The sequence below is a fragment of the Trichosurus vulpecula genome, chromosome 8, assembly GCF_011100635.1.
Source record: "Trichosurus vulpecula isolate mTriVul1 chromosome 8, mTriVul1.pri, whole genome shotgun sequence".
NCBI classification, from domain to species: Eukaryota; Metazoa; Chordata; class Mammalia; order Diprotodontia; family Phalangeridae; genus Trichosurus; species Trichosurus vulpecula.
The window spans coordinates 217,515-273,708 of NC_050580.1; the positions used below are offsets into that span (position 1 = coordinate 217,515).

The 56,194-nt window shown below is 51.5% G+C and overlaps 2 protein-coding genes across 7 annotated transcripts; one reads left to right on the forward strand and one right to left on the reverse strand.

The window, feature by feature from the left end:
• Positions 1 to 7,577: 7,577 nt before the first annotated feature.
• On the reverse strand, positions 7,578 to 11,813 carry ZNF511 (zinc finger protein 511). The gene is made up of 4 exons (XM_036735617.1): positions 11,693 to 11,813; positions 11,143 to 11,496; positions 9,990 to 10,364; positions 7,578 to 8,130 (listed from the first exon to the last, which is right to left on the reverse strand). The coding sequence occupies exons 1-4, from the start codon at positions 11,725 to 11,727 to the stop codon at positions 8,019 to 8,021; spliced, it is 876 nt and encodes a 291-aa protein (XP_036591512.1). The 5' UTR covers positions 11,728 to 11,813; the 3' UTR covers positions 7,578 to 8,018.
• A 361-nt stretch (positions 11,814 to 12,174) lies between these two features.
• TUBGCP2 (tubulin gamma complex associated protein 2) lies at positions 12,175 to 36,465 on the forward strand. Of its 6 annotated transcripts, none has more exons than XM_036735612.1 (19): positions 12,333 to 12,487; positions 14,063 to 14,111; positions 14,355 to 14,543; positions 15,530 to 15,658; positions 16,310 to 16,486; positions 18,120 to 18,279; positions 19,503 to 19,710; positions 24,330 to 24,529; positions 25,770 to 25,959; positions 27,529 to 27,674; positions 29,255 to 29,435; positions 29,737 to 29,917; positions 30,666 to 30,838; positions 31,483 to 31,611; positions 33,119 to 33,239; positions 33,659 to 33,802; positions 33,890 to 34,018; positions 34,762 to 34,925; positions 35,895 to 36,238. In XM_036735612.1, the coding sequence occupies exons 3-19, from the start codon at positions 14,394 to 14,396 to the stop codon at positions 36,202 to 36,204; spliced, it is 2,892 nt and encodes a 963-aa protein (XP_036591507.1). In that variant the 5' UTR covers positions 12,333 to 12,487; positions 14,063 to 14,111; positions 14,355 to 14,393; the 3' UTR covers positions 36,205 to 36,238. The 6 variants fall into 6 exon arrangements, with proteins under 6 accessions (XP_036591509.1, XP_036591507.1, XP_036591506.1 ...); XM_036735615.1 differs by lacking the exon at positions 35,895 to 36,238 and adding an exon at positions 36,247 to 36,465 and having other exon boundaries at positions 12,338 to 12,487; XM_036735614.1 differs by lacking the exons at positions 14,063 to 14,111; positions 35,895 to 36,238 and adding an exon at positions 36,247 to 36,465 and having other exon boundaries at positions 12,175 to 12,487.
• Positions 36,466 to 56,194: the final 19,729 nt, after the last annotated feature.

The following is a 56,194-nucleotide window of genomic DNA, read 5'->3' on the forward strand; positions in this document are numbered from 1 at the left end:
ACTGTGCACCACCATGGCTGTGGGTAAGAGCTCCAAAAAAGAGAAAGCCAACCCCTGGTTTTATATCTTTTTTAGGGTCAAGGGTGAGTCACATATGTGACTCACCCACGTGACCTAAAATCGTCACAAAGAGGCGACTTAAACCCACATGGTCTAAAAGCCTCTGATGTCCCAAACATGTCACTCAAACTCATGTGTAAACTAGGCCCTCCCCAAGGCAAGGAGGTCACCAAGGAGTCCTAATCTAATCAAGGAAACAAAGGCCAAACTCTTCAAGGGCACTTGGTTGAATTGAGTGCTAAGAGCCCATTTTGTTTGCCAACACAGGGCAGGTGAGGGGGAATAAGTGAATCTTGCTCTCAAAAGATTTAACCTGAGGAGGGAATAACATACACACTCAGTTGGGTATCTTACCCCACAGGAAAGAAGGAGGAAGGAGATAAAAAAGGGGGGACAATAGAAGGGAGGGCAGATAGGGGGAGGAGCTAATCAAAAGCAAACACTTTTGAAAAGGGACAGGGTCAAGGGAGAAAATTGAATAAAGGGGGATAGAATAGGAAGGAGCAAAATATAGTTAGTCCTTCACAACATGAGTATTGTGGAAGGGTTTTACATAATGATACACATGTGGCCTATGTTGAATTGCTTGCCTTCTTAGGGAGGGTGGGTGGGGAGAGAAGAGGGGAGAGAATCTGGAACTCAAAGTTTTAAAAGCAGATGTTAAAAAAAAAGTTTTTGCGTGCAACTAGGAAATAAGATACACAGGCAATGGGGCATAGAAATCCATCTTGCCCTACAAGAAAGAAAGGGAAAAGGGGATGGGGGGGGGAGTGGGGTGACAGAAGGGAGGGCTGACTGGGGAACATGGCAATCAGAATATATGCCATCTTGGAGTGGAAGGGAGGGTAGAAATAGAGAGAAAATTTGTAATTCAGACTCTTGTGAGAATCAATGTTGCAAACAAAACATATTAAAAAATTTTTAAAAAGTCAAAAACAATTTGAACATTCTTTGGCATTGCCCTTCTTTAGGATTGGAACATAAACTGATCTTTTCCAGTCTAGTGGCCACTGTTCAGTTTTCCAAATTTACCAGCTTATTGAATACAGCTCTTTAAGAGCATCATCTTTTAGGGTTTTAAATAGCTCAGCTGGAATTCCATCACTTCCACCAACCTTATTGTTAGCAATGCTTCCTAAGGCCCGCTTGCCTTCATTCTCTGGGATGTCTGGCTCTAGATCAGTAACCACACCATGATTATCAGTGATGTTAAGTTCTTTCTTGTATAGTTCTTCTGTGTATTCTTTCCTCCTCTTCTAAATCTCTTCTCCTTCTGCTAAGTCCTACCATTTTTGTCTTTTAGCATGCTCATTTTTGTGCAAAATGTTCCCTTGATATCTCTAATTTTCTTGAGGAGATCTTGTCCTTCCTATTCTACTGTTTTCTTCTATTTCTTTGCATTGCTCATTTAAGAAAACCTCATCTCTGTGTGCTATTCTCTGGAATCCTGAATTCAATCAGGCATATATTTCCCTTACTCCTTTCCCTTTCCATTTCTTTCTTTCCTCAGCTATTTGTAGAGCCCCATCAGAAGCCATTTTGGTTTCTTGCTCTTCTTTTTCTTTGTGATGTTTTTTTGTTGCTGCCTCCTTGTGAATCTCTGTTCAGACCACCTGTGTTGGAATGAGGTTAGGAGAATATTCACTTTCAGACTGACTCAGCCTTACTTCTTCTGGTCAGTCCTGTGGAGAAACAGTTCATCCCAGGGTTCACAAAATCAAAAAACACAAATGACCAGGGTCCGTATTGGATAAGAACTGCTGGGAGAACTTGAGTTTGACAGAAACTAGGGCTAGGCCAGGATTTGATGTCACACACCCTGTAGAGTTCAAATAGATATGGGACCTCTTTATAAATGAGATGATAAAGAATTAGAATAGTGGCAGGAGACAAATTTCAGAGCTATGGCCAGGGAGATGATTCCTAACCGAGAAAGATAAGCAGGAGATCATAAATGAGATACAATTTCTAACTGCAGTAAAACATTATAAAAACTTTTGCTTAATCAAAATAGATGCTGCTTGGACAGTAAGGGAAAGTGTCAATTGCAAGAAAATGTTTGCAACAAATGGTTCAGCTAAGAGCCCAGATCTCTAGGGAATGCTCACTCACATCTGAGACCAAGAGCAGCCATCTCCCAAGAGATTAACTCTCAAAGAAGAGACAATTTTTGAAAAACTTAAAATCTACAAATAGCCTTGTGACCTGCAGACAGCCTCAAACCACTGATCTCAACCAAAAGGTCTATAGAACAATGCCAAGGTTTAAGGTTAACAGAGGTGACAATGATGGAGAGTGTCCATATTGGAGGGGCTGCTGAAGGCTGGGAACACCAGTACACTGTTGAGGGAGATCGGAAACTGTTCCCTCACTCCAGAAGACAACTTAGAATCATTCAGGAAAAGACAGTAAGGACCCAGAGATCTCACTGCTAAGCCTTCAAGGCCCCAAGGAGGTCAGAGACAAAAGTGTAAATAAGGTGAGTGCCCACAGCTGGAAAATGACTACACCTGAATATTGCTTTGTCAGAGGAGACAACAAGTATGAAGAATTTGGAGGAGAAATTATATTTGTGAAGCTCTTAGCACAGTGTTTGGCACATAGTCGGTGCTTAATAAATGCTTCTTCCCTTCCCTAGCTAAATAGGTGATAAGGTGAGTGTAAAAGACAAATTGGACAATCTAGCTCATCTTTTTTGGACTATTTATCTTTAGATGTGGAGCTCCTTGAGGCCAGAGACTCTGTTTTTTTTTTCTTTCCTTTGTGTTCGTGCTTGACACACAGTAGGTGCTTAATAAGTACTGGTTGACTATTTCAATTACATAAAATTTAAAAACCAAGCCAATGTAGTTAGCATAGGAGAAACTGCATCAGAACAGTGAAAGTTCCCCTGGAGCCTTAAGGTTTGAAGTGATGACCAGAGAATTTCAAGACCCAAGGGCAGCCAAGAGTGGCCCACCAGGGAGCATACATGATGCCTACTACAGCCTCAGTGAAAAGAGGCCAGTAAGGTTCACCCTTCTCCTTTCTGAGAGGGGCAGAATGTGTAGAATGTTTTCAGATCCGGTTCTAGCAACAATTAGTTTTGTTAAAACCATTCTTTACTTCACTTTGTTCCAAGGAAGGGTTAAGGGCTCAGTTATGGGCAGTGTAGATTCTCAAATGGCCAGGATATAATGATGATGATGGCACATCTGTACTTAAAGGTTTGAAATAAGAGACATTAATAAAGACATTAATAAATCATTTTTAAGACTCAATAAGAGGCACGACTTCAAATTAATCTGAAACCCCTGGAGATGGTGAGCCTGGCACTGGGGCAGAGACACACTCAGCCTTCAAAGAGTGCATTTCACAAGGAAGCCAGTTGGGAAAGGGCACAATGTGCGATGTGTTCACAGTTGAGCAACAAAAGGACATAGACACAGCAGTGACCTGGGGGCATTAACATGTGGTGGGAGGAGACCCTAGGGATCAGGGTAGTCACCTTGTAGGAAGTAGCACGGAGCTCAGTTGTGGTTTTTAAGAGAGGAGGAGAAGTAGAAGAACATTCCAGGCATGAGAGAGAGCTTATACAAAGTCATGGAGGTGGGAAATCAGCACATAGGGTAAGGGGAATGGTGAGCAAGCCAATTTGGCTAGAACATAAGCATGTGAAGGAAAGTATGTGCAATAAACCTAGAAAGGAAGCCAGAGTCAGGTTGCGGGGGGGGGGGGGGGGTTGGGGGGGCAGCAGCTAGGTGGTGCAGTGAGTAGAGCACCAGCCCTGGAGTCGGGAGGACCTGAGTTCAAATCCAGACACTCGACACATATACTAGCTGTGTGACCTTGGGCAAGTCATTTAACCCCAATTGCCCTGCCAGTCAGGTTGGGAAGACCCTTCAAACAGTAACAACAATAATAAGCATTTCTAGAGGGTCTTTAGGTTTGCCAAAGCACCTCAGAAACATTGCCTTCTTTGAACCTCAAAATAACCTGGGGAGGCAGATGCTATTATCATTCTCTAAGGCAGACAGAGAGCAAATGACTTGCCCAGGGTCACCGAGCTAGTACAAGTCAGGGCTTCCAGTCTCCTGTCGCAGGGCTCCATCCCCTGTCCTAACAGGAGGTGACATGGTTGGACGGGAGCTTTAGGAACATCCTGGTGCAGCTATGTGGATGAGAGCTTGGAGAAGAGGAAGACAAAGTGGACAGGACAGAGTTGGCTATGGAAGTAGTCAAGGCAAGAGAAAATGAGGAGGGAAAGATGCAGGAGATACTTTGGGGGTGGATAGGCAAAGAATTGGCAAAGAATTAGATGTTCAGGGTGAGGGAAGAAGAGGGAAGAACATGCATTTATTAGGCACTCATGAAGTTCCAGGCACTGTGCCCATCCTGGCTCACAATCACATGAGGAGAGATGGGGTGCAAACAGCTATGCACAAACAAGATGGCAGGAAACACTGGCGGTAAAGAGCAGAGGGGAGGCCTGGGAAAAGCTTTTATGCAGAAAGTGGGGTGTTAACCCAGCAACAGGCTGGGTGCCTGGCAAGGGGCCAGCAAAGCTGTCAAGATGACCCCCAGGGTATGAACTTGGAGGGCCTGGGAGGATGCCTTGTAGGAGCAGACAATGTGGGAGGGGAAGAGGGTTTGATGGAAAAGAACATGAGCTCAGCTTAGAACAGTGTGAGGCATGGATAAGACATCGAGTATGAGATGTGGAGACTGGGGGTCAGAGCTGAATGAGCAGATCTGAGCATCCTCAGCACAGAGATGGTCATTCAATCTGGGAGAGTTCATGAGATCTTCAGGAAGGCCTAGGACAGGGCCCTGCGGCGGATCCACCGGAATCGGCCATGACCCAGATAAAGATCCAGCAAAGCGGGGAGGGGGAGAGTATGACTAGGGGGAGTTGTCCTTGTTGGTGTTGAGTCATATCTGATGTGTCTGACTCTCTGTGACCCCATGGGGGTTTTCTTGGCAAAGATATTGGAGGGATTTGTCACTTCCTTCTCCAAGCCATTCTATAAATGAGGTAACTCCTTTGTAGAATTGAGGCCTACCTGAGCTCAAATTCCCCAATGATTAACAAACCCTAAGCCCCTCCCCCTCCAGCAGCTAGAGGGCTCATCTTCCCAAATCCATGCTCAGACACTTACTAGCTGGGTGACCTTGGGCAGGTCACTTCACCCTGTTTGTCTTAGTTTTCTCATCTGTAAAATGAGCTGGAGAAGGAAGCCAAGAAAACCCCACATGGGATCAGGAAGAGTCAGATACAACTGAACAACAGATTTTTTCTAATCTCAGAAGGCTTTCTGGGCCAGTCCTCTCTAGAAGGTGGGTTAGGTCAAGAACAAAAGGATTAAGGGTAGGAACCAAACTTGGAACAAAGATCATCCATCCCTCTGGGGAAGGGCCTGGCCTCTTTCCATGCAGTGGGAGATGCCCCATCCTTTTTTTTTTCCCCATTCAGAAAGATCTGATACGTTTGGAGTCCTTGAAGGGAGGAGTCAGTAAGCATGTATTAAGCACCTACAACATAACCAGCCAGCATGCTGAAGCTACAAACTGGCCTTGTCTTCCAGGAGCTTACAGTCTAACAAACAAACCGGGATAAATGGCTGGTTGGTTAGTAGTTGTCCTTGGTGCTTGAAGAGGACCAAAATGACATCACTATGTTGGGGTCAAAGTGCAGTGTGTCAGACCAATACAAGCTGGAAGGCCCTGCCACAGGTCAGGCACAAAAGTCCACGTGAACGTTTGGAGTGGAGATGGCTCAGTTCTTTTGAGTTACACAGAGCATAGCACCTTTTTTGACAGATAAATAGGAAAGAATGAACACAGGAAGGCACTAGAATTAAGCAGGGTTGGGAAAGGCTGGGATTTCAGCTGGGACTTAATGAGGCAGAGATGAGAAGACCAGGAAGATGGAGTGCCTTGGGAGAAGCCTGGAAAGGTGGGAAGGGCTAGGATTTTGTATTTGGTCCTGGCAGTGACAGGGAACCACTGGAGTTTACTGAGTGGGGGGAGGTGATCACTTTAGTGGCTGAATGGGGGATGGGATGGAGCAGTGAGAGACCAGAGGCAGATAGATCCCCTATCCTCCACACCAGCCCCCTCCTCCGAGCAAGAGCCACAGTCCAAGTGTGAGGTGATGAGGGTCAGGTGAGGTGAAATTAACCAGAGATCTTACATAGTAAAGGGGAAAGATAATGGGTTTGGTGTGGACTTGAGAATGGTCAGCATAGAGATGGTAATTCAATCCATGGGAGCTGATGAGATCACCGAATGCGGAGAGGAGGCCCTGGAGCAAACCATGAGGGACACTACAGTTTTGGGTTCCATGAATGGAGACCCAGAGGGGTAGGAACAGCAGAGAGGGGTGCTGCCCCAGAAACGCAGAGAGAAAGGCATATCCAGGAGAGTGACCAACTGTGTCCAAGGTTGCAGAGCGGCCCAGGGGAATGAGGATTGAGAAGAAGCCATTGGATCTGGCCACTGAGGTCATCAGTCACTTTGGAGAGTAGTTTGGCAGAATGGTGAGGTGAGAGAGAGGCCTCCATTGTAGATGGCCTTGTCCAGGAGATTAGCCACCAAAGGCAGGGGAGAGATAACCACAGAGGATTCTTTGTAGGATGGGGAGGCAGAAGGGAAGCAGCTAGTAGACAAGTAAGAGAGAATAGGAGTGGGGAGTCAGCAGCCCCCTTGGAGAGGTCGAGGCAGCAGGTGGTGGGAGTGATAATAAAGGGATTCCGATGGGGGCAGCCACAATGGATGGAGAGAGAACCACTGCCAGAGGGGGGTGATCCTAGAATCTTAGCCAAGGCCTTCCAGAATCTCTTTAATCAGAGTGCCCAAACCAAGTGTCCTCATTGCCAATTCCAACTTTCTGAACCATGGCCCTGTTCTGGGCACCTCCACTTCTCCCTCTTTTCAGCTCCCTTTTGTGTTTTCCCTCATTAGACCTCCTTGAAGACAGGGATTCTCTCTGCTCATATCTATATTCCCAGCTTAGCCCAGTGACTGACCCAGGCTAAATGCTTAAAGAGTGTTTCTCAACTTTCTCCTCTCTTGAGTTTCCCACAGTTACCTCAAATTGTCTTGGGGTTAAGGAGACCTATGGAAAGGGCATGGGAGGCCTAAGTCAGTGTGGACATTTCTCTCTGACTAGAAATGCCTGGGTTTAGAATCAGGTAAAATGAATAAAAATGGCATCTGGCAGACTTGGGTCTAGGACAGAGGGGGCCCAGGACCAAACCCTGGCTTCCGCTATGGGCAATAAATTTGGCTGGGCCAGTTGGGGAAGGGTGCCACAGGGCACCACTGAGAGCTTTAGGAAGGACAGTTTGGAGAAGGCATGAGAAGATGCAGGAGGAGGGCTAAATCACCAGCACTGGGGCCAGGGCAGTTCGCTGTGAAAGGGAGTGAGTTGGACCATGGGGTTTTCAGAGATGAGGAAGCCCTGGCCATGTTTGTCCACAGCAGGGATGGAGCCTTCCTGTGAGTCGTACCCTTGTACAAATGGAGCCCAGCCATGGTGGGGTTGCTTACACAGACTTTATTTAGGTTCACAGGGTAAGGGGGCAGACCCTAGAAGGTACCTCAAGATGGCCCAGAGCAGGCATGGCTGTTCTGGGCGATAGACTTGAGCGTCCTCCTGGGATTCCTGGTGGGCACACCAGGGGCCTGTGCTTCACAGACAACAAGACAAACACACAGACAGACGAGGGGTCCTCCAGCTGGAGGAGTGAGCAAGGAGGGAGAGGGGAAGAGGCCTGGGCTGGACTCAGCCTGGTCCAAGAGGTGCTTGGCCGGCCCCTGATTTGATTAGGGGCTCACCAAGGAAGCAGCACCCCCAGGCCGATCGCTGTGTGGTGGCGCACCTCGGGGGCTGCTCTAAAGCCCAGAAAACATGCTTCTGGGTGGGGGGGAGGGGTCCTGCTTCACGGCCCCTGGTGGCAGCCCAGCCCAGCAGGTGCTCAGTGGTCCTCGGAACTTTCCTCCTCCTCCTCCTCCTCCTCCTCTGCACTATCATCATATCCTCCAGCCACACCCAGAGCCGCACCTGGGCCAAAGGCGATTGTAGGGCCTCTGTAATGAAAAGCATACCCTAGGTGAGCCCTGACGTTCTCCTTTATTGGGGGTCCCCATGGCATTCAATGGGCTTGCTGAGGCACTGGGCCCCACCACCACCCAGTGTGTTCCACACAGTAGGCAGGCCAAGGTTTGGGCCGCAGAGGGACTTAGGCTCAGGGAGGGGCTTCCAGCCCTTTCTGTTTTGGGGGGATGTCTGCTGCCTCAGGGGCTCCCCAAGCCCTCTAAGCTCCCATCCTCTGAGACCTTGTCCCCTCCTCCCTTTAAACCCCTAGATACCCTGTTCAGGAGGAACCCAGGCTTTTCTCCATTCCCTGAGATGACAAAGGCTGCTTCTGCACAGATCTACCAGCTGAGCTGCCACCCCCACGGCCCCAGGCCCACTTTCCTGCCTTTTCCTCCTGACCGTTATAAGCAGGGAGCCTCCCCTGGGTCATCCTTTCCCTAAACCAGGTCATCTTCACTACCTTAAGCTTGGGAATGTTCTCCATCAACATCTCCCACCCTTCCCTCCTTCCCCAAATGCTGCCCTCACTCTTCCCAGTGAGAAGTCCTACTACTCTGCCCCTAATGGACATCAGCCATCCCTGTAGCATGTAAAGGTCACTCGGGATCATCCTGCCACCATCCAAGTCAGTGAGGGAGAAGAGATCCCTGGGCCACCCCACTAGAGATGTCCCAACTGGTGTAGGAGTTTGCTGTTGGGCTCAGCCAAATAATAACTCCCCTTACATGGAGCTTATCTGGCCAGTGAGTGTCTAAGTTGTCTCCCAGACTCCAGGCCCATGACTCTTCACCGTGCTGCTGTCAGTGAGTCAGCCCTCAAGCAGAGGAAACAACAGGAACCCAGAGTGAGGGAGTCAAGAAGGATCTCAGGACCCTGTCCACAAGGACTGAGAAGGGAAGACTGGCAAATGCCTTCTGAACTCCAAATGTAGCCTTGGCCTGGACCCCCCGGCTCCCGGCTCACCAGGATAGGTTAGTCTTGAGAGGTTCAGCTGGGGTCGGGAAGGCCAGAGTTGAAATGTTGTCTCACATATTTATTAACTGTGTGACCTTGGGAAAGTTGCTTCTCTGTCTGCCTCAGTTTGCATTTTATTTCCAGTAAAATGAGGATAACACACCTCCCTTTTAGTGTGGTTTGAGGATCTAATGACATGATGTATGTAACGAGTTTGGATGACCTTCAAGGGCTCTGTTGATGCTACGGTGACTAATGGTCCACCCTAAAGTCCACAGGACTGAAGCCCTCCCTGCTCCCATGCAAATCCACACCTGACTGGGATGTTCCCTATTCCAGTCTTCGGGGTCCCTAGAAGAAAGTGAGCTCCTCTGAGTAGCTTTTGAGGGAAAATGGGCTTCCGAGTTTGTGGGAGGCCCAGGACGAGCTGTCTCCCAATCAGACTGGAGTTCCATCCACTAGAATGCCTGGGTCCCTCGGAGACTGAGCCCACCTGTGGCCCTTCCTCCTTCCTCGGACACAGATTCTTCCCTGGGGTGTGTATGCTAAAATGTTTCACCTTTTTTGCTGCGTCTTTCTATAGGATGGGTTTTTTGGATAGTTCTCTTTGTATGTGTTTAAAAGCTGTTTGAGAATAGAGTGAATTCATGAAGCAGCAGCCAGGCCCAAAGGTCAGTGAGGCATTGCTTCCTTTCTCCCCAGCTAGACATTGTGCTGACTCCCAAGGGGAAGGGAAGGCAGGCTCTGCTTGCTGGGGTCCTAGATCCAGCAGACTAACTGCTGAATGTGATTGTTGGGCAGAGATTGTGCGAGGGAGACAGGGCGCAAAGAGAGAGACACACACACGGAGGGGCAGGAGGAGGCAGAGAAAGGGCTAACTTTCCGGTCTCCTGACCTGAGGCTGCAGATGTCCTCGTCAGGAGTCTCGGGATCACTGCCAGCCTCTGACTCGGGAGGATCTTCGTCCTCCTCGTCCTCCCCCATATCCTCCCCCATGGGCTCCTCGTCGGCCTCTTCCTCGGCATCGTCCACGGGCTCCTCCTCCTCCTCGGTCTCCTCCACGGTCTGGTCCATGGCCTCCTCCGGGTCCTGGATGATCTCCCCTATGGCTGCTCCTCCTCCCTGCCCAGAGACCTGGCAGGCCGAGGCTAGAGAAGCCGATGCAGAGGCAGCGGATGCCACAGAAGCCGAGGCCGATTCCTTAGCAGAAGCCCCTGCGGCGGACCCCGCGGAGGCCGAAGCCGAGGATGCCGAGCCCTGCTGGCCGGAACTGCAGAGGAGAGTGACTGGGGCGTGACAGCCCGGCAGCCCCCCCCCCCCCAAAACCCCCTCCCCCGCCCCGGCCACCGATGACGCCCCTCTGGCGTCCTCCGGTAGATGCTCAGGCCCGGATGTCCGCCGCCCCTCCCTGCCCCAACCCCATCACTCCCCCCGCGATGCTTGGCCCCTCCCCCACATCCATCCATATCCCTCCCCTCCCCTCCCCTCCGCTCCGCTCTCTCCCCCCGCCTCCTCCTGTTCTCATTGGCCTCCGCCCCTTCCCCCTCCCCTCCTCCTCTCCTCGTTTTCCCCCCACCACCATTTATCCCCTATAATGATCTGCCTCACCCCTCCTCTTCTCACTCTCTCCATCCCCATCCATCCCCCATAATGATCGACCACCTCCCTTCTCTCCCAGCTCTGCTCCCACCCCATTCCCATCCATTCCCCATAATGATCGACCACCTCCCTCTTCTCCATGCTCTCCCTCTACCTCCATCGCCATCCATTCCCCATAATGATCGACCACCTCCCTCCTCTGGCTGCTCTCCTCCCACCCCAACTGCCATCCATTCCCCATAATGATCGACCACCTCCCTCCTCTCCCCACTATCCCCCCCCTCCCCAATCGCCATCCATCGCCTACAATGATTGACCACCTCCCTCTCCTCCCCACCCGCCCCTCCTATCCCGCTTAACCCCGGCCCCCCGCCCGCCCCTCCTTCTAGTCTCCCCGCTCTCGCCCCCAAAATGATGGTTCGCCCCCCCCCCCCGCCCCTCCGCCCTACCTCTGGTGGTCCGGGGGCGAATCGAACCAGAGATGTGCCGGGTAGTGGTGGATGCGGATCAGATGGTCCGTCTGCTCCTCGGGGCTCATGAACTTGTCAGTGCAGCCCCACACAGGGCACTGGTAGTAGAAGGGGATGGGGCGACGCTCGCGCGCTGCCGCCGCCCGAGTGGGCGAAGACGGCACGGTGCCGTGGCGCTCCAGGAGGTGGATGTCCAGCAGCTGGTCCGAGGGGAACGAGCGGCGGCAGAAGGAGCACGCGTTCTGGTGCAGCGTCTGGTAGTGACGCACGTAGCCCGGCAGGGAGTCGAACACCCGATCGCAGCCCCCAATGTGGCAGCAGTAGGCGGGCACCCTGCGGGAAGAAAGCGGCTCGCTAGGACCCTTCGAGGGGCCGCCCGCCCGCCCGCCCGCCGGCTCATCGGCCGCCCATCGGCCCTGGAGGACCCTATGCGGACCCGCTCCGCGGCCGGCGTCAGAGCCCGGCTCCGTTGGCCAGGCTCTTCCGTCGGCTGCGGCTTCCCTATCACAAGGAAGGGCGGCGACAGCACCTTCGGGTGCTGAGGGTGTCTCGTAAAGTCCCCATCCTGGAGAGCAGAGGGCCGAGGAGGGCGCGACCAGCGATATGGACCGAGCCCCGATCACCGCGACGATGACGAACCTTTTTCTACGACGAACCTTTTTCTTACCTCCCACACCCTCCCCACCCCCTGCAGACCCCGCCTCTCCGCCTCAGTCTGGCCCGCAAGCCCCGCCTCTCCGCCGCAGTCTAGCCGCAAACCCCGCCCCTCCGCCTGTCTCTCACCGCAAACTCCGCCCCTCCGCCTCAGTCTCACCTAAGGCCCCGCCCCCGACTTAGTCTCACCCCAGGCTCCACCCCTCCACCTCCCTCTCCTCCCAGGCCCCACCCCATACCCCGCCCCTCAGCTCTGCAACCCGCCCCAGGTCCAGCCCTTTAGTCTTGCTCCCGCCTCAAGACCGGCCCCTCAGCCTAGCTCTCACTCCAGGCCCCGCCCTGAGCCCACGTGACCTCAAACAGCAGGTGTCCTGGAGCAGGCTCCGGGTGACCGCAGCAACTGGGTGGCGAAGCACATATAGCTGGAGGGAGGTGCAGGCGGGCCTCGGCTGAGCCTGGACCCTGGCAGGCCAGCAGCCGAGGGGGGCGGGGGAAGGGGAAAAGGGGGACCAGCTTCATTTCTCTGTCCTCTTCTCCCTTCCACTCCCTCCCCCCAACAGCCTACCGGAGCCTAGAAGCGGGAAGGAAAGGGCTAGTGAGGTCACTTCCGGCTCATGGACTACTTCCGGGTCATGCCCGAGTTGAGGCGGGAGCCGGCAGGGACCCGGAGGTAATGCTGGGGGGCCCGGGATATGCAAGTAAGGAGGAAGTCTCCCGCGGGTGGATGGGGTTGGAGCTCCCCCTCCCCGCTCGCGCCTCAGTGCCCCTGGGGGGTCCCCAAGATCCCTGACCAGCACGGGAGAACTTCCGGTCCTCACCTAAATTCTTGTCTGTTTCCCTGTCCCGGGACTGGGTGGCCTCTGGCAGTACTAGGAGCGCCAGTGAGTGCGCTGGCCCGGGACAGGACCCTTCATCCTCCCCCTCCTGCCTTCCTTCCTTCTGCTCCCACTGGATCCGTACCCCACACAGCTCCCTCTCCTCCTCCGGCTCCTTGTCTTTCTCCCCGCCCCGACCCTGGACAGCTCCTCCTCCTCTTGCTCCTTCTCTTTCTCCCCATCCCCCACCCAGACCCCAGCCTGCCCCCCCTCCTCCTCTTTGTCCCCGACCACAGACCCCGGACTGCTCCCCCTTCCTCCTGCTCCTCTTTCTTCCTGCCCTCCACCCGACCCTGGACAGCTCCCCCTTCTCCTACTCCTCTTTCGCCCCACCCAGACCCCACACAGCGCCCCCTCCTCCGGCCCCTTGTCTTTCTCCCCGTCGTGACCTTGGACAGCTCGCCCTCCTCCTGCTCCTCCTCCTCTTGCTCCTTCTCTTTCTCCCTGTCCCCCACACAGACCCGGGACTGCTCCCCCTCCTCCTCTTTCTCCCCGACCCCAGACCCCAGACAGCTCCCCCTCCTCCTGCTCTTTCTTTCCCCCTACCGTATCCCACCCCCCACCCTATGCAGCTTCTCGTTGTTCCCCTATTCCCTATCCCGGACTGGACCACTACTCCTCCTCCAGTCTTCCTTCTTTCTCCTCTAGAACCACGGACAGCTTCTCCCCCCTTCCCCCTTCTGTCTTTCTCCTCTTCCTTCTCCTCCGGACCAACATTCCCCCCTCTACACACACACACACACACACACACACACACACACACACAGACACACACACACTCTGGAACCAGGACAACAAGACCCCTCCTCCTCCTCCCCATTATGGACCCTGAACAGTTCCTACCCCCTTCTTTCTCCCTCTTCTCCCACATACCCCCAAATCAGACATCTCCAGTCACAAATACAGCAGGTTCTGTTTGGCCCCTCTTGCCTCTCCAGCCTCCTCCCCTAGGCCTAAAATGCTTACCTCCTGTAGGAAGCCTTCCCGGACTGCCTTCCCCCCTGCTTCCATAGAGTTCTTGGTGTGTCATCTCCTCCCACTGGGAGTTTCCCTTCCACCTTTCTTTGTATCTCTGGCACTTAGCACATAGTAGGCACTTGACAAATGTTACTGACTTGATTGTTTACTCTTCAAACCTGAGGTGGCTGGTGTTGCCACAGTGCCCCAAGTGAGGAGCCTGGAGTCAGGAAGACCTGTGTTCAAATCCAGCCTCAGACCCTTCCTAGCTAGGTGACCCTGGCCAAATCACTGCACCACTGCTTGCCTCCATTTTTTCATCTGTAAAGTGGGAAAAGTAAGAGCGCCTAGGATCAAGTGAAATAATAATTGTAAAGCACTTAGCCCAGCTCACTCCTTTCCTTCCTTCCCAGGCTCCTGTTTTTCACCATCCTTTGGATCTAGTTGTTGCTGTTCAAAAAGGTAGTTGAATAAACTAGACACCAAATGGGACAAAGGAGAGTCATCATAATTAGCAGTCTCTTCTTGTGCTTGCTCTTGAGGTGATGGACATTGAGTTTGGTTCCTTTCTCCTTGAGAGACTCTTGTTTCATTCCCCAAAGACAAGAGGAGGGCTTTGATGGTGTCCCTGTCTCCACCCCCCCCACCCCCACAACTGCTCAGTTGGTCCTCCATTTTTAGAGAAATGCTTTGCTTTGTCCTCAGGTGAACACTCTGTGATGTTTGTGACCCAGCCCTGGAAACATGAGTGAATTCCGGATTCACCACGACGTGAACGAGCTGCTGAGTTTGCTGCGTGTGCATGGGGGGGATGGCGCCGAGGTCTACATCGACTTGCTGCAGAAGAACAGGACGCCCTACGTCACGACGACAGTGTCTGCGCACAGCGCCAAGGTGAGCCTCTCCCCCTTCCAGAATGACAGCTGAGAACACCCTGGTCAGGACTCCTTTCTGGGCCTTGGCTCCCTTAGAGTGGATGCCCGTCCAGGGCAAGGACTGTCTTGTGCCTTGTTTCACATCCCTAGTGCTGCACACAGTGCCCAGCACTGTGGGCGCTTTGTAAATGTTTATGGACTGACTGCTAAGAATTGAATACATTCAGGCCTTCTGAAGAAAAGCTGTTTGGGGCAGAGCCAGGAAACTCTAGGGTACAAGGTCCTCCTCTGATCACACTGGCTGTGTGATCCCAGGCAGAAAGCTGCAAAAAAGGTGCTAGCCTGCTGTGATGAAGGGAGTTTGCTCCCCTGGGATTTCCCAAGACCAGAGAAATGACAGGGGCCAACCCAGCCCTAAAATCTTTTTAAAGCCAACATTAGTATCCTAGGGTATGATAATGTTCAAAGCATCAGCTCTTCTCCAGCTGATTCCCTGAGGTCATCTTCAGTACTGGTCTCAAGTAGCACCAAATTCATTTTTCCTGAATTCCAAAAACACAGGTTTTTATTCATACTCTGTCCTGACAATTCTGCAGCACAGGTTGCTACTCCTGGCACTCCCTTACCTCCAGCCCTAACCATGTCTTTCCTGCCTGTTCAATGCTTCGTAAGGTTGTGTTTTAATGAACATTAGACAACTGCCTGCCCCTGCTAGTTTGAAATGTGGTGGAGATGCGGAGTGTGGCGGGGGGAGTGGTAAAGGGTGCCTCGAGCACCTCCAAAGGTGGACAGAGGAGCGGCCATGCAGGTGGGGGACTAGGGGTGGTGAAGCGTGCCTCATGGGCCTCCAAAGGTGGATGGAGGAACAGTGATGAGGGAGAGGGGGCTGGGGGCAGTCCTTCATTTGACTTTTGGTCTGCACCCTCAGCAGTTCACTTGACCTCAGCAGTTGGTTCTCTTTGCCTCATCTTGAGGTGACGTGCTCATGCTTGTTGTGCTTCCTAGGTAAAAATAGCAGAATTTTCCCGTACTCCTGAAGATTTTCTGAAGAAGTATGATGAGTTGAAATCAAAGAATGCCCGAAATCTTGACCCTCTGGTCTACCTCTTGGCAAAGCTCACAGAAGACAGAGAGGTAGTTTATTATCTCATGGAAAACCACCAGTTCCTCAGGGGCGGGTGTGAAGCCCCTTGGGGAGAGTTGAGCTATGCCTTTGTGGTGGGAGGTAGAAGGCCTGGATTCAAATCCCACCAGTGAGATGCAGGGATTCTGTAACCCTGGATAAGTTCTGTCCCTCTGTGTGCCTCCAGGGCCCTCCTAGGATTTCTTCACTAGGGCTGCCCAGATTGACTTTACTATGGAGCTGAAAGTGCCAGCTTCTGTTCCCTGTCTGAGCTGACTCACTGAGGTGCCTGCTGCTCCCAAGGCTTCCTGGGGGGCAGTCATGGCAGGAGCTTTCCTGCTGTGCTGGGTGGGAGGCCCTGAAGGCCTCAGGTCCTTCCTCACAGTGACTACTGATGTGTTTCACCCCTTAGATGTTAATAGATACTATGTGGAAGAGATGAGTCTGACTCAGACCCTAAATTTCTAGAAAGATAAATGTAGGAGATTGTCTTACTGTTGGGATAGTGTAGACTTTTCTTCCTAAATGGTCAAGGACAAGGTGGCTCGGAACCCTGGCCTTCTTGGACAGTTCCTTTTCCCACAGGCAGTAGGCCAATCAGAAATTAGGGTTAATGTGTTTAATCTTTTGGTCTAATGAAATGGCCTTTGCCCATGTTTCAGACTCTTCAGTATCTGCAGCAGAATGCCAAAGACAGGGCCGAGCTGGCTGCCAGCACGGTCGTGAACAGCAGCACCAACTTTAGCATCCCTTCGACGGCGTCCAAGATTTCCATGCAGGAGCTAGAGGAGCTCCGGAAGCAGCTGGGCAGTGTGGCCACTGGCCCCAACTTACAGCAGGTCCGTGTCACCGTCTGTCTTCCTCTGGAGCCCAGGTTGCCCTCTGCAGGTCCCCAACCCCCAATCAGGGCTTAGGTGGGGTTGTACACTCGGCAGGGGTGGTAAGGGTCAGGAGCTGGTGGCTGGACTCATAGACACGTACCAGCTGCATGTCTTTATTGGTAAAGTGGGCAGATGAGCAGCCCTTCCTGGGGTAGTTGGGAGGACCAGGTGAAATCCCGTCTGGAAAGCACCATAGAAATGTGTGCTTTTGATAAATTTTAACCATTGAAAGCATTTTTCTAAGCACATTTGGGCAGGTCTAAAAAAGGAAACCACCCTGGATCTGCAGAAGTGCTGTTCTGACAGGACAGCACAGGCCATATCCATATCAGTGTCAGTCCACGCACCCACACATACACATGCACAGTAGTTACTTGCAGGGTCATTTGGAAGACAGGGCACTGGCATTTGGAGGGCGCTGCATCTTAAGGGAAGAGAGGGACTCTGAGGCAGACATGAGGAGAGATGGCATGCCACACATGAGGGCCAGCCCATGCAAAGGCTCAGAGACAGGAGATGGATTGTGCTGGGTGAGGAACAGAGAAAAGACCACTGCAGTGGGATTGCAGGGTAGGAGACGGGGAGTGATGTCCAGTGTGGCTGGAAAGGCGGGTTTCCTCTGTCCTGTGCAGGGCTTCAGAAGCTAATGAGGGGCCCTGGGGCTTGACAGAGCAGAGGAGGCAGGGCAAGGCTCACCCTTGAGAATAAAAGACTAGACGCGAAAGGGGAAAGGCTAGAGGCTCTCATTGGGGTGACGAGAGAGGCTGGCTGGGGGGCAGCTGGCGATGAGATCTGAATCAGGGTAGCAGCCTGAGAGGGGAGGACCCCCATCCCCCAGCTGGGGAGCCTGGCATAGTTGAGAAGCCAGCAGAGGGGTGCTGAGACAGGATGGAGAGAAGGGTGGGATGGGCGAGAAGGACGGGGTCTGAGAGAGGAGTAGGGAGGAGAGGTGGGGGCAGACTCCCTGATTGGGGTGAGGCTGTGGGGCACTGGGCCAGGGCTGCTGCTCTAACAAGGGGGAAGCGCATCCCCAGACATCATACATCATGGTGACTGCAGAGGGGAATGGGGGGTGGCAAACACTTACACCCCTGCATGAGCTTCTCCAGCGGCCAGCCGCCTTTTACCTAGCCTTTTGTGGAACCTCCCTGCTTCCAGTCTTCTCCCTACTTCCATGTCCTGGTTGAGGCCTTGATGCAGCCCTGGTCTTACTTTGGTGAACCTCACCCTGGCCTCTGTTAATGTGGACAGCAAGGGTCAGGGAGGGGTGCTGCCTAGAACCCACAGGGTCAGCGGGGGAGTTATCTGACAGTAAGAGAAGGTGGACCAGTGCCCTGAGGCAGGCCCTTTCCAGCTCCTCCCCTGCCCATGGCTGCCTCAGGCGGGCACCAGGCAGGGCCCTCGGCTTTGCCAGAGCCTTGCTTTACCTGGGGTCCTGCTCTTGGTCACTCGGCTGTGGTTCCGCCTTGGGCCTGGAGTAGTTGTTGCTGCCCATCAATTTGATTGCAAGTAGGATGTTTTATTCTGAAATCACCTGTCTCACAAGTGAAAACTATGTCTTGACTCTTTTTATTTAAAAAAAACCTCTCAGTCGCAGGAGCTCACCAGGAAGATGCTCCGGGACAAACAGAGCAAGAGAAATTCAGGTCACCACCTGCCGGTGTTTCCCACATGGGTGTATGAGAGACCGACCCTGATTGGGGATTTCTTGGTTGGCTCTGGCCTCAGCTTGGACTCTGCTCCGCCTGTTGGTATGTGCTCTTGAGGAGTCAGAGATGGTGGAAGGGGGAGAGATCCTGGGGTGGCAGGGGGTGCTCCAAGCAGGGCCAGGACTGCTTTGCCCCTCTCTGAGCCCTTCTCCTCGGCCAGCTTCCCTGGGCATTTGTGGGGAGGGTCTTGAAGGAAGTGCCCAGTAATGACAGGAATCCTCAAGCAAAGGCTTGGAGAGTTCAGGTGCTCCCAGAGAAGGCTCACTGCCCCATCAGGCAGACAGAGTGTCCAGTGAGATGACACTCAGCAGACTGCCTGTCACAAAGTAGGTGCCATGTCAATGTTAACGACGCCAATGATGATGGAAGGGAGAAAGACAAAGGATTGGTTTTCTTCCTCAAAGGAGGGGGGGAGAACTCCTAGGAACATTCCTTCCAAGGACGGGCTCCTGGGTGACCCTGGAGCCCTCCTGGGGACCCCTTTTGAAAGGGAAGGCCAGTGTTCCTTGAATTGGGGAATTCTCCACCTAAACCCTGGCAGTGGCCTCCAGCTCTCAACTGTTCTATTTTATGAGTTCTGTTTTCTTTTTCTTCTCTGGGAGGAAGCTGTGCTCCACTTGGACTTGGCCTGGCTCCCCTCCCCAGGGATCAAGCAGCCTGGCCGTTAGGAGGCCTTGACCCAAATCCTCTCTGTGACCCTAACTAGTCGCAGGCAGGTGTGAGCAAGTCCGTTCCTCTCTGAGGCTGTGATGCCTAGCCTCTCTCCTGCGTGGGTGGTGGAGAGTCTCCCGTAAAGCCCTATACAGAGTCGAAAGAGGTCCATAAACCTCCATCCTGATTGTGAAGGGGGTCATCCACCTAGAGTGACCTGTATTTCAGAAAGGCCTCGAGAAGAGGCTGTTGGAGCCCACCTTTGGACACTTTCTCCCCTGGAAGAAAGGGGAAGTAGCTTGTTGGCTCCCCTTGAGGCAAAGTACCCTTTGGGTTGCTGGCTACATCCAGATCAGGCCTTATTGAAGGTGGGACCTTGAGGATGGTCTCTGGGTGATTGTCCTTTGGAGCCAGGACCACAGGGCAGCACCTGCTCACTCCAAGCTCCTTGCTTCTTCCTTCTGGGCCCAGACACCCCAGAGAAAGCTGCTGAGACAGTGTGTGATGAACAGCATCTCCTGATTTTTAAGCTTGGTATTGCCTCATCTGGGAGTTGGAAACTAACCAGTCCTTTGTGCCCCTTTTGGGGGGCCTTTTGGTCTGACTTTCTGAAGGGAGCTTGCCCTTGGCCTCTCAAGAATCCGCAGTCGTGGAGGACTTGCTATATGTTCTGGTCGGAGTGGATGGGCGCTACATCACGGCTCAGGCCCTCCTCAGCAGGCAGACCCGCACATTCCTTGTGGACCCTAATCTAGACATGTCTGTCAAGGAGCTGGTGAACAGGATTCTCCCAGTGGCCGCAAGTTACTCAGCTGTGACCAGGTAGCTTTCACCTCTGTGTCTGTGTGCTTCCTGACTCCCTCACCACCTCCCACCGGGGGCCCTTCCTTACAGACCCTCCTTTCCCCTCCAGCCTCTCTTGGGGACTGTCTTCCTTTGTGCTTCCTCCCACCAGACAGCCTCACCCCATCCAGGGCTCCTCCATCCTCAGGGGGCAGTGCCTGGTTCACAGCCTTCCTCTCTCTCTCCATCCTTGGGGCTGTAGCACTCACAGAGATGTCCCTTGGGATGCTCTCACCTTCTCATTCCTCAACCATCTTCACTTCAAGAATGTTTTTTGTCTGCCCATGAAAGGTAGCTTAGATGCCTCTAAGTGCTCCCTGACTCCTGTCCAAGAGGGACAAAGGACATCAGAGGTTTCTCTCAGCTCATCTGTGTTGGGCTATCCCTGATCTGTGCTCTAGGGAGGACTTCCTTGGAGGGAGAGGCTTCCCATGCAGATGCTTGGTTTCTGTGTCATCGACCTCACTGAGCATCAGTGGGCACTGATTAATAGGGAAGGGGGGTGTCCTAACAAAGTATTCAGATTTCTTCCCCTCTTTACCCTCTACGATTATTCCCAGCTATATGTCTGTGTGTATGTCTGGCTGTGTCTGAGTCCTTTTCAGAGCAGACTTTTTGCATGTTTGCATCATGAATCCTCTAGCATCAAGTCACGTGGCAACCCTTTGAATCATGTTCCTTGTTTCTGTCCCAAGGACAAGCAAATTGACTCTTCCTCCTTTATCACACCTAGGAAGGCCCACAAGGCCATGGGGCATTGAGCTGGCCCCCTCTGCTTCTTTGGGTTTGGTTTATCCTGAGACTGTCAGGGTGGCTACTGTCTGGTCCCCCTTTAGCAGAGCCAGCTGGGCTTTCCAACGATTTTGTGGGTCATTGTGCCAGGCCCTGAGAGCCAAATGACCCTCGATAGATGACCGACATGGTGCCCTCTTCTGTTCCTTGGCCTCCATCACTGTGGGGCTATACCCCATCGAGGCCTACTTTTCCTCACTCAGTGGCCAGCCTGCCAGGGACAAGCCTTTCCAGACTTAGCCAGGCCTGGCCTTGGAAGGCAGCTTTGGTCCCTTGCCAATCTCACACATGGTATGTGCTTAGTGGCTTTGTGCAATTTAGTCAACCCCTAATATTCCCTGTGCTCTGCCCTGCCAAGAATCAGGCAGCCATGGAGGACCCCATCACAGCCTTCTTGGCTCTTCCTAAGCTGCTGAAGGCACAAGTCTGTGTTATCTAATGCCTCCTGCCACTTGGACCCAAGAGCTCAGTCCTGTGGTCTCCCTCAGTATCTTCCGTCTTTCCACTGCTGACTCCTCTCCTGCTGTCTCTGCTGGACCCTCAAACCTGGAATTCCACCTCCACTTTTCTTCCCTTATCCCCTTTCTGGCCTCCTGAAGCTGGCTTCTGAGCTGACCACTTCATTGAAACTGATTCCTGAGGTCACCACTGACCTATCCTTCTTGCCTGAAACTCAGGGAAGCCCTTCCTGAGGTCTGGTACACCAGTGACCCCCTTGGCCTGGGGTTGTTTCCTGGCTTTCCTCTCTATCTGCCCTTTCTTTTTGCTTTTCTTTTTTTTTATTACAAAAAAAATACACAATAAGAAAAAAGACACATATTATAAACTTAAATATTGAAACTTAAATACAAAATAAGAAATGAAAAAAAACACCATGTCCTGTGCACAGCAGGAGTCAAAATATATAGCAATAAATTTCCATTTCAAGAAAGCCTATGTAATAAATATTCCACAACGTGTTGAGAGCTGTCCCTCTTTTCTTTGCCTCCTTGGAAGTTTTCTTTTCCCTGCTGTGCACTGTTTACTTTGGGCTTTTCCCCCTTCCCCCCTCCCCGCCAGAAGGCTACAAGCAAGTGCTGATATATTTATAGTTATAGATACACACACATACGCACACACGGGCACAAACATACATATGTATATAGACATGTACTTTCCCTAACAAATTCTACTTTTGATCTTTGTTTTTATGTTTTTATTTCTTATTTCCTATCCCTCCTGACTCCTCTACTTTACTTCTACCCCTTACCTTGCCCTCCTATTACTTAACCTAGTCCCCCTCCAGGGATCCCTCCCTTATCCTCCCATTCTCATAAATCTAAACAGCCTTTTGTACTTCCCTTTCACCTATTCCCTCCCCATCCCCATCCCCTTGGCATTTTATTTCTTTCTGAATTTAGAAGACTTGTATACTCCTTTAGATATATATGTGTTGTTCCCTCTGGAACCCCTGCCTGCTGAAAGTAGGTTTGCACAACTAACAGCTCTCCTACCCCTATTCCTCTATGTTAGTTCTTACTTTCATACCTCATTTGTATAAAATAATTACTCTTTTTAGCTGTTCCTGAGTGGTTTTACTTTTTAAAGTCCTATCATACTCAGGTCTACCCCAGATTTTCTTACAAGCTACTCAATTACTAATAATAATCTTAGACATGTTTTACATTCTACATACATAAAAGGTAAAAGGCCCGTCCTTATTTAGTCTCTTGTAATTGGTCTTTAGTAGGTACCTTATGTTCCTCTTGGCTCTTCAATGTCTAATCTTTTGGTAAGTTAATTTTTTTTTAACTAAGTCCTGAAAGTCTGACAGTTCATTAAATGTCCATTTTTTTTTCCGCTCAGGATTATGCCTAGCTTTGCTGCATATGACATTTTCAGCTGGAGCCCCAGTTCTTTTGCTCTTTGATATATAGTGTGTCTTCTAGTGTCACTGCTGCTAGGTCTTGTGTGATTCTAACTGCGACACTGCCATATTTAAATTGTTTTTCACCTGTTCATATTTTATCCTTGAGCTGGGGGTTTCAGAATTTGACTATGATATTCCTGTGGGTTTTGCTCGTAGGATCTCTTTCAGGTGGCGCTCAGTGGATTTTTGCTAGTTCTACTTTCCCCTCCTGTTCTAATGCTTCAGGACAATTATTTCTTGGATTATTGTATCAAGATTTTTTTTTTTTTGCTCATAGCTTTCAGGCAGCCTGATTATTGTGGTTCTCTCTTGATCTGTTATCTAGATCCATTGTTTTTCTTATGAGATGTTTCACATTCTCTTCTACTTTTTTCATTTTATATTTTGTTCTTGATCTCCTGTGATTTCACTGGCTTCCCCTTGGCCAATTCTGATTCTTGAGGAGTTGTTTTCTTCATTAAAATTATGGATCTTCTTTTCTAATTGGTTGACTTTCTTTTCATAATCATCTTGTTTTTCTTGGATTGTTCTTGTTTTTTTTTTTTTTTCCCTCAATCTCTCTCATTTGATTTTTAAAGTCTTTTTAAAGTTCTTCAATGAATTCTATTTGGGCAGGTGATCATTTGACATTACTCTTTGGGGTAGAAAAGGGTTTCTTTGCTGCAGAATCCTGTGAAGATGAACCCGGTCTTCTCTATTCCCATCGTAATTCTCCATGGTTGGATTCTTTCTTCTTTGCCTGTTCATTTTTTATGTAGTCATTTATTTTTTGTAATCACCTTTAACCCTGGGTTATGAGGGGTGGTGCCTCTAGCCTCAGATCCTCCTTCAGTTCTCCCCTATGGCCTGCAACCAAAGCCAAACCTCCAGCATCCTGTAAGTGCTCACAGACAGGCATGTCCCTCCCCCACTACTTTTGCACTCACCGGGCTGTGCTGGTTCCTTCTCATCCCCCTCAACATCTCTGCAGCACAGCTGGGTCTGGCCTTTCTTGTCAGCAAAGGTTCCCTCAATCTTCTCCAGCTCAGGCACCCAACTCCCCTTACTGTCCCAGGGGTAAAAATTCCTGGGGCTGGGGCTGAGGCAGCCTCCCAACCTCCCAACCCCACTAACCCCAGGGCTTGCCACTTGTTTAAGGGTCCCTAGCCTGGAGGTGTTTACTCTTCAGAGAGACTAATCCTCATCTGGGATTTTTCTTCAAATCTTCACTGATTGTCCCAGGAGGACATCTGTTCTTCCCCTACTCTTATTTATTTTTACCCCTTTATGTTAGCCCTGAGGTGCTATTTTATCTTATCTGTGGGAGAGATCTTGAGAGCTTGGAATTTTCTGACCTCCTCTGCCATCTTCCCAGAATCCTCTCCCTGTCTGCCCTATCTCGAGCTCTCTCCCTGACCTCCATCCTGCTGAACGTGTCTACCCATGTGTCCCATTGTGTGGGTGAAGGGATTTCTCATCTCTTGCCCTCCCCCAGCATGTGCTGCAGGCTTCCTGATCCTCCTGGTTGCCCCAATCCTGAAGCCGAGTCAGGCCAAGCCTGCCTGGATCTCCCTGCTCCTCTCCAAAACCATCCTTCCCATCCCTGCTCCAGAGCCTTTCCAGGCTCCCTGTAACCTTTAGCATAAGGGTTCAGCAGGGCAAAGCTGCTTAAAAAGTTCTCGTTGGTGGGGCCTATTATCATTATCCAGTAACACTTAATCATAAGCGATAATAATGATTTCCACTCCTAAGCTGCTTGCCCCACTCACACGGTTTCATCTGAGGCCACATTCACCAGGCCCACACGGGACATTCTCATTTCCCACAGGAGCCAACCAGGGAGTGTCAGAGAGGGGACCCCAGCCCCAGACCTACTTGTCCTCTCCCAGAAATGTCAGCCATGTTGGTCTGTTTACAGGTTCATAGAGGAGAAGTCTTCCTTTGAGTACGGCCAGGTTAATCATGCCTTGGCAGCCGCCATGAGGACCCTGGTCAAGGAGTACATGATCCTGATCACTCAGCTAGAGCACCTGCAAAGGCAAGGCCTCCTCTCCTTGCAGAAACTGTGGTTTTACATTCAGCCTACTATGCGCACCATGGAGATCCTGGCCTCCCTTGGTGAGTCTCCCATGGCCCCTCGGGGCCTCTGTGTTCCTTGAGGAGCAAATGAACACACTGTGACAGCTCCAGGCACCATGGACCTGGTTCCCAGGAGACTGTGTGCCGAGGTAGTCTGGTGAATAGAGGGGTGTGGTTCAGGAGAACCCTGTGTGAATCTCACCTTGTACGCTGTTAGGGTATGAAGCAGAGGACAGTGGACACCTCCTGACCCTCTTCAAGTGGGGAAAGAATGGGTCAGGAGAGCCCTGTATGAGTCTCACCTTGTATGCTGTTAGAGTGTGAGGTTGTGAGGTGGGGGACAGTGGGTGCCTCCTGACCCTCTTCAGGCTTCAGGGTCCTCTTGTGGAAGTTGAGGTACAATGAGCCTGAGCCTTTCCTCAAGGCTCTTTCTTTTTGGCTTTGGTCTGGGCTCATGATCTCATCATGAGAAGGAATCCTTGTACTAAGTCTGTGTCCAGTGTGAGAGCTGGCCTGATGCTGGAGAGAAGGGTCAGGAGGAGCCCAGGAGGGTGGATGGACGTCTCCTCACTCTTTCCCCCCAGGGAAGGGGGCAGACCTGAGGCCTTGCTGGCTCCAGACTAGCCCTCTAGGGCTCCACTGTGGCGCTGTGGCTTCTGTAACCACAGTCAGGTTGGAGGTGGTGTCCGTAATCGCCTGCGGTAATATCATCTCTCCCCCAGTGGTCACTGGTCCTTTCTTGTCTCATTTCCATTCTAATCATTGACCTTTGTGATGCTTTCAGGGCTCATGTCAGGTCTTGTAGACCCTGAACACTTCACAAGAAAGAGGGGTGCTTAGTTCCCCATTGCCTTTGGGTCCTCAGCAAGGTGACAGCCCCCGCTTAGGGAGATGGACCACCTCTGCTGCTCAGAAGGGTGGATGTGGGGGGAGCTGCTCCAACAGCTCAAGGCTTAGGGACCTGGCCAGTGCCTGGGACAAGGAGCAGCCTCACCTCCCTCGGGGACTTATCTCCCAGGGCGGGGTTTGTCCAGCAGCTGCCAACCCTGTCCCAGGCCCGCTTGTTTCCCTGCAGCCTCCCCCTGCAATCTCCCCCTGATTGTCATGGGGCCTACATCAAGCCATCCCTGGGTCAGGTTGCCACCACCTCGTGTTGGGGGGGTGGGGTAGTTTCCTGGGACAGAGGTGTGCTGTGGCACCTGGCAGAGCACACACAGGGGGAAAGGGAAGGGCGAGTGGGTACTCCTCATTTGGTCACTGCTCCCTTCCTTTCCCACAGCCACATCTGTGGATAAAGGTGAGTGTCTGGGGGGTGCAACCCTGAGCCTTCTCCACGACAGAAGCTTCAACTACACTGGTGACAGCCAGGCCCAGGAGCTCTGTCTGTATCTGACCAAGGCAGCCAGCGTCCCCTACTTTGAGATCCTGGAGAAGTGGATCTACCGTGGGATCATCAATGACCCCTACAGGTCAGCCCTCCCCACTTCCCCAAGCACATCCTGTCACCCCTCACCCTGCTGCTGGGGTCCCCTGGTCACACTCTCACATTCTCCCACCTAACTAAACTGGTGGCAATCTCCAGTCATCATGCCTTTGTATAGACCTTCCCCAGGGCCAGGAACACAGTCCAGCTTGCCACCTCTACTTCTAGGAAGCCCAGGTTCTCTTCCAGATTCCACCCAGGCACCACCTTTTCCAGAAAGGCCTCCCTCCCACCCTAAATGGCTGTATCTTCATTGTACAGGCCATGGGGAGGGCAAGAGCACAGGACCTGGTACACAGTCGGTGTTTAATCAATGCTTGTTGATGGAGTGCTTGCCCCATGGCCTAGCTAGCTTAGTCCTATCAGGGTGGCGATCTCAGCTGGCAGAGGAAGTCCCCGCAGCATCCCTGAAGAAGCCATAGGTCCTTTGTGTGGTCACCCACAAACCTTTTTTCAGTTTGTGACTCTGGCCTTTTCTCGGGCCATGCTGACCAGGACAGTGGATGTGATGGAGAGATGGCTGGACACTTGCTCTGTTTCCTCATCTGTCAAAGGGCTGGGTTGGCTCTAACTTCATTCTGAGCCCGTGAAAATGTGGCCAGTGATTGGTCTTCTTGACCAAGGAACAGGGAGATGGTTTTGCAAAGATGTAGCAGAGAACACTTATAGACACTCTTTGGGGTTCCTTTGGTGGCTTTTGGTTTTGGAGAACATACTTTGTGGCATGAGTTTCTCAGTTGGTCAGCAGTGGTCCTGGCTGGCAAAAGTCAAGTCTCACTGTGAAGAAAGTTCATTTGACAGACCTGGAAGCTGAGACAGGGACAAGTCCAATGACCTACGTGAAGAACCCAGCTCATTAGTGGCTGAGGCAGGGCCCCAACTAGTTGCTTCTAAACCAGCATTTATTAAGCATCTAGGGATATAGAGAAAAATGAAGCTGTCCCTGCCCTTGAGGGCCTGACATTTTTTGGGGGGAGGCAGGATAGCAGCAGTAAAATCTGCCCTTAGGAGGAAAGCACACTGATTGGGGAGGACTGAAGAGGGCATGAGCAATCAGTGACTGCCGGAGGATCAGGGCACACTTTCTGGGGAGGGCATGAGGAATCAGTGACAGCTGCTGGATTGGGGTGCATTGACTGAGGAGGGCATAGGATCAGGGCGCACCAACTGGGGAGGGCACGGGATCAGGGCACACCGACTGGGGAGGGCATGAGGGATTGGTGACGGCCACTGGATTAGGGTGCACTGAATGGGGAGGGCACGAGATTCGGGCGCACTGTCTGGGGAGGGCACCAGCGATTGGTGACGGCCACAGGATTAGGGTGCACTGAATGGGGAGGGCACAAGGGATCGGAGATGGCCACTGGATTAAGGATGGGACTAGAAAGGACACAGGAGAAAACTGAGGCTGGACAGGGCAGTGGCTGACCTGGCTGCGGGTCCGAGGGCAGACGGGGGTGTGGAAATTGGGGCAGGGCACCACCAAGGGAGGGGTGGCTGCCAGCTCTGTCCTTGACAGCTCTTCCTTATTCCTTTTCCTAAATAAATGACCTAGCGAATTCATGGTGGAAGAGCATGAGCTTCAGAAAGAGAAGATCCAGGAAGATTACAATGACAAGTACTGGGATCAGAGGTACACTGTTGTCCAGCCACAGATCCCTTCTTTCCTCCAGAAAATGGCAGACAAGATCCTAAGCACAGGTGAGGAAAGACGTTTGGCCCTGGAGGGGAGGGAGAAGCAGCTGCAGACCGCTGACCAGGTCGCCCATTTTGGGCTCCTCCTCCTCCTGCTCTCTGGGACTCTGTCCAGGAAGGAGCCACCTGTGCCATGGGGCAGAGCCTCACTCACTCTCTCTTGGGCCATTCTCTCTGCTCTGGGCTCTGTGTCCCTGGTGCCTTCAGTCGGGCCTCTCACCAGCCTGGCCCTGCTCGGGTGGATACTGGCCAGGGCATCTGGGGTTGCCCTGGACCTTCTGCCTGGGGCAGCACCTGAGGCCCTGGCCCCAACACCTGGTTCTGCCACAGACCCCCCAGGACTTTGGGCAAGAGCCTCCATTGGCTCCCTTACTGAAGGACAGCAGTGGACACGGGGCCTTCCTGCTTGGCACAGAGGGTTCTGTGCATGTGCCGTCTACCCTGTCCCCTCCCAGCTTCAGATCACCTGTACACTGGCTGTTCTCTGGCATCACCTTGGTCATGGGTGCCAAGGACTGATGGCCTTGGGGATGGGCCCTCTCACCAGCCGGTCTTCTCCCACCTTCTCAGAAATTTGAGTGTGCCCTTCACCCACCCACCCCTCCCCTCATCCTGTCCAGGAAGCTCTCAGTGAAGCCACCCTGGGGTTCAAGGAGTCAGTGTGGCGAGAGTCCCTGGCCAAGGGCTGCCTTCTTTCTGGACCTTGGAATGCTGGCCTTTCTCATCCTCAGTCTCTGTGATCTGCTCCAGTGACTGGCAGCACCTCATCAGTCCCCTCCCCCAGCTCTCTCCTGCACCTGCCCTGTGTTCCCCCTCAGCATGTGCCCCTCCCCCACAGAGCCTTCCCTCCGCCTGAGGAAGGAAAACTGGGCAGTGGAACGCCACGCTGCAGTCTTGGTGGAGCTGCTTCTGCCCCTGTTCCTGCAGATCCTCCTGGCCTTCCCCTCGTCTCCCCTTGTGGGGCTGCGCTTCTAGGAGCTCTCTCCCAATGGTCACACGCCACCGTGTTTCCAGTCCATTACTCCCCCACTGAGGGCTGCTATTAATACTCAGGGGTGCCTGGAGCCTTTCTGTGACCACTGTACTGACCTTGTCAAGGCCTCTGCCAAGCTGGCTAGTCACTAGGTCAAAGGCACAGCTGTTGGGTCCCTCTGAATCCTCCACCCATGTGCTGGTCCACAGTCGGGGAAGGCGGCTCTCCTCTGGGCCTCTCTGTAGAACGGGCAGAGTTGCACCTCAGATGTGTTTCCAAGGTTGCAGTGGGGAAAGGACTATCCACTTTTGCTCCCTCTCAATACTGCCCCTTGTAGCAGAGGAAGCAGATACCAAAGAGTAACCCACACTCTCCTCACCCTCCCTTTGTGACTGTGGTGGGGTCGTCCTGCCCCTCCGCCTTTGACCAGCTTGGAAACTGAGGCAGCTGAGGAGCCAAGAATTCTAGGTGGGAGGCTGCTGGAAGAGTCTGGGACTTGGCGGAGGGAGAGCCCCAGGGGGCGAGGGAGGGGCCTGGGGGGAAAGACCCTCCCTCAGTGAGGCTACCTCCCACCCCAATCCCTGCTGCTCCTTGACCTCCTACCTCCTTCCAGGCAAGTATCTGAATGTGGTCCGAGAGTGTGGCCATGACGTGACCTGCCCCGTGGCCAAGGAGATCGTCTATACTCTAAAGGAGCGCGCCTATGTGGAGCAGATTGAGAAGGCCTTCAACTATGCGAGCAAAGTACTGTTGGACTTCCTGATGGAGGAGAAGGAGCTCGTGGCACACTTGAGGTGAGGGCTCACCCCCCCCCCCCCATCAGGGCCACACTCTGTGCAGCCTCCTTTCTGGGACCGCTCCTCCTCCTCTTCCTGGATTTCTTTCCCAACAGTAACTGTAACAGTAGCAGGACGATGGAGACAATGTGGCGCCTCGTGGTTGGGAAGCCTGGTTGGGTCTTTCCAAGGACCCTGGGAGGAAGGTGCTGTGATTAGGCCCATCTCACAGCTGAGGAAAGCAAGGCAGAGCGCATTTTGTCGGCCTTGCCTGGGCTCCCCCACCTTCTGACTGTCGGGTGCCTCTGGGGGTCCGTAGGTCCATCAAGCACTACTTCCTCATGGACCAGGGGGACTTCTTTGTGCATTTCATGGACCTCACGGAAGAAGAGCTGAAGAAGCCTGTGGACGACATCATCCCCACTCGGCTCGAAGCTCTGCTAGAACTGGCACTGAGGATGAGCACAGCCAACACGGACCCCTTCAAAGACGATCTGAAGGTGAGTGAAACCCTGCTTCTTAGGAAGAAAGGCCGGGGGTGGGGGGTGGGGGGGGGCGTCTAAGCCAGGACACGCCCACTGCCTTTGGCAGGTGGGGGGGGGAGAGGGGAGGGCAGCTCATGGGGTAGGGGGAGGGAAGAGAGGACAGCTCCTGGGGGGGGGAGGGGAGGGAGGGCAGCTCCATTAGGTGCAGGGAAGGGAGGGAGAGAGGGCAGCTCATGGGGTGGGGGGAAAACTCAGGCTGTGAAGCTTCTACAGGGTTCAGGCCCATTGGCTCTCCTAGTCACTGGGTCCAGGTCAAAGGGTCTTCCCACACGCTCCCTAGTTCTTCCTGGTCAGGTCTTGTGACAGTGTGGCAGGGATCAGGGACGTTCCTAAGGGAGTCACAGATTTTGGAAGGGGGGTTGACCACAAGAAGGGCATTTCTGACTAGGGTTGTCCAGTGAGGACGGCCCCCTCCTCTCACTGCCCTCCTATGGGGACTCAGTTGTCCTCTGTGTGGCTTCCCCATCCCATCTGGGTCAGTCCTCTGGGACCACATGGAACAAGGCTCATCCCTTGTCCCCTGATAGGGTCTTGTGTTCCATCCTTATGGGAGGTGGCCCTGGGTCCTCGCCAGGGCTGGCTGCCCCACTCTGGCCCTTCCTAGCTGAGCCCCATCCCTTCTGGTCCCTTCTGAGCGGAGGGAGGAGCTTCTGCCGGGGTTGGGGGTGGGGGGGACCTCAACGTGTTTCTTGACCTCTTGTAGATCGACCTGATGCCTCATGACCTCATTACGCAGCTTTTGCGAGTTCTCGCCATAGAAACCAAACAGGAAAAATCCATCATTAATGCTGACCCTACGGAGCTCACTCTGAGCGGCCTCGAAGCCTTTTCTTTTGATTACATCGTCAAGTGGCCGCTCTCACTGATCATCAACAGGTAGAGATTCCCTCCCCTGGGCCGGCAGGGCTGCCCTCAGTTTCCCTACACATCTAGCCTCCCCCGCGGTGTCGGTCACCAGGCACAGCTTAAGAAGTGGTGAGAACCAGGCACCCCAAGGGCTGCCATCTGGGCACCAGCGAGACATCAGGGTCAGGCTTAGAGAGCATGGAGGTCAAGAATGGGTCAGAGAAGGGGGCCCCAGTCAGCCTCCAGGGCTTGTCCATCTTGCGGCAGAACCTCTGAGGGGCTAATTGGCCCCTGGTCCCAAGGGTTGGACCAAGAGTGTCCACCATCCCACCGGGGTCTGCAGTGGTGTCAGACCAGCTGAGAGGCACAGTCAGAGAGTATGTGTGGCGGAGGGTGCAGGTGTGTGTGTGAGCACACGTGTGCCATGTGAGTGCAGATGTGTATTTGTATGGGTGACCATGCATGACTGCACATGTGCACGGGTGGGTATGAGGCATTTGTGTGCACACACATGCGTATGTGCCCGTGGTGTAGTATAGCCTGTGCACATGCACGTGTATAGATGTAGCCCAGGTGTGCATTCACGGGGGTTCCCATGTGTGTGGCAGCACAGGCAGGCCACAGAGGACAGCCCCCCGGCAGCAGTCACACCATCCCTCCTGCCTCTGTCCTAGGAAGGCGCTCACCCGCTACCAGATGCTCTTCCGGCACATGTTCTATTGCAAGCACGTGGAGAGGCAGCTGTGCAGTGTCTGGATCAGCAACAAGACAGCCAAGCAGTTCTCCCTGCCCTGCGCCAAGTGGTGTGTGGCGGGCCACAAGGCGGACTAGGGTGCTCTGGTGTAGGGCTTCTTTCCCCCTGGCCCTGGTGGTGCAGAGAGGGCTGTGGTTGAGTCCCGGGACCCCCCTCCCCTCTGCACGCCAGAGCGTGCAGAATGCAGTCTCTGGCTGGCTGCAGATTCAAGGGAGGCGGACCTTCCGGGGGCTCTTCAGTGAGTGGCCTTCCAAGCCCAGAGAGGGGCGTGGCCTGAGCCCCCAGCCAGACTGAGGCTTAGCACCTTCTTTGGGGTTCATGTGTTCTCCCCCTGGGTGGCCATGGTTCTGGAGCCGGAGTCAGGAAGAGCCTCGCTGGACCCCTGGCCCTCACTAGTAGCCTTGTGGTGCTAAAATAGGCATGTAACTTCTGCCTGCCGCAGTTTCCTCTTCTGTGAAATGGGCATCATCTTAGCTCTCACAGCTTCCAAACCTAGGGATGGCAACAATATTCATTCTGTGGAGATTGATGTAACAAAGAAGGAAGAGCTGAGGCCTGCGTACCACACACACTTGTGTACACTCACCTGTGCACTTACACACTCACATGCACACACATTTGTTTACTCACTCATGCACGTGCTTGCACACACGTGTCTTCATACACTCCCGTGCATGCTCATGTTTGCACACTTATGTGTACACACTTGTGTGCATGTGCGCTCAAACTCATGTACACACTTCTGTGCACGCACTTTTGTATATGTGCACACACGTGTGCTCACACAGTCGTGTGCACATACTTGTGCGCATGCACACCCATGTGTTTACACGCAACACTTGTGTACACATTTATGTGCATGCACTCCCCCGTGCACATGCTTGTGTACATACTTTTGTGCATGTACACATGTGTGTTTACACACTCACATGCACACACAATTGTTTACTCACTCATGCACATGCTTGTGTGCTTGCACACACGTGTCTTCATACACTCGCGTGCACATTTATGTGCGTGCATGCTCATGTTTGCACACTTATGTGTACACACTTGTGTGCATGTGTGCTCAAACTCATGTACACACTTCTGTGCACGCACTTGTGTATATGTGCATACACGTGTGCTCACACAGTCACGTGCACATACTTGTGCACATGCACACCCATGTGTTTACACGCAACACTTGTGTACACATTTATGTACATGCACTCCCCCGTGCACATGCTCGTGTACATATTTTTGTGCATGTACACATGTGTGTTTACACACACATGCACACACTTCTGTGCACGCACTTGTGTATATGTGCATAAACGCGTGCTCACACAGTCACGTGCACATACTTGTGCACATGCACACCCATGTGTTTACATGCACACACTTGTGCACACATTTATGTGCATGCACTCCCCCGTGCACATTCTTTTGTGCACATACACACGTGTGCTCACTCACGTGCACATAATTACGTGTATGCACACACACATCCATGTGCTCACACACTCACATTTGTACGTGTGTGCTGAGATCTCCTGTTCACTTTATCGGTTCAGGTTCGCCGGGGCTTTCACGCTGAGACAGCGCATGTTGAACTTTGTCCAGAACATCCAGTATTACATGATGTTCGAGGTGATGGAGCCAACCTGGCACATCCTGGAGAAGAATCTGAAGTCGGTGAGAGCTGGTGTCCCTGGGCAGTTGATGGAAGACAAAGGCGGGGAGCCCCCTTCTGTGGTCGGCTGGGGAGGCAGGGGGAGGCAGGGGGAGACGCGCACAGCCTGGCCCTAACAGCCCAGGAGGAGAGGGAGCACGTGGCCGACCGTAGCCAGGCTGTCAGAGGCTCCTTAGCGTTTGCTCCCAGGAGGACCATGGTGGCGAAAAGAAACGAGCATTTATTAAGTGCTTACTGTGTACCAGGCACTGCAGGCAGCTAGGAGAGTTCTGGTGGAAGAATAGGGTGGTGGGCAGAGACAGAGGAGGAGGGCCAGCCCCAGGGGGTGGGGAGGCCCTCGCAGGAGACACCAGGAAGTTTGGCAGCTCTATCCAGGGTTCTCTCCTGCCCTGGCACCCTAACGCCACATGCTTGCCTGCAGGCATCCAACATCGATGATGTCCTCAGCCACCACACGAGCTTCTTGGACAACTGTCTCAAGGATTGTATGCTCACTAACCCAGAGCTGCTGAAGATCTTCTCAAAGCTGATGTCCGTGTGTGTCATGTTCACAAACTGCATGCAGGTCGGTAGTGGGGGATGGGGTGGACTCCAGGAGCGGGGGAAGGGCCTCAGCGTGTCTTCACTGTTCTCTCTTCCCTTGCGCCTGAAGAGATTCACCCAGAGCATGAAGCTGGACGGTGAGCTGGGCTGTCCCCCAGCAGAGCCGGGCACCATGCTGGGTCCCCCCACAGAGGCTGAGAGGGCTGAGGAGGCACTCAAGAGGAAGCTGGCCACGAAGGTGAGTGGGACAAGGGACCCTCTGGGGGCCAAGGGACTGTGAACTGATCCAGCCCTTTCCAGGATGTGACCAGAGGGAAGGAATAGGCCAGTGTGAAGCAGCAGCTGGCCCTGCGCTAAGTGCTTTACAAACAGCATCTCATCTGCATTTCACAACCGCCCTGGGAGGAAGGGGGTGCTGTTATCAGCCCATTTTACATTTGGGGAAACTTGAGGCATGCAGCGGTGAAGTGACTTGCCCAGGCTTGCACAGGAGGAAGTGTCTGAGGCTGGATTTGAATCTGGGTCCGAATCTGGGTCCTCCTGACTCCTGGTCCAGCACTCTGTAGCCCAAGCCACTGCGCCGCCTCTAGGCAAGAAGCCTTGGGTTTGAGTCTTCTAGCTGCGCTCCCTCAAGCCGGTCCCTTGCTCACCTCCTCCTCTCTGTGGCTGACAAGGCCTTCTGTAAAATGGGCACTCTCGCCACACCCAGCTTAGCCTGCAGGGAAGGTCCTTGCTGGGCTGGTGAGGGAAGACCCTGCTCACACCTGCCTAGAGCCGGACCACTGGGTAGCCTGGGACTGGCCAGGGTGACGCTTATTGCCCCAGGCCTCATGGCTCCGAGAGCAGCCTCAGCTTACTCACCTGCGAAATGGGCCAGAGAAGGTGTGAGTGCCCCTGTTGTCCTAGGAATCTGGGTTAGGGTCAGGGCACCCGTTATGGTGGGCCGACTGCAAGGAGCTTACACGCCCTGCCTTTTCCCAGTATCTGGCAGAGCACGTGGACGCTCTTCAACTGACCTCGGGGTTTGAGGCCACCATCAACAAGTTTGATAAGAATTTCTCCACCCATCTCCTTGACCTCTTGGATAAACTGAGTGTGTTCAGCACCAATGATTGTGAGCACAGTATGGTCAGCGTCATCTCCAGGTGAGGGGGCCCCATGGGGAGCGCACATTCATAAAGCTCTGACTGCGTGCCAGGCACTGTGCCAGAGACCAAGAAGCAACCACTGCTCTCCAGAATTGGAGAGGTCTTCCCACTGTGGGCATGGCTGGTACCTCCCCCACTCCCCTCATTCCCCCGTGCCCTCTGCCCCGCCCTTCCCTTGTGGAGACTTTGAGCACCCTGTATAGAAGGGACAGGCCATGGCCAAGGGGCAGGGCCCGGGCCACTTTGGTCTGGCTGCAGGCATTGCCTTGTGCTCCTGTGCCCAGACTGAGGCCTTTTCTTGAAAACACCTAAATGTCCCCTGAACCCCTCCCTCCCCTCCCTCTCAGGGGGTCATCCTGTACTTGGGAGAGGAAAAACAAAAGCAAAACTAGGAAACCATTCCTACAGAACCAGACCCTCCCCCCCAGATGTGGACCCTCCCCCCTAGAGGTGGACCCTCCTCCCTCCCAGATGTAAACCCTCCTCCTGAGATATGGCCCCCCCCCCACCATTCCTACAGAACTAGACCCTCCCCCCCAGATGTGGACCCTTTTACCCCTCAGAGGCAGACCCCCACTCCTACAAAGAAGCTGGGAAGACTTTCTATCTTTCCCCTGGAGCCGGGCTTGCTCTTGGCGATTTCATTTCGATTCGTCTTGTGGTCCTCACACTTTCTGGGTTTTCTGGCTCCACTGACCCTTCTCTGGGGCTGAGTGGACCATCCTACCCTCCTCCCCCATGTCCTTTCCCCAGCTCCAGCCTCTCTTCCCTAGTCACTTCCAGCCACAAGGGGGCTCTGTCCAAGGGCTTGGCCTCCTTCCCCACTTCTGGCCAGAGTTCTACCCCAGGGTAAAGGTGAGGGGGGTGAGGGGGGTGGGGGGGTGCCCCCATGGGGCCCATATCCCTAGACCTGCCTCCGTTTCCTCAGTGTCTGACTTTGGTTTGCCTTTTCCTCATGTGAGACAGGTGTTTGAAATGTCTATCTCCAAATAAGTCAGCAAAGGCAGATGAAGCATTTATTATACACTCACTGAATACCAGGTGCAGTGATGCATGTCCCTGTCTCCAAGAAGCTTATTATCTAATGAGGGGGAGGGGACAGCAGCGAGACCCTAAGAACAGTGCCAGAGGTGAGGTGGCAGGTGGCCTGAGCCCCAGGGAGGGTGTCTCCCCTCTCTCCAGGTGCCAGGGCAGGCCACCAAAATCAGACCCAGAGACCAGTGGGTCACACCCCTTGGCCCTTTGGGGAGAGACAGGAGGAGACATCTCCCCGTGATCTCTAGTGGCCAGAGAGTGTCACGTCCTTCTGTCTCCACAGGCTAGACTTCAATGGTTTCTACACGGAGCGGCTGGAGCGCTTGTCAGCCGAGAGAAGCCAGACGGTGGCAGCCCCAGTGCCCGTGGCCAGGGCGGCTCTGCCAGTGCAGTGAAGAGCCAGGCATGAGCCTGGGAGGGCTCCTGGCCGGTGCGAGGCAGCAAGGAACTGGGATGGGATGTGTATTTATATTAGAGACATTAAAATAAATGAACATCACCATCTCCTGTGTGTCTGTGCAGCACTGTAGGGGCCGCCAGGACACTGCTGTCTGTCCCCTCCCCGGGGAGCCCTCGTGGGCCCAGTACCCCACATGGGAGCAGACCTTGCTCGGAGTAACCTACTCTCCTCTGACATTCAGGAAGCCCTTGGCACAGAAGGAAGCTGCAGAGATGACTGACCAGAGCTGGGTCTGCAGTCAGGAAGAGTTTGAGTTCAAATCCTGCTTAGGTGCCAACCAGCTCGCTGGCCCTGGGCAAGTCCTTTTGCTTCTGTCTGCCTCAGTTTCCTTTCCTGTAAAATGGGAACCCTGATAGTATCTACCTTGCAGGGTTATAGGAAGGTCCAGTGAGACACTGTTTGTGAAGTGCCACTGCGCGTTAGGGCTCTTTTGCTCTATGGTCCTCTTTAAAGCGCTCTAGAAATGGGAGCCATTATCTGGGCAGCTTCGGCTTGAGGAGGTGGAGCCCCTGGTGCTGGCGAGTGCACTGCCAGCTCTGATGACTGCCCAGCCAGGGATGTCCTGGAAGCTGCCCTGAGAGACCCCCACCAGCCCCCAGGGTTCCTGAGACACTGGCCCTACTCTCACATATAGTAACATACATGCACATGGTAACACACACATGCACAATACAGCACCCACCTATTTAGGGCTAGCCACTGGGAGCCCACAGAAAGGTGAAGGACAGCCTGCGAATACATCAGTCTGCAAACAGACAAGTCTACGGCAGAAGCACAGGGCAGGCCTCTCAGAAAAGGCTCCTGGAGAAGGTGGGGTCTCAACCAGACCTGGGGTGCTACCAGGGAGGACTTCCCAAGTGAGTCAGGGGATGAGGGCAGGGGGCAGAGAGGCCGGTGAAGCAGGGGAAGGGGAGGACATTGGGTTCCAGAGCCATGCATCCTAGGACCCACGAGAGCCTGTTAGGCGCTTCATCAGTGTTTGTGATCTGGATAGAACAGGAGGGAAACCGTCAAAGGAGAATGGACACAGCTAGGTCTTAGAGACTGACCCCCACACACACACCTTCAACAGGCTGGGGACCTACCCAAGATCACCAAGACAGCTAGAAGCAGCTGGCTTCAAAGCCAGGTCCCCAGCTCCTGGTGCTGCCCCTGCCTTTGGGCAGGTGGCTGCTTCTGAAGGGCTAGGCTAGGTGGTGAGCCACCTGTCTGGGCCTTGGTTTCTCATAGGAAGGAAGCAAGGACTGGTCTTGGGTCCCCAGAGGGCCCAGTGTGAGGATGCTGGGAAAGGAAAGTGGGCCTTCCCCCTTAGCCTCTCTATGGCTTCTCCAGTGATGGCATCTACGCATCTGTCTGTGGGCAGGAAGAGCAAGGGCCACACACTTCCTGTGATGAGCCTCCTGAGGGCTGTTTGGCAAGAGCGGGGAGCTCTCTTTCACCACTCTGGAAGCAGCTTCTCTGTGGCCACACTTCCTGGGCAGTGTCGCCCCTGACGGCATTTGTGGAAGGGATGCATACAGAGGGCCAGCCCCCAACCATCTCCCTCTGGAAGCTCTGGGTTCTTCTGACTGCCTTTTCTCAGCCCTCCCACCCCTGTCTGTCAATGCTTTCTCAGTCTCTTCCTGCATCTTCATCTTGTGGGCGTCCCTCAAGCTTCTGTCCTGCCTGGGCCCACTTCAGGTTTCTCTCATCATCTCCATGCGGGCCATGCCCAGGGCTCTGTGCCCAGCCCCTGTTTCCTGTGCTCCAGTCCATTGGATATCCCACACCTTAAACTCATTCTATCCAAAACAACTCCTTTCTTCCCAAACCCACCTCTCACGTCATTCCACGTCCTCACTCAGCTGCCAAACACTGTCATCTCCCCCTATAGCCTTTCTCATCTCCAAACCTCTTCTCTCCAGCCACCTCCAAGTTCAAGGCCCCTCTTGAAGCAAGCTCTGTACAGGATAAAGAAGAGATAAGGAATGAAGAGAGCCTGGGGGAGGCTTCCTGTAGGACCTGGGATTTTAGCTGGGACCGAAAGGAAGCGAGGGAAGTCAAAGCCTTCCAGGCATCAGGACAGCCAGAAAGACTGAAGAGGAGAGGAAAACCTTCAGGGAAAAGGGTGTCTAAGCTGGAGGAGGCCTTAGAAGTCGTCCACTGGCCCAGAGAGGGGCAGGAGGCCACTTGTCCCATGTGGGGTTGGGCCGGCTCAACAGGTCCCTCCTAGAGTTTGCTGTCCAGGCACCTGGTCTGCACTCTGGAGGGCACTGGACCTCTTTCCATGTCTGGGTGGTGGAAGGGCGACAATGGCATTGGGTAGGGGGGTATCCCCAAAGAACCTCCAGAAAGGTAGAGGTGGGAGGGTCCTCAGGCAGGGTCAAGCCCAACTGAGGTCCAGAGGGTTGTCACAGAGGTCAGTGGTGGCTCATCTGCCATCTCATGGGCTGCCACAGGAGGGGACAATGGCCCTACATGTAAATAAACAAGCCCTGTTTGGGGAGAGGTGGGATAGGGCCAGACTGTAGAGGGACTGAGGAAGTGACCCCCTGCAGGCAGGTGACATGATGAAAGTCTGGGCCTGGACTACTTCCTGAGATGAAGGGAAAGGACAGGAGCAAGCAGGAGAATTGTCAGGAATGGTTCCTGACTGGGAAGGCCTAGCAAGGAGGAATGGCCCCAGAGAGCGCTGGGGGAGAACCAGGAGCAGAACCAATCCTGGCAGGAAGGACTTCATGCAGAAAGAAGGTGATCTCTACAACATCCCCCGACCCAGTGATTCCAGGTCTAGACTCTCCCACATCCCACCTGTCTTCCCTTTTACCATCCCATGGCTGCCATCCACTGGACCCTTACAGCTTCCTTCCCCCTGGTCTCCATGTCCACTTGCTTGGACCACATCATTGCATCACACAGTATGGCTGTGGTGGCTTGGAGTCAGGGGCTTGGGGCACTTACTGTGCCCCATGTGTCTCCTTTATGAAATGAGGTGGTTCAATTGACTCGGAAGGACCCTTCTACCTCATTCCCCACAGCAATGTCAATGATTCCTCTCTGCTTCTGAATAAAGTTCAAACCACTTAGCCTGGAGCTCAGGGACAGCCAGAACTGCCTTGGGCGGCCTTCTTCCTCCCCATCTTCATCTTTCACTCCTCCTCCCACATTCTGTTTGCTTCTACCAAAGAGGTTACTTGCAAGGCAGCAGTCAGAGTGGACTTCAGAGGCAGCTGCTCCCACCTGTGGGTGGTTCTTGATAACACCCATTGAGTGAGTGTTAGTCCACCAACCCGTGTGTCCTGAAAGTCTACACTGTGCTGTGCTGAGGATACTGACGAGGGCAAAAGCTCCAAGTCCAGTGGGGTAGGCAGCAGCCCAATAATATACTGGGTGGATGTAGGACACACACGCAGGAGGTGGAAGGTGACCTACAGGGGAGGGAGCCCATTCACTTCCCCAGGATGCCCATTTCCTCATGGAGACTGTTAGGAAATGCCTCCTACAGCCTCCAGGGCTTCCAGTGTGCCAAGCATGGCCACCATTGCCCAGAACTTCCCAAAGGCAGGGAGTATGGCCCCCTTCCCCCAGCTCTGCCGTTGACCAAATCCCTGACAAAATGTTAAGCAGCCCAGGACCAAAGAGTGCTGAGCATGGCCCACCAGTGACCTCTGTCCACAGAACTGGCACGCAGCAGAGCAAACAAAGGTGAAGGGAGACCTCAGTCACTGTCTTCTCTCCACCTGACCACCCTTGCCCCTCCACCCAGTAGCAGCCGCTCTTTTTGGAGCCACCTTATTTCCTTCATCTGGCTTTTAAAATAGCATGCCCCCCCCCTCACACACACACACACACACACACACACACACACACACACACACACACTCACATACACAAGCACATACACCTAACCCGGCCAGCTCACTCTGGAGTCCACTTGCAAAACCAGGTCATCTGTGTCCTTTGTCCACAGTCAGCTCCCATTAGCCTGGTGGAATCTACTATACATGTTCATCATCGTGTCATTCCCTCTGCGTTCACATGCAGGTCTAGGCAACTCTCTTCTTCCTCATTGAAATGGCTTCATTCCTGAGCTCTCCCCAGACCTCCTATGAAGGCATCCTATGAAGGATCTTGGTTCAGGGAATCCTATCTTCCCTTTCTCTGCATCCCCAAATCCAGGGTGCCCTTAGTGAGGACTCCCTGGGCTCATCTCCCAGAGATCCACTGGATACATGTCCCCTTCAGGGTCCTAGGGGTATTGCTGAGGGGTTGGGGTGGCATCTCCCCTACCATCAGCTTGAGCCCCCATTCTGTGTATAACCCTCTTACTGTTGGCCACCAGCCCCATTTCCTAAGAGGTCGGTCGCTTCAAAGACAGAGCAAAAACAGAAGTACAGACTTTTCCCCTAACTCTCTGGGGACCCTTATACTACCTGTCTCTGGGGGGAGTAGGCTCAGACTTATCACAGATTCTACAACTTCACACCCAAACACAGCATCTATACTGCTGATTTGCTTCTTGGGGTACCAAGGCTGCACACGTGTGCAAAACCTAGACTCACCTCCTAGACTCCTGAACTAGGTGACTCCCTCCTCCTCATCTCCTGACTCCGTGTGCACAACAATCCAAACCAAATGTCACAGAGTTATAAAGAACAGGGGAAGCTCAGAAGGAGAGAGAAGAGAGGACCCTCTCACCCGCCCTTTTGCACACGTTGGGGCCCCAAGGGTTGCATTGGCACATTTTTTAGGCTTTTGATGCATTGGTCAGTGATGCTGATTTTCTCCTCTTTCATTTTTGCCTTTTTTTAAAATTTTTTTTAATTAATTTTTTTTTATTTTTAGTTTACAGCACACAGTTCTACATAATTTTGAGATCCAGATTTTCTCCCCTCCCTCCCCCCTCCCTCCCCAAGACGGCATGGAATCTCATATAACTACCATGTATAACTTCGCATTGAATTAATTTATACACTAGACAAGTTGTGGAAAAGAATTATGACGAATGGGGTGAATCATGAGAAAGAAGAGACAGAACCAAAAAAAAAAACCCAAAAACAAAAACAAAAGAGAAGAAAAAAGGCGAGCATGAAGTGTGCCTCAATCTGCATTCAAACTTCACAGTTCTTTCTCTGGATGAAGATAGCATTCTCCATCGTGAGTCCCCTGGAGTTGTCCTTGCACCTTACGTTGCTGAGAAGAGCGAAGTATGTCAGGGTTGGTCCTCACAGAATCCATATATCTGTGGTTGTGTACAATGTTCTCCTGGCTCTGCTCTGTTCACTCAGCATTATATCATGTAGGTTTTTCCATATTGTTACGAAGTCCGTATCATCCCCATTTCTTATGGCACAATAGTATTCCATTACTTTCATATACCACAGCTTGTTCAGCCATTCCCCAATTGATGGGCATCCCTTTGATTTCCATTTCTTGGCTACCACAAAAAGAGCCGCTATAAATATCCTTGTACATATGGGTCCTTTTTCCCGCTTGTGTCATTTCTTTGGGATACAACCCTAGAAGTGGTATTGCTGAGTCAAAGGGTATGAACATTTTTATAGCCCTTTGGGCATAGTTCCAAACTGCTCTCCAAAATGGCTGGATCAGCTCACAACTCCACCAGCTATGTAGCAATGTTCCAATTTTCCCACATCCTCTCCAGCATTTGTCATCCTCTTGTTTTGTTATTTTAGCCAATCTGACAGGAGAGATGTGGTATCTAAGAGTTGTTTTGATTTGCATTTCTCTAATCAGTAGTGATCCAGAGCATTTTTTCATATGCCTATAGATAGCTTTAATTTCTTCTTCTGAAAACTGACTGTTCATATCCTTTGACCATTTCTCAATTAGGGAATGACTCGTATTCCTATAAATTTGGCTCAGTTCCCTGTATATTTTAGAAATGAGGCCTTTATCAGAGAAACTAGTTGCAAAGATTTTCTCCCAATTTTCTGCTTCCCTCCTAATTCTTGTTGCATTGGCTTTTTTTGTACAAAAACCTTTCAATTTAACATAATCAAAATTATCTATTTTGCATTTTGTAATGCTCTCTATCTCTTGTTGGGTCATGAATTCTTTACTTTTCCATAAATCTGATAACTAAACTATTCCTTGCTTTCCCAAATTACTTATAGTATCAGATTTTACTCCTAGATCATGAACCCATTTTGACTTTATTTTGGTGTATGGTGTGAGATATTGGTCTATGCCCAGTTTCTGCCCTACCATTTTCCAATTTTCCCAACAGTTTTTGTGAAATAGTGAATTATTAGCCCAGAAGCTGGCCTCCTTAGGTTTATCAAAGAGTAGATTGCTAAACTTGTTGATTTCTCCTACTTGTGTGCCTATCCTATTCCACTGATCCACACCCCTATTTCTTAACCAGTACCAGGCAGTTTTGATGACTGCTGCTCTGTAGTACAGTTTAATATCTGGTATGGCAAGGCCACCTTCTCTAGCATTTCTTTTCATTAATACCCTAGATATTCTAGACCTCTTGTTTTTCCAGATGAATTTTGTTATTATTTTAGCCAGCTCAGTAAAATAATTTTTTGGTAGTTCAATTGGTATGGCACTGAATAGATAGATTAATTTAGGTAAAATTGTCATTTTTATTATATTAGCTCGGCCTAACCATGAGCAACTGATATTTTTCCATTTATTTACATCTGATTTTATTCGTGTGAAAAGTGTGTCATAGTTATGTTCATATAGTCCCTGGGCTTGTCTTGGCAGATAAACTCCCAAATATTTTATAGTGTCTACAGTAACTCTGAATGGAATTTCTCTTTCTATCTCTTGCTGTTGGGCTTTGTCAGTAATGTATAGGAATGCTGAGGATTTATGTGGGTTTATTTTATATCCTGCAACTTTGCTAAAGTTGTTTATTATTTCCAGTATTTTTTTACTTGAATCTCTAGGATTCTCTAAGCAAATCTTCATATCATCTGCAAAAAGTGATAATTTAGTTTCTTCTTTTCCTATTCTAATTCCTTCAATTTCTTTTTCTTCTCTTATTGCTACAGCTAATGTTTCTAGTACCAAATTGAATAATAGGGGTGATAATGGACATCCTTGTTTCACCCCTGATCTTATTGGGAATGCATCTAGCTTATAAAAAGGTAACCTGGGGGGAAAACCCCACAAACCTTATTAACCAATAAGGCAGGCTGTTTACATCTTTATGTGGGATTATATCATCTTATGTATGTTTTATATGCATATGTATATGTATATATATGTATGTATATATATGTATATATGTGTGTATATATATACACGCATGTATGCATATGTATATATATATATATATATACATATATAAGTCAGTCTTGAGAATGGTACAGCTATTTTGACAATTGAAAGGGATATACATAGGTTGTGAATGCCTGTATAAATTAACTGATGTAAAGATATAAAATATAAGCAAGAGATATAAAGGGAGGGCTATGAGAGGAGCAGTAAGGAGGTAGTAGAAAAGGGTAAATTACACCAAAAGAAGTGGCACAAAAACATATTATAGTAGAGGGAAAGAAGGGAGGGAGAAGAGCAGTATTTGTGTTTTACTGTCATCTGATCTAGTTCAAGAAGGGAATAACATACCCTGATAAGTTTAGAAATCTAACTTGTCCTACGGGAAGTAGGAGGGGAAGGGGGAAAAAAGGGAGGGGGGTGGTCAGAAGGGAGAGGAGAAGTAGCAAGTGGGAAACGGTAAGATAAGGGAGGGGAATAAAGAGGGAGGGTAAACTGAGGAAGGCGGCGGTCAAAGGCAAAACTTTGTTGAGGAGGAGAAGGGGAAAGGGAGAAATAAAAGCATAAACAGGGGGAAATAGGATGGAGAAAAAGACACAGATAGAAATCATAACTCTGAATGTGCAGGGGATGAAAATTCTCATAAAACAGAAGCAGATAGCAGAATGGATTAAAAACCATAATCCTACAATATGCTGTTTACAAGAAACGCATTTGAAACGGGGGGATACACATAGGGTAAAGGTAAAAGGTGGAGTAAAATATATTGTGCCTCAGCTAAAGTAAAAAAAGCAGGTGTAGCAATCCTAATCTCAGACAAAGCAAAAGTAAAGATAGATTTAATTAAAAGAGATAAGGAAGGACACTACATCCTCCTAAAAGGCACCATAAACAATGAAGCAATATCATTGCTTAACATATATGCACCAAGTGGTAAGGCATACAAATTCTTAGAGGAGAGGTTAAGGGAGTTACAGGAAGAAATAGACAGCAAAACTATAATATTGGGAGACCTCAACCTCCCCCTTTCTGAACTTGATAAATCTAACCTCAAAATAAATAAGAAAAAAGTTAAGGAGGTAAACAGAATTTTAGAAAAGGCACATATGATAGACCTCTGGAGAAAACTGAATGGGGATAAAAAGGAATATACTTTCTTCTCAAAAGTACATGGCACATACTCAAAAATTGACCATGTACTAGGGCATAAAAACCTCACAATCCAGTGCAGAAAAGCAGAAGTAGTCGAAGCATCCTTTTCAGATCATGATGCAATCAGAATCATTTTTAATAAAGAACCATGGAAAAATAAGCTAAAAACTAATTGGAAACTAAATAATTTAATTCTAAAGAATGAGTGGGCCAAAGAACAAATCAGAGAAACAATTAATAACTTCATTCAAGAGAATGACAATAATGAAACAACATACCAAAACTTATGGGATGCAGCAAAAGCAGTTCTTAGGGGAAGTTTCATATCCCTAAATGCCTGCATGAATAAAATAGGGAAAAAAGAGATCAATGATCTGGGCACACAGCTGAAAAAGCTAGAAAAAGAGCAAATCATTTTTGTCTTTTAAAACTACTGTTTGTTATATGAAATGGGAAGGGGAGGGATAAGGTGGGGGGGGTGCTATGATGGTGCAAAAAATGGATGATAAAACTTAATTTTTCAAAAATCATTTGGGAAGGAGAAGCAAGCTGGCCTTATGCCAAGAGGAGGTGCTTTCTCCTCATTTCTGCCTTTCTCTGCTCCTCTCTCCAACTTAGGTGGCTGTGCAACAGCTCTTCCTTCTTTGACTAAACAAATAATCACGTTTCTGTTGCTACAGCATGTTGTGTTGTGCAAAGACTAGACTCCTTCATTGGGGCACCTCCCTGCCACCCCTCTGGAAAGCCCCTTAGGGGCCTCAAGCTGGGCAGACACTGCAAGGAGGCAACTGTCCTAGAAAGCCCAGGTCTCGGACCCAGTTGGATCTTAAGTGGAGTGAGCCAAGAATTTGCTCCTTGGTGGTGAGGTCTACATGCTCTCCTTGTTGCCTTTAAAATCCAAATCGATGTTCTGAACTGCACTCCAACTCCTCCACCAGTCTAAATGAACTGAGGGAGAGGAGAGGGGCCCAGGGGCTATGGAGAGCACCCAGCTTCATGGCTGCTCCCAGATTTCAGATTGTGGAATTTAGATGGGGTGCCCAGGGTGTGCCAAGTGGGAAAACTGTACCCAGGGGAGGCTCTAGTTCAGAGTGCAAGGCATGGTCCCCCACCCATGAGCTTGGCTGCCCCACACAGGATGGCCCAGAGACAGGGCTCTCACTGGCTATGTCCGAAACAGTATTCCTTCACCCCCGAGCCCCTCCCCTACCAAACTTCTCCATTCTGTGGCAGACACCATTTCCCAGGCCCCAGTTTTGGAATCTCAGCCTCACTTCTCACCCTGTCCCAACCCACACATCTAATTTAGCGTCAGATCTTTGCTTTTCTGTGTCAGTGCATTTGTCCTATCTGTCCCACTCCCCCCCACACACACACATCCATAGCACAGACCCCTTAATTAACATCCCTGCCTCTCTTATCTCTCCAAAAGTCAGGTCAGACCATGACAATGCCCTTCTCAGATGAACCCCAGAGGCTTCCTGTGGATAAAGTACAAAGGCCTCCATCTGGCATTAGAGTCCATACCTCCCTTTCCAACGTCTCTCTGACCCTCACCCACAGCGCTGCATCTCCCATGCCCCCTGCCCGGAATGCCTTTCCTCTTCACTTCCACCCTAATGAGCCCTTCTTCCTTATGAAGAGGTCAAGTCTTTCCCGATTACCCCAAATGACAGCAGCCTGCCTCCATAAGTGGCTTCACTGTCCCCTCTGAGAAGTCTAGGGGTTCCCCTAGCGGTTGGGATATCTCTCTAATTCCATTGGCCCAAGCCCCTAATTTGGATATATTTCCCTCACTGGCAGCTGACTAGTGACTAGTGAGCACCCACTCAGTGTCAATTATATTTGAGAAAAGGATATTTACTTTGAAGCACAAACAAATGTAAAGACATTTCCTCCGATGACTTGACTATGTGCTCCATCCTATACCACCTTGGCCTCAGGAGAAAATGGGCTCAGGTTTTACACAGTCCCTACATGGCACCAGTCCCACCAAGTTTGGGTCCCAAAGGTCCTTCCCTGGCACCTCGATGCTAGGTTGGCAACAAAGCCCAGATGGACTCACTCCTGGATTGCCCAGATGCCCAGATGGTGAGCCCTCTTGGCTTTTGGAAACTCACAAGGTCAGAGCCTCCACATGACTCCCCTTTGCTCCCACAGATCAGCCTCAGAGGGTGAGGGTGAGGGTCTCTCCTCACAGCCTGGCCTCTCTCTGGATGCTGTCAGTGAAGGGCAGAGGACTCCACATTCAGACAACCTTTCCTAATCTCGTGGTTAAGAGAAAGACCTACTTACAAAATGTCTACACCTGTTCTGCAGCCTTTCCAGGTACCTGTATGTCCTCAACACACTTCTATGTGCGTAAGGCATCTTCCCCCAGTAGAATGTGAACCCCTCAAGGGCAAGGATGTTTCCATTCATGACCCCACAGCCCCTCCCCAGGGCTTGGCACTTAGTAAATGCTGATTGGTTGGTTGATTGATTAGTTCCCTGTGACTTAGAAGCAGATTCAGTGGCCCGCTTATCAAACTGAAGATGGCAAGGTGGGCGGAGACCCAACACACTGGAGGATAGAGTCCTACTAGAGCTCAGTCAAATACGAGGGACCTTTTAAAAGATGAATCTCAGTGGGAGTCAAAATCAAAATCACTTGTGTGGGGAATGGACTTTAGGAGGAGATGAGGGAGAGACAAGTCTGAAAAGGACAGTGACACCCGATGATCCAAGACAATCCCAAAGGACTCATGATGAAAAATGCCATCCACCTCCGGGGAAAAACTGAATAGAAACCAAAGCATGCTCATCTTTTCTTTTCCTTTCTTTAACTTTCTTTTCCTTTCTTTTCTTTTTCCTTTTCTTCTCTTTTCTTTTCCTTTCTTTTCTTTCATTTTTGTTCAAGTTTTCCTGAACAAAATGACTAATATGGAAAAGTTTTACATGATTGCACATATATAGATTTGTTTACAACCTCAGGGAGGGGAGGATGGAATAGAATTTGGGACTCAAAATTTAAAAAAATGTTAAAAATGGTTAAAATGTTAAATGTGTGTGTGTGAGAGAGAGAGAGAGAGAGAGAGAGAGAGAGAGAGAGAGAGAGAGGGAGATCATTGATGCCTTTGGAGAGAGCAGTTTGGGATGGCAAAGGCTAACAGTCGGACTATTGGGACAAGCTTCCTCAATTAGAGTTCCCCCGGGGGGAGGGGCGGCATGGTCCCCAGGCCTAAGTCAGAGAGCTGAGTGCTTGGGTGCCTCAGGACAGGCAGCCTTCAGAGGCCGCTCTCAATTTGGATAATTGTGATTACAAGGCACTTTCCCCGTCGTGCACATGGACAAGCTTTCAGAGCCTCTCTGTGGGACTTTCCACAAATTCTTGGTGGTTTCTGCTCATTGAACCGAACTGAACCAAACTTGCTATTAGAGGGAATCATGGGTTAGGGGAGAGGTCAGGACGAGTGTTATAACCCTCTCCCTCTTGAAGAGCAGATGCCAGCAACCAAGTCATTCTCAAGACCCCACGGGGGTTTCCAGGATTCTCCCACACTTAGCATGTTCTCTGCTTGGTCTCCTGGAGACTACCTGCCATCCACCCACCCCCCACCCATGCCGGCTTCAGTTCACTCCCCTTCTGTCAATATTAGGGGCATCTGGGGGGAAGGCTGGGGTCAGGAAAGGGGTCCTCTACTCCTCCTCCCACAAGGATTGAATTGAAACCTAGGAGGGGACATTCTGCCAAGGCAGCTCCTCTCAGGCCCACGCGCACCTTTGGTCTCTAAGTTGCAAAGGAATATTCACACAGCTCTGTAAATGAGATGAGTAAGAAGAAGCAGCTATGAACTCACAGCCCTAAGGGCTTTGTGGTGAGCAGGGGGTGTGTGGAAGAGGAAGCAGAGTCATTCTGGGCTTCTCCAAAATGAAGAACTGAGACCAGGGGCTAGGCCTTACAAGGAGAGAGATTTGGGATCCTTGTAATAATGAACTTCCTGCAGCCCTGTAGGTGGTGAGTTCTCCCTGTGCCTGAAAGCAGTCAGTACGGGCTGGCTGAGCACAGATGAAGTGCCAGGCTGCTTGGCCTTCCCTGACCCAACTGGCCGAGCTAGTCCAGGCCTTCTCCACTCTCCTCAGGTTGCCAAGGCCCTTCTTCACCTCCTCTGATGACGTGACATCCATCTGGTCTGAGCCCTCTCCTCACTTTCCCTTTCTATTCACATCTTGCTTCCAGCTTCTCTCACTAGGCTTGTGAAGTCCTTCCACCCTTGGAGCCTCAGTGTGCCCATCTGTGGAATGAGGGGAGTGGTGCAGATGGACTTCAAAGTTCCTCCAGCCCAGAGGTGTCTGACCTGCTGCCAGCCAGAGGGCTGTCCTCCCGAGCCAGCCTGAACTAGATGAATATGGAAGTAGGAAATGTTCTCCTGGCAGGAGAGGGGCTCATTTTGCATTCTCTGGGTCAGAGTTCCAAAGTCTTTCTGAGTCATTTTTCTTTATAATCTTGTCATTATTGTATAATTTCTTCTGATGCTGCTTACTTCATCCCTCAGCAGTCCCTACATGCCTTCCCTGGATCGTATTCTATTACATTCATGTATCCTGGTTTGTTTTGCCACTTCCCAGTCAGTGGGCAGTCTGTTAGTTTCTAGTTTATTCCTACTACAAAAAGAGCTAGGAATAGGTTTGTCCACATGGACCATTTCCTCTTCCTTGGATCTTTTGGGGTCCCTGCTGGCTCAGAGTTTTGCCAAAAGTCCCTTTGGGTGCTTGGGTGACTGGGTCCCAGAGCCTGTCCACCGCTGCTCATTTTATCTTTGCCAACCTGATGGACAGAAGGGTGGAGGTGGAGACCCAGAGTTGCTTTAATTTGCTTTTCTCTAATGGTTGGTGGCTCAGATAGCTAGCTTGGATTTCTTCCTTCAAAAACTGCCTGCTCATATCCTTTGGCCACTTATCTGGTCTGTTCATTTAACCCTGGATGACTCACTGTCCTGTCAGTTGCTGGTCTCCACCAGCAAGACTCATTCTCTTTTTTTCTCAGCATTTTAGATTAATCTGCAGAATCTCGTGGTCAGCCTCATCATCAGCTCACTTCTTCCTTCCTGGCTTGGAATGCTTCTATCATCACCCTGTTCTTGGAAGGCTTGGGGTGAGAGATGGGTCTGCTGATTCGATAGGACCCAGCCCCACTGCCTAGTGCAGTGATGGAAGGATCTGGGGTGTAGCCCTGGGGGCCCAGCCCCACTGCCTGGTGGGGTGATGGAAAGATCTGGGGTGCAGCCCTGGGGGCCCAGCCCCACTTCCTGGTGGGGTGATGGAAAGATCTGGGGTGCAGCCCTGGGGGCCCAGCCCCACTGCCTGGTGGGGTGATGGAAGGATCTGGGGTGCAGCCCTGGGGGCCCAGCCCCACTGCCTGGTGGGGTGATGGAAGGATCTGGGGTGCAACCCTGGGAGCCTAGAGGGTGGGGAGCCAGGGTAGGGGTTCATTTCTATCCTTGAAACTCACTTTAGGGTCCTCATAGACTTTGGATCCACTCCAAGGTGGGGTTTGGAGGGGTCCCAGATCTAAATCAGGATAGCCGAGATGGGCCTGGACCCCAGGAAATCCTTGGAGCTAGACCCTCTCCAGACTACCATTCCTCTCCCAAGAAGGAGCATTGGAATGGTGTGAGAAAATAGGAATCATTTCGAGATGTACCTGTGTATGCCTAACTTTCTGTCTGGTGCATCTCTGAGGTTCTGGGCACCTTGGATTTCAGCCTGAAGGCTGCCCCATTGTTTTGTTTAAATACTATGTTCTCTTTGCACAATATATCTCTTTCTTCCCATCTTCATTCTTACACCCCACCTCCACCCCCAACACTTCCTGTTCAAGGCCAGTATTTTGAAAAGCTGAGTAATGAGATTCTCCCAAGATGACGCCTGAGAAGCCTGGCCTAGGCTTAGCTGCTCCCCTCCCTCCTCACCTAAGTCACCCAGGAGCCCTGAGCACGATGAAGTGCAGAGGGATCTGGGTCCTCTCCCCTGGTGAGGCTGGAGTGGATCAGTCCTGAGAAGAAGGCAATCAATCACTAGCCCATGTCCAACCATGGAGCCCTGTGCCCAGAGTGTCAGCTACACCATCCCCTATCCTGGCCTTAGATGTCTTCTAGCTGTGTGACCCTGGCCAAGTCACTTAACCACTGCCTCATCTGTAAAATGATAATAAATAAAATAATGATAATAGCATCTACCCCCCAGCCTTGTAAGTATCATACAAGATGGTATCTGTTAAGCACTTAGCACACAGTACCTGGAGCTCTATAAATGGGAGCTGATATTATTACACTGGTTTGGCCACAGCGTGGAGGCCCCTCCCCTGTGCAAGGCAGAAAGGGTGAAGATGTAGGAGACCTGTGGGAGGGAAGAGGTAAAAGGGTAAGGCTTTGTTGGGGGTGGAGGACAGAGGCCACGGCTCTCAGGGGCCCAACCAGGAGGCAGGAAAGGGGCCCAGCCCTAGTGGGATACCCAGAGAAGGGGCTGGCTGGGAAGCTGCTGGACACTGCCCTGGCTCCCTCCCCCTGGCCAGACTGGATGCCAGGCCTAGTTCCTTCCTTCCTCAGCTGGCTAGGGAAGGTGAGGGTAGGAGAGAGTTTAACCTGTCCAGGATGGCATTGAGCCAAAGAGGCCTGTGACACCAACAGCCGGCTCCCGTCTCTGGCTTGCATTCTGGCTGGCATGATACCAGGGAAATCTTGGGACACAGGTGACGCTTCTGAGCCTCCCCTCCTCCTGGCTACTTTCTCCTTTCTGACTCTCAGTAATGCTGCTTCACCTTGGTCATCCTCCATATCCCACCCCCTATCTGTGGTGGCAGGGTCCCACAGCACCCTGACCCTAATCACCCTCAATTGGGCCTCTGACCCTAACCTCCCCCATGGCACCCTGACCCTAACGCCCCCCTCACAGCACCCTGAGCCTAACCTCCCCACAGCACCCTGACCCTAACCCCCCCCCACAGCACCCTGACCCTAAACCCCCGCAACGGGCTTCTGACCCTAACCTCCCCCACAGCACCCTGACCCTAACCCCCCTCCACAGCACCCTAACCCTAAACCCCCCACTCTCCCAAGCTCCAATCTCCCACCTCCAGCTGTCTGCAGGACATCTCCACCTGGAGGTCCCTGAGGCTCCTCACACTGAGTGTGGTTTGGGTTTTCTCCCCAAATCCCACCGAATGTAGCATTGCCCTCCCCAACACAGGGTCACATCCTTGGCATCATTTTCTGTTCTACTCCCGTCAGGCTCAATCTCCTCCAGCACCTGTCCCCTTCTCTCCCATCACACTGCTATCACCCAAGTCTGGTCCTCATTGCTGTTCACCTCCTAACCGGGCTTCAATCAGGTCAAAGCTCAAATCTCCCTTCTCCAGGAAGCCTATCTCTGGTGCTGCTGCTGCTGTTCTCCCGTGTGTCTGGGTCTTGTGGCACAGAATGGCTGGCAGATGCGAGCTTTTCAGGAGCAGGACTGTTCTTGTGGTTGGGTGATGGGGTTGGATTTGGGGGCATTTGGGAACTTTCTTTGAATCCCCAGTGACTGGCACATAGTGAGCCCTTAATGCATGGTTGTTGAGCAGCTGACTCCCTCCCTCCAGTGTCTCCCCTCTCCAGCCTTCATGCAGCCCAGGAAGCACTAGTGGCCCCACCCCCACCATGGCCTTCAGGATGAAGGGGCTCCTTGGTCTGACTGAGGCTCCAGCTTATCTGTCTTTTCTTTTTGGTCTTATCCTCTTAAGATAAAATTTCCATGTACATTGTGAAGCAGAAGGAGGAATGGTGAACAGCCAGTGAAAATGTCCATTTTTGGGATGTGGGGTATGTTGTGTGTTGACTGATGTCACTGGAGGATGAATCATAAGGTGTGAAAAGACTGGAAAGATGGGGGCAGGACAATTGATGACAAAGGACTTTCTCTCGATTTGGAGGTAATACAGGACTCTTCGGTTCATTGACAGGGTCCTAGCTGTACTTTGGGAAGGCCACTTTGGAGGTGGACAGGACTGAGGAGAACCCTGAGGCAGGCAGACCCTGCCCCCAGCAGCTATGGCCGTTGTCCATGGGTGAGGGGATGCGGCCTGTGGGGCAGGCCTGGGGGGGGGGGGCGGGGAGAAGGGTGTGAATGGAAAAGATGTTATGAAGGTGAAATCGACAGGCCTTGAGAACGGATTTGATATGAGAGGTGAGAGTGAGGGGTCCAAGGGGACTCCCAGGTGAGGAGCCTGGGCAACTTGGAGGAGGGTGGTACCCTCCCCAGTAATAGGGCAGGTGGGGGTGGGGAGAGGGTTTAGGGGATGAGTTCTGTCTTGGATGTGCTCAGTTGTAATATCAATTAAGTTGGGTGTCTTTGATTGAGTCCTACTGGGTGCTAAACCCCAGGCCCAAACCCCTAATTACTAGGTGCTAAGCCTATGTGGGCGTGAAGTCCTCAGGGTCCTAAGCGGAGTTGCTAAAACCAGAGCCAATAGTAGGCACCTAAGCTCTGGTTGCTCAGATGATGTTTGATGACTTCTGAAACTGTATAAAAAGAGAGAACAGAGCTATTTGCTTGGGGCTCTCATTCTAGGTGGAGTGCTCATGTGGAGACTGAGCAGCTGTAGTTAAGAGCCCTCCAGCTTGTAAACCCGGATGTTCAGACTTTGTTAAACTCTGGTAACTTTGCATTGAGATTTGAATCAGACAAGGTCTGTCTGTTGATGTTTGTAATTTGTATTTGCTCTGAAGTTCAGGGGGCTGGCTTTTCCCCCTGAACTAAGTGAGTGATATTTGTATGCTGGATTAAAGTATGATTGTTAACCCCTTAAGGTTGCTTTCCTTAGTAAAGCAGATCCAAAGAACCTGGGCATTGGCAGCTTTGTGTGTGCTGGTTCGTGGTGGGTCTTACACCCCTTCAGCAGCCACTAGCAGACTGTTGCAGCATCAGTTTAAGATATCTATGGGACAGCTAGTTCATTCACCATGTCAGAAAGGAGTCGGAGATGAGAGACTGGAGGTCAGCAGAGAGGTGAATAAATGTGGCTAATAAACACTGGATAAGTGGATTTAAGTACCCTCAGCATGGAGACGATAATGGGCTCCATGGGTGTGCAGTAGTCTAGAGAGAGAAGAGAGAAAGGTCCAGGGCGGAGGCCTAACCCAACCTGACCTCCCCCGCTTTATAGGGGAGAGCAATTACTATTTCTCTCTCATACTAACAATAATTAGATTTTTTTAACTTTCCTATTTCCTCATTAAGAAATTATCCAGCATCTGAAGGACATTACTGATGATGAGATTGGATGAACTTTCTCCCCAATCTGGTTCAGAAGGCACCCAAGTGGGGGAGCCCATTGTGTTCTGAGTGGGCTTGGGGGAGGTTAGATCTTTTGTCTAGATTGCCCCAGCCTGGAGGTGGCCTGGGAGTAAAAGTGACAAAATCCAAGTTCCCAGTCCCACCCCCAGCCTCTCATTAGAAAGGGCCCACCTGTCATTATAAATATCCATTTTTCTCCTTGTTAACTGGAGTTGAACACTGCCTGTTTGGAACTCCCTTCCAAGGGCATATATGAATCAAGAGGCTTCCGTGATCCATCTTTAGTTCATGAGGGGCAGCCAAATGACCACCTGCCAGCAATAATTAATACAATGATCAGTTACCTAGAAACGATGTCTCTTGATCTTTTTATAAGTCACATTTGGGATGTGGGTTTTCGTAGGTGCCCAGGTGTAAGATTTTACACTTATGCCTGTCAAATGAAACTTTCTGGCTGCAGGAGCAGGCTGGGTGTGACTGGGGCACAGCCAGCAGGGACTGACTGGTCACCATTCTGGTCCTAATTCTGATCTCTCCTCATCACCCAAGAAGTAAAAGGGAAGGTCAGATCCACTAGACAGGGAGGCCATTTTAGAAGAGGAAACTGAGTCCCAGAAAGGGGAGAGGCAGATCAGGACTAAGAAGCCTCTTCATGATTGTAGACCTGGGGTTCTTTGTTCTCTGGCCACTACCTCTTGTTTCTTCATGGGTGGGGGAAAGACAGGGTGTGCCATCTTGGGGGTGCTGCATGGCTGATGGGGGGGGGGAGAGACAGAGGGGCCTCTGAGGAGCCCTGGACCCAGGCAGTGGAGTGGGACAGAAAGTGTCCAAATTTCCAGGTAAATCACTGGAGCAGGTATCAACATGCCCGACTCCCTCCATCTCTTATCAGGACAAGGCTCTGTTTTTATAGACTTGAGGATCTTCTTGAGAAGACTCTATCACTTCTCTAGTCTGGAAGCAGGAAACAGGACACATCAGGGATTTCATGTTTGAGGGGGGTCACAAGGGGCAGCTTGGGGCCAACAAGAACAGTCACACCTCACTAGGCACCACATTCCCTTTATCCCAGAGTGACCCGAGAGGTTGCACTAGGTGGGGGCCTCCATTTTAATGAGGCATCTAATGAATTCTCTCCAGACACATCCTCACTAAAAGATTCAATCCAAGAAATAGTTCTTAATTAATATTAATTAATTCATCTTACTGTGTTAGGCTCAAGTGATACTAAGACCAAAACCACACTGCCCTGCCCTTAGGGAGCTTAGCTTATACTGGAGAGAGTTGAGGGTCTGCAGTGGAGTGCCTCAGGCATCTGTCTTGGCCAAGCAAGGTAACATTCTCATCTTGGGGGGGAGAAAGGAACATAAGGGAGGGGCAGGGAAGCAGCATGCAAAGAGGCAGATCTAGCTAGTAGACATCTAAACAAACCTCCTACCAAAGAGGGCTCTTCCATCATGAAATGTGCTCCCCACCAAGCAGAGAGAGGCCCTTAGACAACGGGGTCCAAGGGAGATTCTTCATTGAGATCCAGATTGGATCCTTCTTTTCCAGTTTGGACTAACCCCTCTTGAGGAGGCTGAGGCAAGACAGAAACTTTCTGCTCTCTCTGCCTACCCTGACAGTCCAAATGGCATCCCAGCGTGAGTCAGACAGTGGTGTCCAAGCCGAGGGTTAGGGCTGGAATTGAATGGGGGAGGGGAATGCCAGGCCTTAAAGGAGCCAGCCGCTGGAGGTCAAAGGGCAAGTCACATGGACTTCTGTCTCTTTTCTGTTTCTCTGTGTCTCTGTTCTATCTCTGGTTCTGTCTCTTTGTCTTTGGCCGTGTCTGTCTCTGTGTCTGTGCCTTTTCGCTCTCCGTCCTCTATGCCTGAGACTCTCTCCTCGTCTCTGCCTACTGGCTTCCCTGGCTTCCTTCAAATCTCAGCTAAACTCCCACCTTCTCCAGGAAGCCCTTCCCAATTCCTTTATTTCCAATTTACTCCATAGACAGCCTCTTCGGACGTCCTTGCTAGGAGTTTCTACCATTAGGCAGTGAGATCCCCGAGGGCAGGGACGACCTAGGCTCGAAAGT

Bases quoted from the DNA above. Each gene is read 5' to 3' on its own strand.
- ZNF511 (XM_036735617.1), bottom strand. From the start codon at position 11,727: ATGGGGACTTTACGAGACACCCTCAGCACCCGAAG. The intron at 11,497-11,692 runs GTGCTGTCGCCG...TTCTTCCCGCAG, and splicing joins GACACCCTCAGCACCCGAAG to GGTGCCCGCCTACTGCTGCC. The intron at 8,131-9,989 runs GTCAGGAGACCG...TTTTCATTACAG, and splicing joins GAGGACATCTGCAGCCTCAG to AGGCCCTACAATCGCCTTTG.
- TUBGCP2 (XM_036735612.1), top strand. From the start codon at position 14,394: ATGAGTGAATTCCGGATTCACCACGACGTGAACGAGCTGCTGAGTTTG. The intron at 30,839-31,482 runs GTAGAGATTCCC...CCTCTGTCCTAG, and splicing joins CTCTCACTGATCATCAACAG to GAAGGCGCTCACCCGCTACC. The intron at 31,612-33,118 runs GTGTGTGGCGGG...TTATCGGTTCAG, and splicing joins TCCCTGCCCTGCGCCAAGTG to GTTCGCCGGGGCTTTCACGC.